General features: G+C 36.4%; 2 long non-coding RNA genes across 2 annotated transcripts; both read right to left on the reverse strand.

The window, feature by feature from the left end:
* Nucleotides 1-13,910: 13,910 nt before the first annotated feature.
* On the reverse strand, nt 13,911-32,315 carry LOC123632183. The gene is made up of 3 exons (XR_006733285.1): nt 32,180-32,315; nt 20,497-20,627; nt 13,911-13,941 (listed from the first exon to the last, which is right to left on the reverse strand). It is a non-coding gene; the product is annotated as an uncharacterized LOC123632183 (long non-coding RNA).
* A 953-nt stretch (nt 32,316-33,268) lies between these two features.
* On the reverse strand, nt 33,269-55,409 carry LOC123632185. Its single transcript, XR_006733286.1, has 3 exons — nt 55,347-55,409; nt 42,789-42,818; nt 33,269-33,338 (listed from the first exon to the last, which is right to left on the reverse strand). It is a non-coding gene; the product is annotated as an uncharacterized LOC123632185 (long non-coding RNA).
* Nucleotides 55,410-72,089: the final 16,680 nt, after the last annotated feature.

The raw sequence follows: 72,089 nt of genomic DNA on the forward strand, positions 1-72,089 counted from the left end.
TGTTCAGAAAATGGAGAAAAATATTCACCACTGGCAGGTGAAAACAGGAAATAAAAATATTGACTCGGGATGTTCCAAAGGCCATTAAACAGCTAATGAAAGGATTGTAGTTCCTAAGGCCACCGTGAATAGGAAAGTGGGCATAAGTACCTCATTTGGCATCAAATTTATTCCAATTCATGATGCCTATAATTTCTGGCTATGTGAGCAACATGGCAAAGTAGCTTGTGTTTCAGTGACATGAAAAAAAAAAGTGTCTCCTAAAGGACTTCTATTTTTAGGATCACAGTAAAATCTTTGCTTTTCCATTTCCCCTCTTTTGGAAACACCTGGGCTTTTTTTTGGAAATGCCCAGTCTTTCATTTTGATACTAGATCTAAACAAAATGAGCACATATCTAATCACCACTGTTTACCTGGGGGACCAAGATATTTTGGCTCTAATATGACCCCCAACTGGATGGGCTGGTGACACTATAAAAAATTAACACATTTTTTTTTGTTCAGGTTTTGAATAGAACACCAAGATAAATTATTTTGAATTTCTTCAAGAGAAAGGTATCACCTAGGAATCTATTGAAGAGTTACCATAAATGAGGCACTATGTGCTAATAGAGAAAAATACTGTTTATATTTTATCTAGGAATGTTAAATTTGATGGAATTTACTGAGAGATGATGACTTTTGCTTTCAGGAAAATATAAAAGCAATTAGCCATTTTATGTAGCGGTTTTCAAGACCAATGGCAAAATGCATCAGGCACTTGCTCTGAATGTACTTTGATTATGGTATAAATCATTCGGACCGTGACCATTTTGTCTGCAAGTATTGTGTATTGAAACCATTGCCTGCAGATTAGATGGGGGAAATAATTTTGTTATAAACTACACCTGATGGATTAAGTGGGCACCCTCAGCGCCAGTGGAAGAGGTGTGGGGGTGGAATCTCAATGGATGCAAGAGAGTAAGACTTGGAAGTTCTTGGGAGCTAGACATCTCAGAAAGACAATAAAATCCACCCCTACCTCTGCTTATATGCCCACCAGATAAAGAGATATTCAGAACATGAAAGCATGGAAGGCTTTACTTGCCTCTTTCTTGGGGCCTGGAGAAGGGAATGTGAACATTGTGCCTGACTAGGTTGTAAGGCACCAATATAATCAAGATCTCAAAATATTTGGTTCTCAATAAGAAGCAGAATTTACACAGAAGCCAGTGGTCCCTGAAGAGTTCTTCTCAGTCGTGGCAAGGGAATGCTAAGGAGGAAGTGGATTGGGCTAGCTGGATGCAGAGCATGTGGGCATAGCAGATGCCTGTGTCATGCCTCATGGAGGGATGGTTATGCGTGAGGCCAGCCATCAACTTAGCATCAGAAACCTTCCTCTACTTACCATGACTGGATACTCCAGGGGCAGGGAAAAAACTAATTCAGAACTGGATGAGTTTATTCCTCATTTGACTAAAAAACACTAAAGTGACTGAGAAGAAAACTTGGAGTTTACTTATTTAAGTTTTAGCCATCTGACAACTAAGCTCAATTATAGCAATATGTTATTTTATACATCTGACTGTTCTCAATTAAAGATACAGTGTTTACAAAGACTACTATTTCCATAAATATGCTTTATTTCCTTTGTGGATGCATAAATGTTTTTGGACCATTTGTTTCATACTGGGATCAACTTCATAGATAGGATTGTAAACTATTTTATAAAGTCCCCTTAATGGATTAAATGAAGAGAAATTAATCTCCAGATGTTCATATGCTCAGAAGTGTTTATATAACCTATCAGTTGATTGGAAATATTTAAAGAGACTAATGTTTTGAGTAAGAAATCACCAATAACAGAAGTTCAACAATAGCAATCACAAAAAACTTTAGGGCTTTGCCTGTCAATTTCTAGAAATGCTCACTTAGAATAGATTCTGTTCTGTGGATGCATTTACAGTATTTGGAGCTGGTTCTATGATATCCTATTTTTCTCATAGGTATAAAACCATTGAGGGAACCATTGAACTATGTTTTTGAATTAAATATTTCCTTTTTTTTGTTTTCTTACTTTTTAAAGCAGTTGAACTCAATCATTTATTACTTAAAATTATAGTTCACATAATTTGTAAGTATTTCACTTAAGTATACATTTTTTTTCACATATTTGGTCATTATTTCTCTGAGGGCTTTGAAGACCTCAACATTCTGGGTGTGGCCAAAACTTGGGTGATTTTACCCAATTCCAAAATTACCTATGCTCACTGTAGTGCATATCTCAGATCTTAGAGGTTTATGTCTAGACAGGCTCTGTGCTCTGAGACTTCCAGAAGACCATTTTGAATTTATATATAACCTTTGTCTCTTTTTATCTGAGTCAGTTTTCAGATACATTCTTTCTTGGTTATATTATTCCTATAATACATAGGAATTATATTAAGCCTGTTGCTGAAATTTCTATAGATTACTTCCTATTGCTTTAAAATTATTATTCATAAATATGAAAATATTATCATAGGAAACCTAGGATGGGTGGTGTTGCTAATAGCCTTTAACCTGAGCCTGAAAAGACTGGCTATGGAAAGTTTTGAAAAAGCTCATGTATCTTTGACATATAATATACTGCAAATACTTAAAGTATGCAATTTGATATACTTTTCAATAAATATACACCTGAGAAACCACCACTACAATGAACTTAGTGAAATAGTCATCATGCCCCAAAGTTTCCTGTGCCTTTTGGTAATACCTCCTTCCTAGCTTTTCCTATCCCCTCTCTTCATACCCTGATTTGCTTTTGTGACTCTAGATTAGTTTGCATTTTCTAGAGTTTTATATAAGTGGTATCATACTGTATACACTAATTTTTGTCTTATTTCTTTTACTCAGATAACTATTTTGAGATTTGTTGATGTTACATGTATCAATAATTCATTCCTTTTTATCGTTAAGTAGTTTTCCATTTTATGGCTATACAGCAGTTTGTTTAACCATTCATCTATTGATGGATATTGAAATTATTTACATTGTATGGCTATTACTAAGAAAGCTGTTATTAAGTCTTTGTATGGACATATGTTTTATTTTTCTTTGTAAATACCTAGGAGTAGAATGGCTGGGTCCTATAGTAGGTGTATGTTTAACTTTTCATGAAATGGCCAAGCTGTTTTCTAAAGTGGTTGTAGCATTTTACATTCCTACAAGCAGTGCATAAGAGTTGTAATTGCTCTGTATTCTTGACAACCTCTTAGAATGGTCAACATTTTCAGTTTTAGCTACATAGTGGTATCTCATTGTGATTTTAATTTGTACTTCCTTGATGTCTAATGACATTGAGACTCTTTTTCTGTGCTTATTTGCCATACAGATATCTTCTTTAATGAAGTATTGGTTGAACTCTTTTGCCTATTTTTCAATTTTTAGACACATAACTCAAGGGGCCCAAGACCATTCACATATGTGCTTATTCATTAGAAAGACTCACAAGACACAGAGGCAGCGGTAGTCTGGAGGAATTCCAGCACGGACTTGCAACATTTTCTCTCTCAGGAGGGATCACACAGAATTGCTCCTCCTCCAGTGGTGAAATGCAGCAATATGTGTCCAGTGTTTTGGCCCAAGGAAGCTCATTTGAGACTCAGAGTCCAGAGTTTTTATTTGGGCTAGTCATGCAGGTACTTTTTGCTGGTGAAGCCAGCCACAAGTACCAAAATCCCAGAAGGAAAGCAGGTATTTACTATAAGTCACATTTTTTGTATAGTTTAGACAAGCTGATACAATAGTATAGTACTCTATGTGGGCAAAACAGCCTTATTAACATAGAGAACATTAAAAAATTCAAGTATCCAGATGCCAGCTGATGGCCAACCCCGAAAGCACACCTTTCTAAAGATAGCAACTTAAAAAATGCCATTTTTATCCCTTTCCTGATATATACACATATACATACATGTACACACACACCCCAATTCTTTTATTTTCACTAAAATATTCTAATTGCTGTGGGACATTCAGGAAGAAGTAAGGAGAAAGTAAACCAGAAAAAGTCACTGGGTTGGGAAAAATTACACGTATAAGACACAGGGAAGTACAACCTTTGGGAATGTAGTATTTGTCTTGGGGCTATAGCTACTGGGATTTGAGTCAGACATAGTTTATAAAATTATGGTAAGAAATTCAGTTTCACCTAAAGGTAGAACCCACTTGATCTGATGAGAAAATGAGCCTGAGAATAGGATGAGGTTTATAAAAACAGAAAACTTTCTTCAAAATAATTCTTCAGAATTGCCTGAAGTGCTGGAGACAAATTGGAGGCCAGGTAAGGAATGAATCCATGGAGGGGTTAGGTGAGTTTACCTGTTTGGTAGCACCTCAAAGCCCAGGGAAGAAAATTTTGGGATGCATTGCACACTCTGGGAGGCTAGATAGGTTGACTTTGGAGACATGACTTCTACATCAAGTAGTGTTGTAATCTTGAATTTACGGTGATTAGGATTTATTAAGCTGCTTGTCTCAAATTTGCTGTCCCACTCCCTGTACCCATGACAGCTTCTTGTCATATAATAAATAATGGGTTCTCTAACATTCTAGTGGTAAAAATAATTTTCATAAGGATGTTTCTGAGAATGTTCCTCAATGGAAGCCAATGGAGTATGAAGGACAATAAGGCTGTGTGTAAATTAATAACTCAAAAAGAGAAAGGATTGAATATTAAATTATTTAAGTGTTCCTGACAGAGGTATGTTAAAAGAAAACTATAAAAGTTTGGAATTTTATAAAGGTGCTGATTAATATTTAGATATCTTTCCTGAAATTCTTTGCAGTTCACGTTTTATGGAAATATAATCCAGTGAAACACTCAAAAAAATTTTTTTTAACTGATGTTTTACCAGATAAACTCTAGGGTAAGCATTCACATAGTCATAAATAATGTAATTCTGTAATTGTGGAATGCATGTATGTTTTTGCTTGACAAATCTTCCATGGAGATGTCTGAATATAATATTTCATCTTTGAATATTTTAAATGTTGAAATAAAAATAAGAAATGTGAAAAAAATTCAATCCAAGTGAGCAATATTCTACTAATCTAATTTAAGCCAAGAATAGGCTTAGAGTATTTGGTGGAACTGACTCCTGGAATCCTTCAGGTAACATTGTGTAAATGTTCACTTGGATTTTGATAGCTATTGAAAGACACTCAATTTAAGATTAGGCTTCCTGAAAATACTTGGAGAATAGGCATCAGAGACATTCACATTAATAGAGTCACTAGGTTTGGATTTATATTACTATGTGAAAATGAAGGCAACTGAGAAAGGTGTTGAAAGATATGGTCACCCCTCCTCAGCTGAGAAGATGTGAATTTACTCACCTCAAGTGAGAAGACAACTTTTAAAAGAATATTGCTAAATGTATACAAAATATATTTGGCCTTGAGATTATAATCAATGCTTAAATAATGTATAAAGGTAGTTGGTTAAGAATGAAGAAGGAATTAATATCAGAAATTTGTGTCTGGTGAAAATAGGAGGTGTTTATGATAGATTATGGGCTATTACCTACAGTTTGTGTTGCTAAATTCTCCTAGGTCAAATTATTAATATCAAAGATGCACACTCTAATTTTACCTTCATGAGAGATATGTACTTTGTTACCTGTACCTTTTGGAACAGTATTGAAAATCAAACAATTCCTATAAAGACTTTTAGCCCTTTCAATCAAAGATGGAAAATACTGATTGAGATAACTTTATGTTTGGAATCCTAACTTTGTTAAATGAAGATAATTTCTATCAGTGCCATTGTCATTGTGGAGCTAATTATGAGTTATTGATATTATTTTAGTGCCTTAGAAGCAGAAACTTAGCCAATTTTTCTATTGTTCTGGGTCCAACAGCTTGAAGCCTTCAACCAAATACTATATATTATCCATTACAATATGTAAGACTATAAGAGTCTATATGAAGGACATTACAGCTAAAAATGGAACTCCAAATGTAAGGACATTTAAAAACTTTTGGATGTTCTGTAACACTAAATCGTAGTCCTGAAATATTTTAATATTACATTCCAGATAGGGAGACAGTCTCCACATGTCTATTCAGCATGCTGCCACTTCAAATGTCATTTTCCTCTTTTTAATGGAGACAAAGATAACTCATTGAATTCATTTGGTTTCATGAAACTACTTCACAGTTTTAGAGATTGATTGAGGCAAATGTAGAGGAAATAATTGTGGAAGACAAAGGGATGACATTAACAGCAGGCAGCAACATTGGGACCATGTCTACATTGGCACAGAGGGAAGCGAGGATCTGGTAATCGTATGATTAATTTTTTTCTGAGTAAATAGCTATCCAAGATGATAATGGTGATGATGATGATGATGATGGTGATGGTGGTAGTGAAGATGATATTAACAAAAGCTACCCTTTATTGAGTGCTTATCAGGTGTCAGGCACTGTTCTGAGCACTATTCTTGTATTAATTCATTCAATCCTCAAAGAAGCTCAAGAGGTAAGTATAATTTTTACTCCCATTTATATAGACAAGTAGACTGAAGAACAGATGACTTAAGTAAATTGTTCGAGGTCAACACTAGTAGTGGAAGAGGTGGGATTCACTTCCAGGCAAAACTCACTAAATTCATATTGTAAGCTCTCCAACCTCCAACTACCTTATGCGATTGTCTTCAGAGACGAAGAAGTTTGGTGAATGGGAAGTACTTTGAAAACTTGGAATATGGCAAATTATGTAAGGATGGATTGTTTAACTAAATTCTTTTACCCCCAAAATTTTTAATGTAATGGTGGACTTGCTTGATTTTACAGGCAAGTATTTAAATCCAGGACAAAAGATACTGCTGTTTGCTTTCTCAGGGAAGCCTGATGTGTGAGTCAAAAAGACGACAGCCTGTAGAGAATGTTTAAGGGTGTGAGAAAGGCTCTTTTGCTTCAAAAATATACCTAACACACCTCTCCTGCTTCTGGGAACACCTCCATTCAAGCCAGCGTGGTACGGAGGAAGACTAGTGCACACAGCATCAACACTGGTGTGGCTAGTATAGGGTGCCAAGGAGGTACAGATGGAGGAGGGTAGGCTTAGCTTCAATTCCTGGTACTTTTAAGGTCCTTCCCACTTTTAACAACCCTTTGGGTCATGGTCAAGCCTGTTAAAAGGCACTGTCTTGTAGGATTGACCTAATCAGTAATACTTAGTGAGAATTAATGAGCTTCTTCCCCAGGTAAACATACTACAATTCGATTTAATGCCATTCGGAAGATGACAAATGGAGCAGAGAACAGCCAGGAATAGGAGGAAGTCCTGTGGAGCTGGAAGTGTCCAGAGGTGCCCTAGATCCTTGAGAAGGTGCTGTAGATTCTCAACAAGCATCCCATGGTGGAGAATAACAAGAAAGGAGTGAGGTGAGGAAACGGCAATAAGGACATTTTTATTTTGTATCATTGCTCATGTCTGTCTTTATCATAGTTTTGTTAGGTCTGGGTGGAGGGCAAACAGGTGGCAAGGCAGGTAGAGCAAGAAGCTAAAGGTAGAGAGTGGGAACCAATCAGAATGCAGGAAAGAAATTGCAATATCAGATATTTGTAGCTAGAGACTTTTTCATTAGATGAAGTATGTGCAGTGAGGAGCTCTTAGTGATCTTAACTGACCTGGGGCTCATTACCATCCAATTAGCATTATGGTTTTGACCCCCGGTAGGGTTTTTGTGAAGGATTCTGGGAAGACACATGGGTAGAAAGGAAACTGTTACATCACCCCAACCTGTTACGTGATCTCTTATGTTTCCCGCCTTTGCAATCCCACACAGGAGAGAGGCGGGGCAAACTAGTGAGCATATAAAAGACAGTGTGAGCTAAGACTTTGGGGGGTGGGGCCGGGGCTTCTCCACTTGTCCACTTGCAGAGAATGACCCGGCTCTCCCTCTGAGACGTACTTTCGCTTTACAATAAACGCTGTGTGTGTGAGATGGCTGTGTATTTGTGATGACTCTGTCATTGGCTCGATCTGGTGCCAGTACTCATTCCTGTCTCTGGGAACCGATAACCGGGGAATATTGAGACAGACCTAACAGTGTAATTTCCCCTACTCCCTCCTTATAGCTGCGGTGTTTCCCTTACCCCAGGAAAGTTCTAAGGATTCCCTGACATGCTTTCTCCCAACCCCCAATAATTTTCTTTCCTCCTTGTTTCCTCCTCCTTTACACATGCTAATCTTGAACTCTATTCCTTATCACCTGTTTTTTGATCAGACTTTCAAAGTATATAAGCTACGGGAAGGAACTAAGTAGTGGAAAGAAAGAAGAATCTGAGATCATTTATTTATTTATTACCTCATTGTTTACTCCCTCCTGTAGTGTAAAAGACTGGTTCACTGCAGGTCAAGTTCAGGAGTTGTAGCCTTAGGTTTTGCATGGGAAATCATGGACTCACAGTTTGAGAGCTAAGCATGACTGTAGTTCAGATTTTTTTTTTTTATTTGAGACAGGGTCTCACTCTGTTGCCCTGGGTAGAGTGCAGTGGCATCATCATAGTTCACTACAGCCTCAAAGTCCTGGGTTCAAGTGATCCTCCTGCCTCAGCCTCCCGAGTAGCTGGGACTACAGGCGTGCACCACCATGCCTGGCTAATTTTTTCTATTTTAGGTAGAGATGGGGTTTCGCTCTTGGTCGGGCTGGTCTCGAACTCCTGAGCTCAAGTGATCCTCCCACCTCAGCCTACAAGAGTGCTAGGATTACAGGCATGAGCCACTGTGCCTGGCTTTGAGATCTTTGACTAAAGGAACAAATTAATGCAGGCCCAAAGCTTTGAGACTTTCCCAAGATGTGGCAGGTTTCTGGTGCCCTGTACCAAGACATTTCCATTCCACTACATCAAAATAATGAGTGCCTACCTGTTTGTGCACCAGCTTCCCGATACACCCATACACACTTACATACTCTCATTGGTTCTAAGACAAGTTCATGTGCCTGAGTGTTCAGTGATGGAAACAGCTTTGCTATTATTTTCCCTCACTCTGGAGTTGAGGAAATACTTTTATCAGGCCTATTATTTGCGAACGGTATAAAAAGGTGGTTACCATGTTGAGGGTACCTAGTTTGTCCAAGTATCTAAGCACTGGTCTAAAGTGATTTATTACTATTCATGATGTCAAGATTCCTAAGTGGCACCGGATTGAATTTCAGACATGGTTACCCTGGTTACATTCCATTATGTATTGTGAAACTGCAAAGAGAGAAAGATTTGTGTTTGCGTTTTATAAACATTAGAATTAAAATCCCCTTAAGGACAGGGATTTTATCTGTCTTATTCACACGTGTATGTCAGCACCCAGAATACTGTGGGCTCTGAGTCTATAATTGACTGGAAAACATTAGCCTTATCATATGTATTGATCTTTGCAGGAGAATCATGCACCAGAAATATCATGACCTCTTTCTGGCCTTTTCAACTGATTCCCCTCACCCCAATCCCCAATTTGTTTTTTACTGAAACATTATCAGAATTCACCAGGGTATAATTAAGTGACTATTATTTTCTTTGATTATTTGGCAAAATCTACATAATTTTTTCTTATACCAATAAGTTCTGAGTGGGAAACAAAATTAATATTGGCATTGAATGTTTTAAATAATATCTGGACTTGAATGGAAAATGTATATTATACATTATCTCTGATCAACATACCAACAGATGCCAATTTTGTGAATTTATTTGGCAGATCAGTATATTACTTTCCAGAAATCTCTGCTTCCATTCTATAATTTGGCAAACCAAAGAACAAAAACGATTTTCTTTTAGTTTTGACCTTTTAAACTTTAGAAAAGGAGATCGACTGGGACAGCAGTCTTCAACCTTTTTGGCACCAGGGACAAGTTTCATGGAAGACAATATTTACAAGGTGGGGAGGCAGAGCTCAGGTGGTGATGGGAGCAATGGGAAGCGGCTGTAAATACAGATGAAGCTTCGCTTGCCCACTGCTTACCTCTTGCTGTGCGGCCTGACAATTTTTCCAGGGCAGGACCATGAGCAGAGCTCAGGTAGCGTGGTCTGGTTCCTAACAGGCCACTGAATGGTACCAGGCTGCGGTCCAGGAGTTGGGGACCGTGGGACTAGGAAGTCAGACTTATCCATATCCCATTATGGGAATAGTGACACAAAACATCATCAATCAGCTCAGGGCGAGTTTAAGAACAGAAATTATGGGAAATAATTTCTGCCAAACATTTTTGCTGCCCCAGACAGTGGAAATTGATAAGATATTGTATTTCCTTGCAGATAAAAAGGACCCTGCTTCCAGCTGTTCATTTAGAGATAAAACAGCCAGTGATTCTGTAATACTGTACTATTTAATAGATTTGACTAAATATTCCCTAATATATGTTTGCTTGTTTTGAACTAATTTAGACCTGAGGTGACCAGACTTCTTGTCTCAGTCTGATTTTATTTTGAAGATTGGAAATATCCTGAAAATTTGAAACAACCATCAGTATATACCTTATACTTTGGACATATGATTATTCAACAAGACTTCAACATATGCTGCATCTGAATATAGATGTTATAATTTTTATTTTGGTTCATCAAAGTTATATATTTATAATAGGAAAGGCAAATTGACTTTCATTTTTTTTCTTTTAAAAAGTAGTTTTATAAGATATAATTCACATGCCATGCATGCCCATTTGAAGTATACAATTTAATGCCTTTTAGTATATTCACCATCCATCACCACAATGTAGAAGTTTTTAATCACTCCAAAAAGAAACCCTGTACCCCCTGTAGCCTGACTCTCCCTGGCCTTAGGCAACCACTAATCTATTTTCTCCACATTCTCACCAACGCTTGTTATTATTTTTTTTAATATAGCCATCCTAGTGGGGATAAACTACTATCTCCTTGTGGTTTTGATTTGTATTTCCCTGATGGCTAATGATGTTGGGCATTTTTTTTAAATGTGTGTACTGGCCAGTTCAATGTCTTATTTGGAGAAATGTCTAAAATGTGATAATTTTATTTCTACATTCATGAAGGGTTGGCATCAATTTCTCTTTTAGAAAATGATTTTGAGCTGGTAACATAGAGTTAAGAAAAGAAGCCAGTCAAAAAAGACTACATATTATATAATTCCACTGATATGAAATGTCTGGAATAGGCAAATCTATGGAGACAGAAAGTAGATTATTGGTCACTTAGGGATTTGGGAGGGAGAAATGGGGAATTACCACTAATGGATAAGTGGTTTCCTTTTTGGGTGACAAAAATGTTCTAAAATCAGATTATGGTAATGGTTGTATAACTCCATAAATATACTAAAAACTATTAAAGTGATACATGAAACAGGTGAATTTTATTAGATGTAAATTATACCTCAATATAGTTATTGAAAAGAAAGCCAGAGGAAGACAAACACAAGAATTAAGCAGTTAGTTCTCTTGGGTATCTGTCTGCTGAACTCACAATATTATGCTTTTTTTCTTTATAGTTTGCACAGCTCCTAAGTGATGCTTAGAATAGAGAACAAATAATATGACATGCACATTTGTTACCCTCTTTACTTCAAAACCAGATGTCACTTAGTTTTATAATATTTATCTTTTTTCCATTTCAGAGCAAGAATTTAGATAAAGTTAACACTTCCAAGAAAAATTTAGGTTTTTTTTTTACATTGTTTTTATTTTTGGTTTATTATAGTTTGAGCTAACAATGAAAACTTCAAACCAGTAAATTAATGCATTCCTTATTTAGCACTTTTTAAAGTAACATTTCCTGAGAGCTTGTCATAATGACAACATAACTTTTGCATGTGTTATTTTATTAAGATATTAGTATTTCCACTTTAGAGTTGAAAAGACTAGGGTACTTGCGTTTTATTTATTAGCATAATTAGAATAGCATAGAATAGCATATTTTTGATTGTGTTATGACATGAGAGCAGTTCCTAATTAATATCATTTTCCCTTGGGATAGCCTAAGAATATAATTCTGGTTCAAAAGACAAGAAGAAAAAAGGAAAAAAAATCACTAGTCCTAAGTGGTTTTGAAATCCATCCAGGCAAACTGCATTGAGTTTTAGGGCCTGGGAATAATCAATCCTCTGTGACTTGAAGCTTTGCCCTCCAGACTCAAGGCTCTTCCCTCCTAGCTTTGCCCTTTGAATCCTTCTGTGTTTGCAGCTGAGTACTTTCATTAGCATGTTTGTTGCCTGTAGAATTTTAGGAATCTGAGAGTCTTCTTTCAGTTTGTCCTCTTTCTGCACCCTTCAGTACTAGCCAGTAGCATTTCTGTTGCCATGCCATTCTCAAGAACTTTGTGGGTCTCCTCTCTACGTTGTGGGGATTCTATATGTTAGATAAGACGCTTCTCTACAGCTCTGTCCTAGACAAACCAATCTCTGTGTTTTCCTTTAGCTGAGATGGCTGAGGGGATCTAGGAATCATATGCATAATCTCCTCAAAGAGCCTTTTTTGTGAGGGAGTACTCTGACCTTTTGATCTTCTTGAGGTATTAACAGAAAGTTTTTTAGCCATATCCTTAGTTTTTTTCATAGGGTATGTTTTCCTTTTAGTAAATTTCTTAACTTTTGTGTCTTTTGCAATCTAGACAGGCTGATTTTCCTGACTCATCAAGTACTGGTTCCTTTTTGTTCAACAGTTCCTCCCTCCATTTCTCTCTTTCCTCTTACATTTGACTATGAGCAGCAAGAAGATACCATACTGCACCTTCAACACTGTGCCTAGAAAATTCCTCAGCTAAGTATCCAAGTTCATCCATTACCAGTTCTACTTTCCACATAACAGCATACACAATTCTGTTTTCTGCCACTTTGTAGCAAGTGTCTTCTTCCTTTCACTTTCCAATAACATGATTCCCATTTTTTTCTGACTCTTCACTAGTACAATCATTAACAACTGTATTTCTACTATTTCTGTTTGACAATCTAGGTTTTTTATATTATGTTCCTCAAAATTCTTGCAGCCTCTGCCCACTGCCCAATTCCAAAGCCACTTTTGTATTAATATTTTTAGATGTTTGACATAGCTACATCCTACTGCCAGTTACCAAAACCTGTATTAGTTCCTTTTGCTGATGTAACAAATTACTATAGATGGGAACAGCATGAATTTATTGTCTTACAGTTCTAGAGGTCAGAAGTCTGAAATGAATCTCCCTGGGCTAAAATCAAAGTATCAGCAGGCTGTGCTCTCTTCTGGAGGTTCTGGGGAAGAATCTGTTTCCTTGCTTTTTTTAGCCTCTGAGTCTGCCTGCATGGCTTTTGTAACCATTCCTCAATATTCAAAGCCAGCAATTGTGGAGTCAAGCTCTTCTCATGCTTCCATCCTTCTGTTTCTCTCTCTTCTGCCCTCATCCACTAAATAGGAGCCTTGCCATTACATTGGACACACCTGCATAATGCAGGTTAATCTCCTCATCAAAAATTTACATAATTAGCCGGGCGTGGTGGCTCACGCCTGTAATCCTAGCACTCTGGGAGGCCGAGGCAGGTGGATCACTCGAGGTCAGGAGTTCGAGACCAGCCTGAGCAAGAGCGAGACCCCCGTCTCTACTAAAAAATAGAAACAAATTATCTGGCCAACTAAAAATATATATAGAAAAAATTAGCCGGGCATGGTGGCACATGCCTGTAGTCCCAGCTACTCGGGAGGCTGAGGCAGGAGGATCACTTGAGCCCAGGAGTTTGAGGTTGCTGTGAGCTAGGCTGACACCACGGCACTCACTCTAGTCAGGGCAACAGAGCAAGACTCTGTCTCAAAAAAACAAACAAACAAAAAAAAAAAACTTACATAATTAGCAACTTTAATTCCACCTGAAACTTTAATTCACCTTTGTCATGTAATCTAACATATTCACAGGTTCCAGGAAATTAAGACTTGAATATCTTTGGGGGACTCTTCTTCTTCCCACCACAACAGTCCTGTAGGAGGCAAGAAACATGTTTCTTGAATGTCATGTTTAAATAAGCATTATAATATTTAGAGTCTTGAGATTAAAAGCAAGCTTTCATCAGGAAAAGAATCTGCCATTACCTGGTCTAAATATTTCATAAAATAAAATCCACATATGTTCCTAAAATGATTAAATAGCAAAAACAATTGGAGGAGTAGAACAGAAGTTGGAAGTTGATTTTTAGTTTGAAAATTATCCAAAAACTTTTACCTGGAATTTTTTGCTAAAAGATTTTCTCAATAAGACAGATTATTTTAATCTACATTTGAAATAAACTAGACTTGATAACTAGAATCTAATTCTTCAGACTTCTATGTCCGGTGAAATTACATTAAATATTTCAAAGATGAAAGAAAAAAAGATTTTTTTCAACCAAAACAAAAGCCAGGAGAATTCATTACTCTCACACCTGCACTAAAAGAGGAAAGTTCTTCAGATAGAAGGAAAGTGATCCCAGGTAAAATTTAGACCTAATCAAAAGAATGAAGAATGCTGGAAATGATAAAAGGTTGATAAATATAAAAGATTTTTTCCCTTATTAAAATTTTTTTAAAGATAATTCATTGTTTAAAGGCAAAATAATAACAATGAATTGTGGGGTTTATAACATCTGTAGAAATAAAATGTGTGACAACAATAGCACAAAGAATAGGAGAGGGAAGTGAAGGTGTACTGTTATAAGCTTTTTTATAGTTTACGTAATAATATTTCACTTGAAGTTAGCATGTGATAAGTTGAAGATGTATGTTGTAAACCCTGAACCACCACTAAAAGAGATTAAAAAAAGGAGGTATAGCAGATAAGCCAATAGTGAAGATAAAATGAGATATAAAAATACTTAATTCAAAAGTGTCCAGAAAAAGAGGAGCAAGGCACAAAGAAAAGATGGAACACTGAAAACTATTAGAAGATGGTTGATTTTTAATCAAACTATATTTATAATTATATGTCAATATATGAATGTATATGCAATTATATCACACGTAAAAAACCAAATTGTTAGACTGACTAAAAAGCAACACCCTGTTTATAAGAGACCCACTTTGAATAAAAAGTCACAGATGAGTTAAAGTGAAAGGATGGAAAATGAACTATCAAGCAAACACTAGTAAAAAGAAGCCAGGAGATGCTATATCAATATCAGACAGAGTGGACTTTAGAACAAGAAATATTACCAGGAATAAAGAGAGATATTGCACGTTAATAATGAGATCAATTTACTAAGAGGATATTACAATTCTAAATGTTTACACAACTAACAACTCAGCTTCAAAATACATGAAGCAAAAACTAATAGAACTGAACACTTTTTGTTGGACACTTTTAAGCCGCTCAACAGCAATTCTCTTACTATTGGAATTTTTAAGAATCTAAATTCCATGAATACTGTATAATGTTTAAACCATTAACATACACACTGCCTTTGTGAAGACAAAATTCTAATTTCCAATATTAATTGAATATTTATTCAAAAAATACCAACTACATATGAAGTACTTTTTATATGTTATATAATCAGCACAATAACCCACACTGCACATTAGGAAATGGGGCCTTAATGAGGTTACATACTTGACCAAGGTCACACAGGAATGGGCACAGCTAACATTTGAACTCAGGTATGTTCGCTCATGAGTCTGTGATCTTTCCATCATAACATATTCTCTCTCTAGAAAACACATGAGGATTTGGAATAAACTTAAAAAAAAAAATCTAACTCTAATTTGGATGTCAGTGTAAGTGATGGTCATTCCCTGAATCATCAAAGTGGTTGTAAAGGAAGAGAATGCGATTTGTTGATTAACTGGCTTTGCCCTAGAGAACTACTAAAAATGACCCCATTTATTTTGGGTGGATACCCCATTCTACAGGAGCCACAAATACTAGTAGAGTCTAAAGGCCTACCAAATTGACAGCAATGCATAGTCTGTAATTTTAAAAATCTATATACAACACTGCTATGTTAATATTTGTCAAATAAATGAATGAATGCGTAGTATTTCTGCAGTCAAATGATTATATCATGGAGTTTTAGTATGATTAATTCACTAGTTTATCAAGCATGCTGACTAAAGAAGTGGGATTGAAGAACCTGCTATTTTTCTGAAACTGATAAGATCTTCGTATTGTTAATATTTCTATGACCTTATTAATTAAGTCTTAAAAACTTATTCTAACAAAGGAATTAGAAGTGAATCAAAGAAATACAGAAAGGACCTTTGTTGATAAAAAGGTCGAATTAAAAAATGTCTTCTGATTGCAACCATAATTTAGAAACTATTTTACAGATTATCAAAACATCAGAACCTATGATAGCCATCTCCATAGTCACATCTTGGACATGTTCACTCCCTAAATCTCGTGGAACAGACAGTCGGCAGAATCAATATGTTGCTAAGGAAACACACCAAGCATAAACATAAAAAGCATAACAGGTTCAAAGGGCTCCAGGGAATTATTATAAAGCCATAAAACCTGCCAAATAATTGGAACAATAAAGTGGAAAATTACTTTCAAGCAAGACTAAACATTTCAACTGACTGCTGACAGGCTTTTAAAGAATATATACATAGACAAGGAAAAAGAGGTGAGGACTTTTAAAGATCCAAGTAGTTAATTAATGGAGACTGAAGCCAAATGCAAGCATTGGCAATATAGCAGAAAAATTTGGTTTCTGGTTTCACAAAGGGGATTTACCTTAATCAAATTTATTAGTAATAAGGATGAGGGTGCAGAGAATAGGCTCCTTGAGGCAGCTGAAAAATGGACCAATATTCTAAGCTTTGCAATTTGATGTATTTCTTGGTCCAAGTAAAATATAACTAGGGTGTTAAAGGAAGTAGAGACAGAAATAGGAGACCTTTTTTATGAATAGTTTTACAAGTGCACTTAGTTCTGGAGAGACCCCCTAGGATTAGCCAATATGATGGAATTATTTTTAAAAGGTCTGGAAATGTACCAAGTGGCTTGCGTGCCAGTTGACATCACTCGTACGAAAAGTGTTAAAAGGTGTTTTGAGGGTCAAATGAAGAAACAGTTGGAAGCTTACTTGCTTGATGAAGGAATGCCAACTGACTTTTCAGATGGGAGAGAGATGCTTCATTAACTTGTTAAAATGTCAGAAAGGTATTATTTCTGCGGAAGGAAAGGGGTGTTATAACACATCCTTAGCATTTCTGCAGTGGGCAATTTAATGAAATGATCTACTAGGGTTAAAACGATCTCTTCTCTTATAAGTGGCATAATGGGAAAATTGCGAGATTGAATTGAGACTTGCTAAATTGTAAGAAACAGAAGTTATTTGGCAATTGAATCATTGCTAGTTCAGAAAAATCACCCTCTAGAGAACTTAATTTTGGCAGCCATGTGGACAGCTTCCTCTTTTTAGACAAAATCTATGTAAAATCCCTCCTTAGGCACTGTGAGTATACAAACTCATACAGGACACGATGTGTGACAAACTTATTTTTCAATAAAACTTGTTTTTGAATAAAATTAAAAAAACTTATACACCAAGGAAAAGTTAGTTCCATCACGACATCACCTTGGCAGGCTCCATGCTCATTTTAGGGATGCTGCCTTTGGACAAGTCAGGCTTGGAATTTCTCTTGTGGAATTGTCCCACAAGACCACGGCAAACCTTAAAAATTGTATTTAACAGTGAAAATTTTTCATACTTTGAACAAAAATATTATATTTGGGAAAAGTCCAAAGAAATCAGAGCCTCATCTGGTAAAGAAAGTGAGTGATTTAACTGTTATTAATACTAATTCAAAAAAAATGAGGTGTAACTATTAAGCAAAGAAAGTGATATTCTTCTGTGGCTTGTAACCTGGTTTTCAAAGGAACTCCCAGAGCATTTTAAACATGTTTTGATCAGTGAGGTATGCTTGTAATGGGGCTAAAGATTTCCAAGGTGAAGACTTCAAAGGACAGTTTTAGAATGAATGGCTAGTATGATGGCTAGAAAGGCAGTCTCATGGTGTTTTAACTTATAAAGAGAGAGAAATAGATATTGATGTCTAGTAAAAATTCCTAGGTGATTTTAAGAGATGGGAGCAATATATTTTTAAACTTTATAGGAAAGAGTCAAATTTGTGTTGTGGTGTGCTGTAGGAGAAAAAGCATGGTACTTGTTGGAAGTCCAGAGTTCAGGCTCTGTGAACTTAGATAAGTCACTTTAGCATCTCTTAGTATCTGTTTTTATATTAAAAATCGGATTATATTTACTTTTGGAAAATGAGCTAAAATATTATTGTCCCACTTGAAAGACATGCATGCATGTGTACACAGCAGAGGGTGATTGTGAGGTTCAAATGAGATACTCTACGAAAAAGCACTTTGAGAATACTTATGCTCAGCAATAAAATGTATTGTAATTTCAGAGAAAATATTTTAATGAGGAAAAATTGGAAGCATATAATTATATTGGACTTGGTACTGCCTCCTGGCTTCCTTGCAAAATTAAGTTGTTCTTTTCATTTTTGCATACATAGAGGCATGAACTTTGTCACAGCTTTTCCATATGTAAAGGAATGAGAATTAATACTTGCCTTCAAGTTATCACGTGAAAATACAAATGGAGTATTAGTAGAAACGTCTGGAAAGAGAAGCTTTGTATAATGTATGAGAATTTATCTTATGTGAAATGGCCTGGCAAGTGCCTGGCACACAGTCTACAATGATATTCTTAGGATTCAGGGACAATGGTTTGTCATTCAGTGTCATACTGTCACATTTACCTATTTAGAACTCAGAGTTGAGCAGATTTTCTAGCAAAAGTATTGACATTTTGTTTCCTTAAAACATTAATTGTAGTCCTAGAGACTCTAGATATGGGAAAAGTAAGCTTCCTTTTAATGGTGGAAAATCTACCAAGTGATGGCAAATATGACTTGAATAACATGAATTAATTTGGACACAAAAGAGTCAGAACAAAAGACTCTAGGCTTATTTTCAGGTTTCTAAATTATATATTAAAATTGGGCATATGTAAATAGAAACATCATGCAAAATGCCCAGAACTTAAGAGATATTTTGCATTTAGCATGGAAAAATCCTCAAGACCTCTGAAAAAATGAAATTTTGACATTATTTTTTCTTTCTATTACTTGCCCAGGCTAGTATGTGTTATAAATTACTCTGTTATGCCCAGGAAAGGATATTGGATAGTCTCTATGCCTTAGTCAAATAGCAGTAAAACATCTCAGACAAGGAGAATTCAGCCCTATCTTGGTCTCTCGAGTATTCTCCAATGTGCATCTGATAATCCTGTGTGCTGGATTTTGCCATGTGAAAATTCATGCTGTGAGATGTAGTGGGAAAGAGAGTGAGAGGATGTCTGGGGCACAAGGCTGATGTCTCAGAATGGCTAGCTAGTTTCCTTTTACAAACTCTAGAATCTGTCTTTACAAAGGCTTCAATACAGCAAGGAGCCGGATATACTACAGGCTAGATCTTCACATGTTAGCAGTTCTCCCTCTATTACATGGACAGTTTCCAAAATGAGTCCATGTTTTCTGAATCTAGTGGTAAAGAACTAGAACTATGGTTTTAGGGACTGACAGCAGGACATCATACCTCATTTCATAGACATTTCATGAAGTGCCCGACTAGCTATCACAAGACTTGTACTCTGTTTCTTGGTCCATGTAGAGATATTCTAAGTGGATGTATATAAGAGAAACAGTTTTATGTAGATACACAATTTTGACAGAGAGAGAACATTTACTATCTGCAGCAAAATTTGGGCAATTTCTGCTAGGTAAAATCCAGTCCATCCAGATGCTGATGTGAAATATTAACTAGTGGTTCTTGAATTTGGGATTAGTTAAGGGATTTATTTTATATGTTTTAGTAGTCTTAAAACTAAATAATTGCTATAGTAATTTTATTATAAAGTAGCTTAAACACAATTTTTTGTCTTATAAATACTTCTCCATGGACCAGTGATATTACTAGGAACTAGAGATAACACTTAGCTTAGAGGGAGACTGTTATGGTCAGTTGGGACTCTCATTTTCTTTGTGTTGTCCCAGGTCTACTTGTTTTTCCCTGGCAGTCCAGGGAACTTGGAATTGTCCCTTTTCAGCTTCAGGTCTTTATTTATTTATTTATTTTTATGAACTTGGTCAAATTATAGTCTTTATTAATTAACTTATATAGGCACTTTGCTTCACTTCTATATCCTTTGCAGAGATCCTCACTGATTAACCTGATAAATCATGTTTTTGTGTATTTACTTGACCTGGTAGCTCTCTGAACACATTTTGATCTATATATCTGTGGCAACATATTTTCCGCTGTCTGCTTTCTTTGGTTCACTATGTGAAGACAGGGTTTATGATTCACTCTTTTTGGTGGGAAAGTGATTTCTGTTTGAGGTCCATGCTAGAAATGGATGCCCAATAAATCAAAAAGACTGCTTTTGACCACAGGTAACAGAAAACCAAGGATGTCTTAAACTATTAAGATGTTTAATTTGACAAATAAGAAGCCGAGAGGCTCTAAGAGGATGGCTCACTGGCTCTGTGATGTCAGCAAAGAATCCAGGCACTTTCAGCCTTTGCTTAGGATGTCAACCTTGTCCTTTGGCTCACGTGTGGTTACAGACGGCTGCTACAGCTCCAGGCATCAGTTCCCATGTGATGGCATCTAGAGCAGAAAGAGAGGGAAGGGAGCAAATGGGATCGCTCCATGTGTATGTCTTTTTTAAATAAAGATAAAATATTTTACAGAAGCAATTCATATTTTTTTACATACTATCTTCCAGAATTATGTCTCATGGCCCCCTGACCTTCAAGAAAAGGTTGGAAAAATAAATTTCTATCATTTCTAGACTCCTTGGCCTGGGAGCAGGGATAGGCTATTGAGTGGGTAACTAAGGTTCATACCAATGACAATCAATGTGTTTCAATTTCAATTTCACCTTTCAGAGGGACACTTCTAATATGTTTTAATGTCAGAAGAGCTACATATACCCAAGTCTCTACTCTTTATTTGTTTCTAACATGGGAATACTAATGTTTCATAGAGGATAATAATTTCCTTAATTGCAGAGATATGTGGATGAACATAGGTATTTTCATGTACCAGAAATGGGTATTTTGTTGTGCCCTACATATACATAACATATGCTTGATAAATAGTTAAAAAAAATAAGAGCAGAAACCAATCCAGCACTGGTATTTCCCTGAATATCACTGGATAAGTTTTCATTGCTGCAACTGAAACAAAAGCTAAAGTCCACACTTGATTAATGTGGGAACAAAAATGTTCTATTAATAAAAATAGCTACTGAAGCCAATGATCAAATGGGTGTATGGATCCCACAGGGTGATCCTCAGGATTGGAAAACAAATGGGTATATACACAGCGAGAAGGCTGAAGCTATTTTAAAAATTCCTTTGTTAGACACACACACACACACACACACACACACACACACACACACCTTGCACAGGATGGCCTTTTTAGGGAAAAATCCTGACTTATGTTGTAGAAATTTTACATAGAATTTGCTGTGTGCCATGGTAAATAGAGATGCTATCTTCAAACTATGCATTCTAAAATTAGCATAGTGAAAAGGTTGTCATTCTATTTTCAAGGAATCATTAACATATAGGTTGCTTATGTGTTTAGTGCCTGTGGTGTCAAGGTCTCAGAGAGGAGGGTAGGGGACCTGGGGCACTGTAGGATTTTATAGGTAATGAACATGGAGAATATAAAAGGGAAATTCCAAGAGAGATGTGGCCCACGAATGGCTGATTAGGAGGGTTGAAGGAAGCCACATGAGGTATTAACCTGCATGAAGGTCAAATTGTCCTATAGATAAGGAGAAAGTATAGTAAAACATATTAATTTGAGCAGTATATACGTATTTGTTTGCTTATTGTGTACAGTTATAGCTGGAGGTTTATATGGGATAAAGAAGAGCTTACCAATTTTAAAGACAAAGCTCCATTTCACTACTCTTTAAAATTTTAGGAATTAAGAGAAATTTGTGAGGGTAAGTAAATGTAATCTAGGGAACTTTTTTGAGTTGATTAATGGCATATGCTTTGTGTAATGTATGGAGAAAGAGCACAAAGAATAAATTTGTGATTAATAAGAGATAAATACTTATACTACTGTTGTAGGTTTGACTTTTAAGGTAAGGGTTTAAATTTCATCTTGATACTTTAAAACATCTTTAGGAAAATGGCAGGATGATAATAATAATAATGGTGACTTTAAAAATGGCATCTAGTGTCCACTTTTTTCTCTAAGAGACTACTGAGAAGAGGTGAAGAGAAGATATTTATCTTCAAACTACTTATTCAAATATGCATGGATACCTACTATGATTTAAGAACTATGCATGGAAATGAAGACATAGGAATGAACAAAACAGACAAGACTTCATAGATATTATATTCCTTAGGGGAAACAGACAATAAAGAAATAACAAGTAAATATAGAGTATGTCAGATGATGTTAGGTGCTTGTGAAGAAAAATATCAGAGAATGCTGTTTTGGGTGGATGAGTGGAGACTGCTGCTGTTTTATATAAGGTGATCATGGAAATGTTCATATATGAGCTGCCTCACAGATGAAGGTTCTGAAGGAGTCGAGAAAATAAGCCCTATGGACACCTGAGAGAAGAATTTCCAGACAAAGGGGAGTGAGTACAAAGACCCTAAGTCAACAGAAAGCTTGGCCTGTTTAACACACAAGAAGACATAGTCTCTTCCAAAAATTTGCTGAATGGAGTGTTACATAATTGAATTAACATATATAAATAGTACATAGGCATGTTTGCCAGCTGGTCTGTTGTAAAACATTAATCTTTCCTTATAGGGGCACTGGTGAAATAAAATTTTTTAGGGAAATTATGTCCTGGTTCCATCTAGGTCTTTTTCTTTATTTGTAGACCCAGTTCTTTATTACTCACTTGTTTTCTTATCATAACTACTGTTTTGAGTACTAACTATGTGCTGCATATAGTGCTAAATTATTAGCACACATATTTTGCTTAATGATTTTCTTAGTCTTAGAGCCTGAGATTCGTCAGGATTAACTTGCCAACTTCAAAGCCAACCAGTGGCTGACATGAAATTAGAACTTTGTTTCTCAAGTGATGCTACATTCCAAACTGATTAACTAAAGCCTGGATTGAACCTGTAATTTTTTTGAACTTACTATCTTGTAAGTAAGTATTCAAAAAAGTGTCTCCATGTCTACCATTGTTAAAAATTAAAACTTCAGATAAACTTCATTAATCTCTGTAGGTATATGTTTTCTGAATTATATTCTTTGGAACACCTTTCCAAAAGATATTAATGATGTTTATATGAAAAAGTAGTTCCAGAATCATTAGGAACACTAGTTTATACAAATAGAAACAGGCTACTAGAATGTAGAACTTCCCAGAGTCTTCACAGTGCTAATGTGCTTTGGACACCTCCATGAAATGAATCTCTTCAAATTATTTAATCGTGGAAGGGCTGTTTGTGAAATATCTTTTAATGTCTCAATGAATGAGTTTACATGAACACAATTTTTGAAATTATATTTTAGTTCCTATGAACTAATACCCAGGTCCATTTAATGCAGGAGGTTTACTATGCTTCAGTGAGAAAGCACCCAGGCTATTGCTTATAGCAAAATACCTTTTTTCCTGTGCTGCCTTGATTTGAAAGAGCTCCTATAACGTGAACTTACGTGGTAAAATAATAACATCCAGTAGAAGTATCATCTAGAAGCTTTCCCTTCAGTATTTAGAAATCTTTTCGAGCTGATTTGTAAGTTACATTTATACATATCCCTCCTTTTCATTCTTTCTTACCCATTTTCAATTGCTGAAAATAAAGAGGAGATAAATATCTTTCCACTTTATCCTTCTTTATGGTTTGCCATTTAACCAACTCTTGCCTATCTGTATGCCATTTAGGTTTTCTTCACCTGTTCCAATACTCATTGATAAACTTCAAGTAGGGATATTCTCTTGGTCCCATATGTAACATATCACAATTTATTCTCAGAACAAATGCTGTTATGCTTTTGGCTTGTAAAGGAGACTTCTGTTCATTAGTGGAACCTAGCTGGAGCTGTGAGGAATAGTTCTTTTTGGTATAATTTAACCCTGGAAGAAAAGACTGTACAGGAGAAATGTCTGAAGTTTAGCTACATCCTCACCTTGGGTTCCTACTTTCTGGATGTACCACTTAGCTTGGGAAGCCTTAGTTTCAATAATATATTTTTATTCTGGAAAGTTTTTCCAACCACAAGGTCCACAGAACATAAGATGGTGCCCTGAATCATTGCTCCATTTGTTTCCATTCTGCCACATATATTCTAGAAGTTAAAAAGAGTTCCTAGGACCCCGTATAGCAAAAGCAATTTTAAGCAATAAAAACAAAATGGGAGGTATTAATTTGCCAGACTTCAAACTATACTACAAGGCTGTGATTCTTAAAACTGCCTGGTATTGGCACAAGTGCAGGGACACAGACCAGTGGAACAGAATAGAAAATCCAAATACAAAACCATCCTCATATAGCCATCTAATCTTTGACAAAACAGACAAAAACATACTCTGGGGACAAGAATCCCTATTCAATAAATGGTGCTGGGAAAACTGGATAGCCACATGTAGAAGACTGAAACAGGACCCACAGATTTCACCTCTCACAAAAAGCAAATCACGGTGGATAACAGATTTAAACCTTAAATGGGAAACGATTAGAATTCTAGAAGCAAATGTAGGAAAGACTCTTACAGACATTGGTCTAGGTAAAGAATTTATGAAGGAGACCCCTAAGGCAATCACAGCAACAACAAAAATAAATGAATGGGACCTGATTAAATTAAAAAGCTTCTGCACAGCCAAAGAAACAGTCACGAGAATAAACAGACAATCTACAGAATGGGAAAAAATTTTCGCATACTACACATCAGATAAAGGACTGATAACAAGAATCTATTTAGAATTCAGGAAAATCAGCAAGAAAAAAATCAAACAACCCTATCAAAAAGTGGGCAAACGACATGAATAGAAATTTTTCAAAGGAAGATATAAGAATGGCTAACAAACATATGAAAAAATGCTCAACATTCCTAATCATCAGGGAAATGCAAATTAAAACCACAATGAGATATCACTTAACTCCAATGAGAATGGCCTTTATCAAAAAGTCCCAAAACAACACATGTTGGCATGGATGCGGAGAGACAGGAACACTCATACACTGCTGGTGGGACTGCAAACTAGTGCAACCCGTGTGGAAAGCATTATGGAGATACCTTAAACAGATTCAAGTACACCTACCATTCGATCCAGCAATCCCATTATTGGGCATCTACACAAAGGAACAAAAGTCATTCTATGACAAAGACATCTGTACCCGAATGTTTATAGCAGCACAATTCACAATTGCAAAGATGTGGAAACAACCCAAATGCCCATCAATTCACGAATGGATTAGTAAACTGTGGCATATGTATACCATGGAGTATTACTCAGCTATAAGAAATAACGGGGATACGACATCTCTTTGGTTCTCCTGGAGAGAGTTGGAACCCATTCTATTAAGTGAAGTATCCCAAGAATGGAAAACAAGCATCACATGTACTCACCAGAAAATTGGTTTCCCTGATCATCACCTAAATGCACATTGGGGAATGATACCAACTGGATATCAGACTGAGGCGGGGGGTGGGGGGAGGGGATGGGTGTATGCCTACATGATGAGTGCGTTGCGCACCGTCTGGGGAATGGTCATGCTTGAAGGTGCTGACAGGGGGAGGTGGGGGGTGGGGGGAGGGGATGGAGGTACGACTACATGGTGAGTGCCAGGTGCACTGTCTGGGGAATGGACACGCTGGAGGTTCTGACTCAGGCGGATGGGCAGGACACGGACAATGTATATAACCTGAGCTTTTGTACCCCCATGATGAGCTGAAATAAAAAAAAAAAAGAGTTCCTAGGAATGAATACCATTTTTTGGAGTAAGCTGTTTCATTGTTGTGGGGAAAACTTCTTTCATTTCCTCAGGCTCTTCTTCAGGAAGTCTGGCAGCTTCTACCACTCCTGGTTTTTCTCTGGCACTACCGTGGCATGGTTGTCCTGTGGTCCCACATTGCGAAGAAAGCTCAGTGACATCTAGGCATGGCATAGATCCTAGAGAGATTTTCACAGATCCATCTGTTCTAACCTGCACACATCTTCTCGGAGTAAAACCCATGAAGTTTACTGGCAAGAAACTTCAGTTCATTCTCCTCAAAAAATACGTGCCAGAGCTGATAATCTTTTCTCTCCTTCAGAGTTTAAGAGTAATTCATAATAAGGAGGCAAGAGTTGCATGCCTCAGCGGACACCTTTCTAGAAATGGCAGCTGTTGGCAGGAGCCCAGCACATGTTCTAGGCAGCAGCCCTTTATGGGCAGCCACTTCAGTCAGCATGGATGTGGGCTTGGGCTGTGGCAGCTGGTCCTGTGGACAAAAGCTCTCTTGGGTACAGCTTTCGGCAGGTACTCAGTGGCAGTGGGCCAAAGTGCCCCACAGTTTTTTCACAAAAGCTCCCCCTGGAGCTCTGAAAGTTACATTGGCAAAGCAAGTCTTTGCAAAACACTACACTCCTATCCTCCCTCTCAATTCCTTTTCATTCATAAAAGTATAGAGATTTTGGGGGAAAAAAAAACATCTCTAAGCTCAATCCCTTATTTTGTAGTTGTGAAATATGGGCCTCAGAGGGATGCTCTGATTGCTCAATGCTACATAACAAATCGGGGTTGAACCAAGATTGGAAGGAGTTTTTACTATCCCTCTGACCAAGTCCAAGGCTATTCCTGCATATTGCATTGGTCTCAACTTGCTCTGAACATGAGCCCTGCCATGTCAGGGTGTGCTGGGTATATACGGCTATATATGGACTATATTTACAAAGTCAAAAGTACAGGGAAGGGATGGCCTCAGGAGATTTCTGTATTACACAGTGCTGGTTTCCCTCCCTCACCACCTGCTTCTCTTTGTCTAGGCCCTTCAGAGCAGCAGATGAAGAGTCAGACGCAAGAGCTCTCCTATCACTCTGTTGCCACTTGAATCAAGGACACAGCAAACACAGACATGACTTAGGTGTTGGAGGGTCCAGCATATCCCCAGTTTAGCAGGGGATAATACAGGTAAGTTATGATGTTACTATGAACATTTGTTTATGAGTTTTTGTGTAAACAAATACTTTCCGTTCTCTTGGGTATATACTTAGGAGTGGAATTGCTGAGTCATATGGCAACTAACTTTTGGAGGAACTGCCAAATTCCATGGTAGTTGCACTATTTTAAATTCCCACCAGCAATGCATGAGGGTTTCAATTTCTCCATGATCTTGCCAACATTTATTTTTATTTATTTATTTTTTTGAGACAGAGTGTCACTTTGTTGCCCTGGCTAGAGTGAGTGCCATGGCGTCAACCTAGCTCACAGCAACCTCAAACTCCTGGGCTTAAGCAATCCTACTGCCTCAGCCTCCCGAGTAGCTGGGACTACAGGTATGTGCCCGCAAGCCCGGCTAATTATTCCTATATATATTTTAGTTGGCCAGTTAATTTGTTTCTATTTTTAGTAGAGATGGGGTCTCGCTCTTGCTGAGGCTGGTCTCAAACTCCTGACCTCGAACGATCCACCCGCCTTGGCCTCCCAGAGTGCTAGGATTACAGGCGTGAACCACCGCGCCTGGCCTATTTTTCATTTTTAAAAACTGTAGTCATAGTCATCTTGGAGAATATGAAATGGTATATCATTTTGATTCCAATTTGCATTTCCCTAACAATTAATGATGTTGAATATACATTAATTTTAAATCTATATCATTATGCTAAAAGAAGCTCAACAACAAATGTAATTGCACAGAAAACTCAAGCAGTATATGTGAGTTAACATTGTGTTGCAACCATCATGTCAATATGTGGCAATTTCTAAACTGTAAAATTCACATATATACTTCTGTAGACTCTCAATTGCATAGACATGCAGGGACATACAAAAATTGTCCTGTGGGAAACTCAGCTGACTGTGATACAGAACTGGAATCTTTTCTGAAAAGAAATGGATCTTTCAGGAATTGCTAGAAGCTATCTGAATACTAAACACAAAGTGTCCTAGACATAAAAAGTAAAATGGAGATTGCTGTCTGTAATACTAACCTGTTGGATAATGAACAATTTTTTTCTTCTGTAGTGTCCCATTTCCTCCCCCTTCTCATGAGATCCTCAAGCATCTAGTGTCCCTGGCTTCTAAAGCTTTTTCCTTTCTAAACTTACTCTCCTGAAAGAATCTTTTTTGCTATTAGCTACATGTTAATGTGAATGTAATCCAATGAGTTACAATTGCAACAAGAACAAAATAGTCAAAGTTAGTGAAATAGTTAAGTTGGCAACTTGAACGGAGTGAACTCCAATTTCTATTCTTGTATTCTTTGTGTTCTTTTTTTTAAATTTCGGAATATTATGGGAGTACAAACATTTTGATTACATCATTTTTCACAGATCTAGAAAAAATAATTCTATCCTTTGTATGGAACCATAGAAGACCCCATATAGCCAAAGCAACTTTAAGTAAAAAGAACAAATTAGGAGGCATTTACCAGACTTCAAGCTATACTATAAGGCTATAGTAACCCAAACAGCATGGTACTAGCACAAGAACAGAGACATAGACCAATGAAGCAGAACTGAAAACCCAGATATAAAGCCATCCTCATATTGTCATCTGATCTTTGACAAAGCAGACAAAAACATACACTGGGAAAAACAATCCCTATGCAATAAATGGTGCTGGGTAAATTGGATAGCTACATGCAGAAGACTGAAACAGGATCTGCACCTCTCACCTCTCATAAAAATCAACTCACAATGGATAACAGACTTAAACCTAAGGTATGAAACCATAAGAATTCTAGAAGACAGTGTTGGAAAAACTCATAGACTTTGGCCTAGGCAAAGAATTTATGAAGAAGACCCCAAAAGCAACCACAGCAACTTTTTGTTCTTTTTATGGCTTTTCTCTCATTCTTCTATTCCTTACTGGCCATCAGCTGTGAGCTGACTTTTCTTTCTGTTCTGAGTGTAACTGTCCAATTTCAAACATGGGCCCTGAAATCTTATTCTAAAAATCTACTGAAAAGTTGTTTAAATAATAGTAAACAGATGCTGAGTAGTTTCCTCTATTAAGATAACTTCAGGGATTTAGGAGATAGATTATGTGATGGCTATTTTGGCTGTTTTTTACTTTTTCCTTTCTGTTATGCAATTACTTTTGCATTATGTGACACCTGGTATTTGATTGCCAATATTCAATAACCTCAGTTTTTTAAAACATCCCAATCATGTGGACTTTGGACATTTGACACTTTTATGAAGCAGTCAGTTTAGATTATGAGACAGGAGAGTTTAACTAGGGAAACTTTCAGACAAGGCTAAGATGGTCTTATGTCCCAGCAAAGCATTTATAGGGCTGCGACCTGGCTGATCTTAGCATCTAGTTTTGCATTTCATGGGCCTTAGGGTGCTGACTACCTCTTTCAGCAGATGTTTGTTGAAAGTTAACGTACTGTACTTTGTTGCCACCTGTTCTTTTCAGGAGTAATTATAGACCCTGGGTTGCACTCTTAAGTTAACAGCAAACTTGCCAGATCTAATAGAAGAACTATCTTCACCTTTTAACCACCTGCCCCAACAAGATGCATCTGAGTTGTGATAAATGTCACTTTGTGTTTTGGACTAATGTGTTTTCCTAACTTTGTATTTATAACTACCATATTGAAATAGAGTACAAACACCCTTTCTCTTTCCTCACTCAGATGTACATCATTCATTTATGTAAGTACTGCTGCTTATCTTGGCTGTCTCCTGTCACTGCCTTTTTGCTGTGAATAGTCTATGATGTCAATATAGTTAATTTTGAGAAAGTTCATTTGTTCTGAAGGAAAAAAAGGTGCTAATAATTGATTTAAGGAAACTAAGTATTATTATTTGTAGTCAAGCTATTTTGTTTTATCATACACTGTTGTCAGGCTAATACTGCTTGGTACTTTGTTTCTGTCACCTAGTCTCTTAACCAGGGAACTTCCAGCTTTTACTTTGAAAATGATGAAAAGAAATGATAATGGCTATTTGACTCATTAGTTCTTCACTTACTGAATTCAGATAAAAATCATGATTAGCCTAAATAATTTATATCTGAACAATTTAGAAAGTGTTATCTCCAAGGAAAATAAAATAAAATCATTTGACAATAATTTACAGGTTGTGCGGGGAAGTTACTATGAGTAACAGATTGGCACATGAAAATCATATGTTCCCAAGGGTTATGCCTCTTCCCAGATTTCTACACATCTGTTTCTTTCTATCTCCAGTTTATCTGATCCCATTTCAAAGTGTGTGTGTGTATGGTTACTAAGTCATGTTTCATCTAAAAGCTGCATGTTGCCAGACATGGTTAAGCCTTGATGGAGGTTTTGAAAATCAAAGGTCTAAACAAGGAGTGAGGATGACTTGGAGAAGGCTTGGGAAACTATAAAGTCATGCAAAGAATAATGAACTTGAAATGAAGAATAGATAAAAATGGAGTGCATCAGACTGAAGAAATATTGTTACCATGCAGACAGAAAGAAAAAAAAATGCAAGAATGGTAAGATACAAATGAATTATTGTGCATGCTTGGATGTAGGTGAAAGATAAGGAGAGAAAAATGTTTTTCTTACCTGAATTGGCTGTCATTAGCCTAAACTGGTCTATAGTATTATTAAATACTAACGATGACTTAGTATTATTAACAGTGAAGGTTGACATCTTAAGAAATTTTTTTTTTGGTATATGTGATATTTAGACTCTGTAATATTTTTTATTTCTGATCTTTTTATTTCTCCTCCATGTGCATGTAAATCCAGGTCTAGGATATATTTACTTCATAAATCTCTGAATCATTGGAAACAAAATTTTCTTTTAAAAGTTTAGATATTAATAAAAATAAATAATCAAACAAGCTTTTATAAATCTTAGACAGGAGAATAGTTTTTAAAAAATGTAAAAATGTAATCTATATTATAAAGCTAATATAAATAGATATGTCATATAAACTGGATATATTAGTGGGATCTTTGATTTTACTGGAATGATATCATGTGTAACATTGTTTTTTAAACCTATCCCACTGAATGCAAGTGTCAGAGCTAAGCATATTGATAAGGATTTATTAAAGTTTTAGGAAGGTGGTACAATACAGTGATAAAAGCACATACTTTGGTATCAGACAGGCTTCAGTTCAAATTCTGGCTCAGTCACTTCCTATCTATGTAACTTTGGGCACATTATTTAATTTCTTTGAACTTCTCTTTCTTGCTGTGTAAAATAAATATAATGTTTATAAAGCAGAAACTGTTCCCTGGGTGTGGTAACTGTTCAATAAATGTTGTGTGTTATAATGACCTATTATCCTAATTCTTTCCTTCTCTGTTTAAATGAAATTATTAATTCTCTTCATCTTTCATTTTTTTATTCTCCTTCTCCTGACAGCTCTTTCTTCCCATTCATACACCATTTAGCAGGGCTTTGGATGAAATACAGGATTCATCAATTCTAGAACGATGGGACTGAAAATTACCTTAAGTGACCATTACATCCATCCCAGTTTCAAAACAATGAAATGTCTGGAAGATTCAAGACAAAAAGGAATTTTTCTTTCCATGTAATTTTAAGAATAGAATAGATTACCTCTTTGGGTAATATCATGTAAGATATTCCTGATGTCTATTCTTGGTCTCTTTTTATTCAATTTCAATCAATCTATTTAAAAGATAACCTTTACAATTCTATCTATATAACAATTCCTGACTAAAGTGTGAATCCTTTGCAATCACCTCAGCTCTGGCTGAATGTCCTTTACATTTCTTACTATTAATTCTGCTACTAGTTAGAACATAGGGGGTTACAAAAGGTCACTGCTCCTGACATAACCATGAGAAAACACTGGGTAAACTAAAAAGAAATATATTTTCTTTAAAGACATCAAAGAACTATGAATCCAGTTGAACTTTTAATAGCTGTGAATGTGGTGTCATGGCAGGTTGGACTCTGGTGGTGATACAAACAGACACAGGGCTTCTGCTGAGTAAACAGCTGGGTGACAGGGTACAGACAAAGTTAGAAAGCAAAGAGGTTTTAAGGTACTTACCTCCCAACCCCTTGAGGAGAGAGACACTTGATTCTCCCCTTAAAGCACTTGAAACTAGAAGTGAAATAAATGTTGAAAAGCAGCTCCAACCTTGTTCCACTCCTTACTGCATTGAAGAGGTCAGCTCCTCACCCTAGATGCATGACAGATAAAAGGGGAGCTCTTTCTACAGGAAACTGTCACCTATTTCAGTCTCAACTGTTCTTTCATACACAATGTCTGACAAACAATGAAAACTAAGAGGCATGCAAAAAAGCAGGAAAATGTGATTCATAATAAAAAGAAAAAATATAAGCACACTCACAGAGATGCTAGAATTAGTAGAAAAGACTTGAAAATAACTGTTATAAATATTTTAAACAATTTAGAGGAAAAGGTGGACAAAAGGGATGAAAAGATGAAGGATGCAAAGAGAGAAAAGGAAACTTTAAAAAGAATAAAATATAAATTTTATAACTAAAAACTATAGTATTCAAAATGAGAAAAGTTTTCAGTGGGCTTAACAGAAGGCTGGACAGAGAAGAACAAAGAATTAGTGAACTAAAAAAACATGTCAGTAGAAATCATCCAGACCTGTGTGACAGCATCAAATGATTTTTTTATATATGAATGAAATTGGAGTTCTAGAAAGAGAAGAGAGAGAGAGAGAGGGAGGGAGAGAGGGAGAGAGAATGGGACACAAGAAGAGAAATAGTGGCCAAGAATTTTCCAAATTGATTAAAAACATTACTTCACAGATTCAAGAATCTCTGTGACTCAAAAGCATACATACAACAAAAATCCACACAGAGACACATCACAATTACCCTGCTGAAAACCAAAGATAAAGAAAAAATTTAAAAAGCAATCAGAGGAAAAACACACAATACATTCAAATCAACAAAGATAAGAATGAAGGCAACTTGTAATCATAAACAACAGAAGCCAGAAAATAACGGAATGACACCTTTAAAGTGGTAAAAAATGAAAAAAAAAAAACCTCACTATCAACCTATTAATAGAATACTCAACAAAAATATTTTTCAAACATGAAAGTTAACTTAAGACTTTTTTCAGACGTGCAAAAGTTGAGACGATCCATCATCAGCAGTCCCACATTGTAAGTAACACTAAAGAAAATTCTTAGGGCTGAAAAAAAGGTCCCAGATGGAAATCCGATCTGTAAAAAGAAAAAAATATAAATATATATTTATAAATATATGGTACATTAAAAAACTATCTAAAATATTTCTTTAAAAACTATTGTTTAATTTAAAGCAAATATAATGACAAAGTATCATAAGGGTTATAACTTATATAGAAACAAAATACATGAGAATAATGTCATAAAAGGTGGAGTGAGGCAAGTGGAATCATACTGTTGCAGGATTGTTACATTATCTATGATGTGATATAATATTCATTCAAGGTACACTGTGATAAATTAAGGATTCATATTGTAATCATTCCAGAAACTACCTAAAGAATAATACAAAGATATATAGCTAAAAAGTTAATAGAAAATATGAAGTGCAATGCAAAATGAAAATACTGGATTAATTAAAAAGAAATCAAGAAAAAAAGAGAAAGAAAACCCTGATGGATAAATATTAAACAAATAGAAAGATGGTAGACTTAAACTTAATTGTATGAGTAATTACATTAAATGTAAATGGATTAAATGCTCTAATTAAAAGGCAGAGATAGTCATATTAGATAGTATATCAAAATAAAATGCTAATTTGTACTATTTACAAGAGATGCACTTTAAGAACACAGCTAAGTTAAAAGTAAAAATGATGGGAAAAAATGCACCATGTTGCCATAAATCATAAGAAACTTGGTATGACTGTGTTACTACCAGACAATGTATATTTCAGAGCAAATGGATGAAGAGGAGATCAGAGGTGGAAAGGTGAAACATTTTATGACTATAAAAAAGATCACCTTATCAGTAAGACATACCAATTATGTCTTGATTATTCACCTAATAGCAAACTTTCAAAATTTCACATAAGTTCTTAGTATTTCTCCCCTCAGAGGCCCCTTCTTCTAGCAGTTCTATGAGTTTAGTGCTAATTTAACCATTACTGTCATATGGGCCCATGCTTCTGTGGAATACAGTACCATTACCTAGGCAGAGAAGGGATTATGTGCCATACCTGCTTATCTGTTTATTTATTCCCTCATAGAAGGAATCCAATGCAGTGGCATGACATCTGTCAGGAATTAGAGACCTAGCCTTGGTACTGACAGTAATATTAGGCAAGTCACTTGAATCTCTGTGATTCTCAGTTTCCTAATGGGGAAATGGGGATGAAAATCTAAGCTTGGAAGCTTAAATGAGGTAACATGTGCAGTGCTGGATAGATGTGAGGCATTGTTGTGAGCACAGTTATAAACTTGCTTTTGGCACCTGTTTAATCCTGGCTCATGTCCAGCTCCTAGCTCCCAGGTGCTTTTCTCTTATTTGTCAGTCTATTCTATTTTTATCCTGAGTCCTTTAAAGACAGAGCTCAAGGAGACTTATAAACTGCTATAAGGAAGTTCATAGAGCTCTACTCTTAATTTGGAGCCTCTTACATCCTCCCAAGAGGGAAATTTGAGGATTCTAAGCATGATAATTATATTATACCAGGAGGCAATTCCTATTCTAACATATGGTTTAACATTTAATAAAGAGGGAATGAAATTATTTAATGAAAAAATTAAAAGTTTTGACCAAATTAAGTTTTAAAAAATGTATTTTTTTTCCACCTAAAAAGAGTTTTTCCATTTGGTTTTATTTCTGGAGAGAAACTGTTTTCCATATATAAAAGGATTAGAACACACTTTGTGTGGTTTGTCTTTTATAGAAGTATATTTTTTAGTGATGAAATTTCCCTGGAATGAGAAGAGGTTACCAGAACAGGTTTCCTTAGCATGTAAGAAAATTATAGGGCTATGTGAAATTACAGGTTTAAGGTTTAGGGAAGTTTGAAATTATATAATGCTTTCATATTATATGTTAAGAACTTGCTAATTATGGTGGGCCTTTTTAAAATAATGAAACAGTGTGAGTATTATTTAGAAGTTATTTGTCATCTAAAAATTACATGTGATATATCTAAATTATGTCTGAGTTTTATTAATCATCTTGATAATAATAATAATACTTGAGAACCAAGAAATTGATAGTCTTTTCAGGAATAGCACTATTAATATAATTAATGATATAGTGACATATAATCACAAGAAAATTGTATAGATGCTCTTAGATATTTGTTGTGGCCAAAACATTAATATTTTGTTTTATTAGATTTTATATATGAACATATATACACAAGTGTTTTATTCAGCATTTGCAGCAAAAATCTGCTTCCCAAATACCTGCATGAATCATTGTATGCTTCATGTTCTATTAAAATCAAACAGGACTGAAGAAAATTTCACTGTTTAAATCTTGAGTATGACTATTCATATTTTTGTTTGTTTATTAAAGTCCTAAATATACTCTAGGCAAATTTGGTGCTTGCATCATGACAGGCTGGTTTTCTGTTGTGGATGTCATTTCCTAATCAGTAGTAACACCCCCTTCCACCAAAATGTAGGGAATGTTGTAGGCAGGTGATAAAAAAAGAGATAAAGACACTGCAGGCAATTTTTCTGGTACCAGGCTGGCAGAGGGAGCCGTGGGAGCAGTGTGGGGTGTGGTAAGTGGGATCCAAGGGTTTGTACTCCAGTTCTGGTTCTGCCACTTACTCACTGTATGTATGATCTTAGGGAGGGCCATCTGTATTGGAGCCTCAGTCTCCTCATCTGTAAAATGGGGATAATAGTACCTGCCCAATAGCAATGCTGCAATGATGGCATCAGATTATGTTTATAAATAACCTCATATAATGTTAGGGACAGGTACATAGCAAACAAATGGTTAGTATGATTCAACCAATAAATCAAAAGTGAATCTTTCCAATAAAGTGGGATATAAGAAGTTATATCATCTCCACCTTGATTTACTTAATCTTCCTGTGTAATGATTAATCTTAAAAAAAGTAGGTTACGTTAGGAAAAATTTTATTGAAAAAAATCATTTCTCTGTCACATCATTCATTAACAGGAGGTTGCAACTCTGGCTTTTTCAATCAGGCTTTGGTATATAAAAAAGGGGTAATTGGCGTTTATTAGTTAGTTTATTAGTGTGTGCTTATTCCACATGATAACCTATTTATAGTTACCACAGGCTATTGCCTGCTCTGATAATTGAGATGAACCACAAAATTTTTAAACAAAAAATGGGTTTGTATATTCAGTTTCTTAAACTAAACATTCTCTCAGAATATAGCTTTAATTGAATCATTTGCTTAGAGGGAAATCAGTAATTAATTTTCCCATTCAAAAGCTATGACTTGGATGTTTCCTTTAAGCATGCCAGTTAAAAAATAGAAAAGCCAAAACATATACATTTATTGACAAGTTGGAAGATGTTGCTAGGATTTTTTACAAGGTCTTTGAAGATTAACACCTTATTTGAAAAGAAATCTTAATTACTCTTGATAGGGTGCTTAAGTCTTAACATTATATTCCTGCTTTATAATACACACTTGGCTCACAATGATAATTCCATCATAGTTTGGGGTGATTAGGAAGAACTATATCAGACAATGGATAAGCTTGCTATGAGTTGACTAAGATGGAAAGAACTGGTTTGAATTCTCATATTCCATAAACTTTAAAGAACCAGTGATAAACTGGTCACTATGTAGTGTTTGTTAATGTAAAATGTTGGTAATCTTTAGCTTATTTGCCAACAAACTTACAACTGAGTTGTAAGGATGAGGAAAATGAGACTTGTATTCACTTTTATTTCCAAAACCATGAGTTCATCTAAAGCATAACACTAATAATTCTTCTTCCACTAGCTCACAATGCCATTTTCTCAGATGTATGTACCTAATATGATCCCCCTTACTTAAAATTACATGCCCCAATGTTCCCAATATCCTTTACCCTGCTACGTTTCTTTCTAGAGCACCTACTACCTCTAATGCTGTGATCCCCAACCCTGGGGCCGTGGACTGGTACTGGTCCATGGGCTGTGAGGAACTGTGCACAGCAGGAGGTGAGCAGTGGGTGAGGGAGCGAAGCTTCATCTATACTTACAGCTGCTCCTCATCACTTGCATCACTGCATAAGCTCCTCCTCCTGTTAGATCAGCAGAGGCAGTAGATTCTCATATGAGCATGAACCCTACTGTAAACTGTGCATGCGAGGGATCTAGGTTGCGGCTCCTTATGAGAATCTAATGCCTGATGATCTGAGGTGGAGCTGAGGCGGTGATGTTAGCACTGGGTAGCGGCTGCAAATACAGATTATCATTAGCAGAGAGGTTTGACTGTACAATAAATGTAATGCACTTGAATCATCACAAAACCATCCCCTTACCCCTGGTCCGTGGAAAAATTGTCTTCGATGAAATCAGTCCCTTGTACCAAAAAGGTTGGGGATTGCTGTTCTAATGCACTATATATTTAAAAATATTTGTTTATTGTCTTCCCTACACTCCCATCAACTGTAGACTCCAAGAAGCCAGAAAGTTCTGTTTGTTTTGTCCAATGCTATATTTTCAGTGCCTAGAATATTCTGTGATACTCAGTAAATACTGAATAAATATTGTTGAATGAATGAATAAATGCATCAGTAACTGCAGAAATAAATAGATGCAATGTACTCGCTTGAGCACCTGGAAGTGATTCTAATTGATTATTTAGCTGATTGCCTGAAGCCTGGACTCATCAATGGAGTATGCCAAATGAAGCTGAAATGCCAGAAATAAATTGGAATCTTGCATAAAGATAAATCCAAAGAATTTAGGGAGATTGGGTATCCTCTAACTTTATTTGGCAAGAGGATATCAAAAACACTTCCTGCACCAGATGTTAAGAAATTCATTGGGAAGGGGAGTGTGGAATTCTTGACTGCAGTGGTTACTATCTCTAGGCTGGAATGATACTACCAGATACTCTGGCATCCTGTATTGACTGAGGCCAAACAGCAACAGTTAATTGGCCAAGCAAGGTGATGTGTTTCCCATAACAATCACCAGGGCGAGAGTGACGGGGATAAAGTTTAACAAGCAGAAAACTCTGGAAGTGGCTAGTTGATCATGGGGATTCTGGAGCTCAAACTGATGATGGCCCACTAAGGTCCCACTTAAAAACCCTCTAGATTTGGCAGTGAACTGAGTGACTCACCCCATCAGGTATTCACGGTCCTTCCCACCTTGCCTGACCTGATTCAGATCATAGACCCAGAGCTCCTTCAGTAAAGGAAAAGACTTGTGCCATTGAGAAAGGGCTTTGTAGTAATCTCTGTATGTCTTCCTTCTAGTCTTTCTCTAGTATTTTATAGAGAGTGATTTAACTTTATTATTTGATTCATTGGTAGCAGGATATCAAATCTGGCTTATGACTGAACTAGATAGAGGACTAAATATCCCTCAAGGATAACTGAGGTGACTAAATGACTGTGGATATTCATTTTGGGGGAGAGGATGCATGTTTTATTTGGAATAAAGACAATTTCATTAAGTCAGGTATGAGTAGTCTATTGTTGCTATTGCTTTGTTTTGCAGTTACATGTATGGGAAGAAGGCTGTGTTTGGGGGAAGAAGTCAAAGGAGTAGATTAGTGATGACACTGTATCTTGCTCCTGCAACAACCACTCCTATTACCTTCTAGCTTGTGTTCTGTACCACTCATTGTTGAGTTTCAGCACAACTCCTTTCTCTTGTTTATGAAATGTTTCTACTTTCTGAACTCTACAACATGCATTCAATACCGTAAAGTTTAGTCCTTAATTATATCCTGCCCTGTTCTTGGGTAATTTTATTTATGTGTCTTTTCCCTCCTTGAGATCATATTACTTTAGGAAGAGGATGTCATATGTTCTCTTTTGCGTCATGCTCAATAACCTCTGAACTGTTAATCTAATGGAACTTCCATACTCATGGTATCTCTTGCTGTCTAATATTTAACTTATTTATAATTTAGGAAAGCAAAGATCTAACAACTCAGTCATAAAAAACCAAATAGACAAGTCCTGACACCCAAATTCTGAAAGTCTGGAAAAATTAAAATACATGAGCATTTCTGAGGCTGCTAAAATGGAAAGAGATCAAAGCACCTGCTCTTTAGTCTATGAAACCAGCCAGCAGAGGGAGCAAAAGAGATTCTTAAGTTTTCCCATTTCTGCTTGCTGACTGCCCACAGTGGTTGCTGCTGAAGCTAGGCTATTTATACACATTTTTTTTATTGAGGGAAAATATACATATAAAACTTGCCATTTTTAAGTGTACAGTTCAGTGGCAATAAATACATTTATATTCTTTTTTTATTCTTCCATCCCTCTTATCCCCCTTCCTGGGCTCTGTTAACTGCCAAGCTACTCTATTTTCATGAGATCCACTATTTTAGCTCCCCCATCTGAGTGAGAACATGTGATATGTGTCTTTCTGTGTTTGGCTTATGTCACTTAATATAACGGCCTCCTGCCCCTCTAATCCCAAGGCAAAAACCCTGCTGTATAATTACCACGTGCCCATGAGGTCAGTTCTAGGATTCTACCTGTAGGAGTAGACACCTTAAATGTTGCTAGTTGAAAATCCAGGACTCAAATTCTAGGCCTTCAAAATTCTAGGTGGCTTAGGAAGTAAGGCAAGGGGATTTTGAATGAATAAAAAGGTTAGTTTTATAGCGGTTGCTTAGGAAAAATGATATAAATGAATTTCTGTTACATTCGGTGCGACCTAAAGTCTTTTAAGAGATTTCTCACATGTACTCTATGATGGAATAAAATTGTATTGTCTATTTGATGAGGAAAATCACAAAGAGAAAGTTTATCAGAAAAGAATATTTTAAATGTCTATATACCTGCAAATATATATGTATGCATATATAGCAGATATATTATACATATATGTGCCTATATTCCCATATAAACTGTCTTTTAAAGCATTTTATATGTAGGTCAAAGGAACTTCTCATTTTCCTGGGCATTTTGGTTTAGACAATTCTGTCAAGTGTAATCATGGAGAAAGCCAAAGACTCATGTATGATTTGCAGCATCCTTTGCAAAGGTTTAAGAATGTCATTTCTTGTATTCTTTGGATGAGTTCAATAGGAGGTTTCTTTGGATGTATCAGATCATACTTCCAAAACTGTCCCCTAAATTTAATAAAGTTATATTAAAGTATAGCCATAAGGGAATTGAAGAAACAAAAATAAAAATATATGATAATTCAAAGCTACTATGAGTTTATTCATATGCTGGACGATATCAAGAAAAGGAAGCATTATAGCATATTTCATTTTTAAAGAGAAGATAAATAATAATGTCCATGTAGTTTCTTTTGTGTTGAGGATGTATAAACTCTTACACCAGTGAAATGTAACGCAAACTGGGAACTTCCAGATATCATAGTGTGATGGGCACCTTTGTCACTCTTGTAATTTCTGACTTTAGCTCAAATTGCATTAGATTTTGTTATTTAAGTTGATATTTAAAAACAAGTCATATAGAGAGTCTTTTGATTGAGACTGAGATTACTTTTATTAGGAAGTAGATTGGATACATTTGTGTGTGTGAATGTGTGTCTGTATGACTGGTCAACAACAGAAATAACTTTTATATTTGCCTCTTCAAGAAAGAAGAAAATAAACTATTGTGAAAAATTTCCCCCCTCTATTGTCTATTTCTATCCTGTAGTGAATTAGTCTTTATTAAACGTAGTCATTCCTTGTGCCAGAGGCATAAAATCCCAGGGCAAATGGAGCTCTATGGGGGACACTTTCTCTGTCCTCTGGCTGGGTGGTTGGGTTGTGCAATTCATGGAAAGAACAGCATTACCACTTGGAGAAGAACACTCCACTGAGTGTTTTGTAAGAACATCCAGAAGAGAAACAAATAAACCAATGTTGGCATTCATTTTGTTAGAGACATTAATAAAGCAAAGTTTGAAAACTCAAAGTCAAAAATCACCTTTTACTTTGAAAGAATTTAAACTGCTAGGAAGATTTAACTACTTGGGTTTTTTTCTTGGTAATACAGCTTAGGGAAGCCCATTGTTTTAGGGTTTTTTTTTTTTTTTTGGTGGAGTAGGGATAACATTTGAACTTGCCGAAGTGACTCAAGGACTGGGAGAAAGTGCTGAAGAGAAGGTGGTTTGGTGTGATTCAATGATTTGGCTTGAACAAGTGGTTCAGAGTTATCAGTTGTAGACCCAACTTTATCACTCAGTAATTGCTTGTCCTTGGCCAGTTAAATTTGTTTTCTTATATCTTACCTCTTCCTATGAGATAATATGATCAAATGGAGAAACTGAAAAAACCTAGCATGCTATAAAATATGGACTATCATTGTGAAAATTATTTGCCAATATTAAAAATACTCAAGTAGATGATCATCTTGGTTATTTTGAATGATTTTTTTATCATCCTCTAGACTATACAGCTTAGAAATAATAAACCTTAACTAAGAATAAGCCAAAGTGCTCTGATATTTGGAAATCAGGTGGAAAAAAATGCAATATTCATGAGGACATTTGTGGTGATTAGGGAGATGACCTTAACAGGTTATCAAATTCACAACCTCTTACAATGGACCAAACTTAAGCCAATTCGATTAAATGAGATTTTCCATTGTTTATAAAGACTACCACAGCCAGCCAGCACTCTATTCCAGGACAAGCAGTTTCAACATTATGCAATCCTTTTTTACGTAATTCTCGATTCTCAGGCCACACCAGTATGGGGATAAAAATAGAATATTATGATTGTTGCACGCTGGTATTTCTCTGGCCCTGCTCCTATTTACTATGTGAGAACTCCAGACCACCCCTTACATTTCTACTAAACAATTACAGCATTCTTAAGATGTATGTCATCTACAATCAGAAAATTTATCCTTTTAGCTACCCAGTGGCATCCTAGGCTACTTTTTCTTTCTTTCTTACCCTAACCCAATGTAGTATGTCTCCTGCCTTCTGGTATTAAAAACAGCAGCTTTGCTGCCACTGCGACCCTATGGAAATGATTCTAGAAGTAAGTGTCTGTGTCCAAGGTGCCTATTGCCAAATGTGTTGATGAATCTGTCTTAGCATTAGCCACCAGTATCTCCTGCAGTGGGGGATAAGAACAGCCCAGCGCTGGGGTTACCTTGTGTGCTATCTGTCCCAGCTGTTCTTGGTTATATTGTTCTTTGGTGGGTACCTCCATATGCTAGTACTTGGCCATGAGTCTGCAACCGCTGAAGTGAGGAGAATCTGAGTGACTGACATTGTATTGCTCTACAGTTATATCTTGCCTTTGGTTCTGGCGTATTTTCCTTGAACCAAATCTGTGTTTCTCAGTTCCTTTTTTCTGTAGTTTTACAAACCAGGAGGAGTTTCAGTCTCCCCTTTAATACTCCCCCGCAGACACACCTGAGAGCCCTACCAGACACAGGTGAATGTTGTTTAGGCTTAAACTGTTACATTCTACCCAAAAATACCCTCCTAAAAAATCTCTTTAGCATACTAACTTTGAGCCTTTTCCTTTAGTTTGAGTCTTAGAGAGGATTTGCTCATTTTTATAGTAGTACTTCATATACTTACAGATCATGGGCAGCCTTCTCACTATTACATCTGCAAAAAACAAACAAACAAATAAACCTCAATTTTTTTAAAATAAGGGTGTTGTTTTATAGACTTACTCTCATCTTTTCGATTATAGGCTTGAAGTCTTCTTCAACTTACTCACAAAGTGAGACACCTCATTCCAAAACATAATTTCTCTCTTTTACAAGGTTTCTTTGTTCATGAAGCCTAAATGATGAGACGAGGCATCATGTACGGGGTCCTAACATAACCCCCATTCTCAGGATGTCTAGTGTCATTGGAATCAAACAAAGCATACATGCCTTTCAAATGATGCATAAGAATGAAGTGTTATAGCAGTCTCCTGGTTTACCCTGGCTTGTAGCTTCCCGAGAGATGCCAGAATTGGCCAAGAAACTTCTTTTTAAAAAGATGGAAAAAATTCCACAGAAGACAAACATAGATCACTTTAAAAAAAATCATTTTTCTTCTATTTCTATTTAATTCATCAGTCAATAAATATCAAAGCCCACTTTCAAAAAGTGCATATAACGTATTTGTGTTGGAATATGATAGTAGGAATTTTGAGAGCCATTTAGACATTTGACAAATGTCATTTTGAGACAAATGGTTTTATTTCAGGACGAATAAAATCTCAAGCAGACATCAAATTTGGTTGTATTTCTTAAAGACGATATGTCAATTCATTAGTGAATATCAGAGAGCAGACTGACATGTTTCTTTAATATATTTTTTACCTAATTTATCTCAGGCAGTATACCCTGTAGGGTTTTTCTTTCATAGCGACTCCATGAAATGTTCTGGGAAAGAAGAATTTCATGGCCAGTGAGTTTGGAAAGGCTAAATACTATATTCTCAGAGGTCCTGCGGGCGGGGGGGGGGGGGGAATGTTTAGCTTATTTAACTCATCTATTTCCAAACTAATTTGACTACAATAACTACCCTTTCCTTTTTGCTTTTAACAGGGACACATTTAACATCTTGTGGAACACACTTTGGTAATTATTGCTCTGTTTTAAACTCCCCGACTAACACTCTTGACTGAGTGAGTCATTTATTCCAATTTTCCCTTCAATAAGTATTTCAGGTATTTCACTGATCTTTCTGAGTTCACCAGGAGTTTTGATACAGCATGCATGTATACTTTCATTCTACTCAGATTTTCACATGCATTTTTTTACACATACTTCTTTGGCAAAAGAAGTGTTTGAATTAGGTTCTCATCATCGGGTAAGGCAAATGCAGAAAGGTTCTACACTTGTAATTTTTAATGTGAGGTCTAATCAGTTTCTCAGGATCAGGACAATACTGAGCCTGGCTGGCTCCTGTCTGAGAAAATATCAAAGGTGCAGAAGCTTGAATGAATTGGCAGGCAGCACAGAGAAGCAATGAATTCCATAGCTTCAAAAAACTGTGGATACTGTCTACTGTTAGCCTTTCATCTCGTGTCAGTGATCAGAGGCCCACATTACCAAAGTGACTGGCTTCAGGTTAGGCAGCAGTTGTGGGATAGCTGAATTTAAACCTGGCCTCACAGCTCTTACTTGTCTAAGTTTTCTGCTATACTTGGGGCCTCTGCTATTACTTAGACTTCTGGTAGAGCAGTAGGACCTTGTTTCAAATTCGTCTCTGCTATTTTCTCCAAGAGTAAAAGCCCACAAGCATTGACCTTGGTTTTGAAAAGCACAGCTGTAGAGCAGAAAACGCATACCATGTGGTAAAAACAAACATTAAACTGCACCAATATTTTTCTAAACAAAAAAGTGAGTGTGGTGTTCGTGCGTGAGTGTGTGTGTGTGTGTGTGTGTAGAGTAGTGGTGGTTGGGGGTGGGTGGGGAAGGGGAATGCACACTCTAATTGACTTAGGCTAGAAAATACTGTTGTCTTGGACCTCCAGGAAAAGATAAATAAATAAAATAAGTAAAACTGTCATCCTATTCAAGTAATTGTTGAATATTTTTTCTTACTCAATTTCTTTCTTGGAGAGTTATTAAATAGGCTGTGAAATGGGTTGGTGGTGAAAGATGAGCTGGTAGCAATTATTTCCCCATGTCCTTACTGACTTGGATAATATCAACTTTTCTTTGCTATGTACAACCTAACTGAAAATGCAGAGCCAATGACTAATGTCCCGGGTGTGTCAAAATGGCAGGAGGGCAGGCAGGCAGTGTTTACAACTCATCTCTCTATTTAGCATTTCCCTCTGTTTCCAGATTAATGTTAGTTTCCTCTTAACTCATCAGGCTAAGTCCTTTCACAGGGGAATACAGATTCTATTGCAATTACCTGGAAGAATCTCCACTCAAGTATTTATTGGAAGCCTTTTGAGTTGAGTAGAAGTTTTAACAGAGAAATAAGCACTGAAGAATTATGTCCAGCTGTGTATAAATATTGATAGGAACAGTCACAGCAACTGAAATACTTGATGCAAAGCAAAACAATTACCAAACAAATATGACATTGTTGAGATGCAGCAGAGTAGTCCATGCTTCCCTCTCAATAGCTGTATTTATTAAATCTCAAATAATCAGGAAAGTTTCTGAATTTGGAAAGTGGTTGTCAAGAACTGAGTATGCACTAATTAGCATTATTTTCAAGAATGAGGACACTCTTCTTAAAGAAAATAAAAAGGAAGAGTTATATTCTGGCCCATCTACCAAAACACGACTTAGGATATTTGGCAATTAAAAAATATAAATAATAACAAAATGTTACTTTTTAGAAAAGTCTGTGTAAGAATTTGTAATTTATTAATACTACAGTATTGACATGAATTAGAAAAAAAGTGGTAAAATATATGAGGGGAATAGCATTTATTTTATTGACAAAGATAGGTTGGAGTTCACATAGATTTACATATATACTATGATAAATCTAGTTCCCAGGGACTCAGAGCCCAGAGCCTGGGAACACTGGGTTCTAACACAAAGACAATATTCACGTAACCTTCGCTGGCTTTGTCATCTTCCCCTCTTCCAGAACTCTATAGAGGAATATCTTTCTCGTGAAAGCCACTGTAGACTCTTCTTCCCTGTATTTCCCTACCCACTGCCAAAACATGGCAGACACTTGCCAATTCTGCCTCCTCAGTGTCTCTCAGATTTACTTGGGCAGGAGGGAGAGGGACTGTCTCATTGCTTCAGACCAGGATTTTTACAACACCCCTCTTGCTAGTTCACCTTCATTCTCCATCTCTTCTAATCTGAACTTGAAACAGCTCCCAGAGTAATAATAGTAAAGTACATTGAGTGATTACTCTATACCAGGCACTTAGCATTCATCAGGCCATTTAATTGTCATTGTGATATCATTACTCCATTTTGTTAGATGAGAATATTATGGCTGACAGAAGCCAAGTTGCCCAAGGGTCACACAGCAGTCAGAGGCAGAATCCCCAAGGGTCTGAAACCCACTATGCTGCTTCTTCAAGTCAATCAGCTCATGTTGTTGCTCTTTGTGTTAATTTTGCTGTTCCACTCAGTCATGATATTGTCATTTTGGGAAGGCAAAAATTTTCTTTGCATGCTGTTGTTGTGCTGAGTAAAATAGTAAGGAAAAACTACATGACATAATTTTTATGGCTGTTCTATGGTATTGGCTATTAATTAAACCCATCCCTGAACCAAAAGTGTTTCAGTGATGCAGAGAGACAATGAACAGATTGATTTGTAGGTTAGAGGCATGCAAGTGTTAGAGAGGTTTAGATCTTTAATTAACTGTGGTTGTCTAATTCAGTTGATTAAAGCACCACATGAATGAAGTCACGTCCATGAATGCAGTTCCTGTGTGGGCCAGTTTATTTAGTCATGCTTGCACCCTTAGCCTCAGCCAACCCCTTGCTAATGCATTCTATTAGCTGAAAGCAAAGCACAGTGTGAGTGGAAAAGTGTAAATCCCTCTCAACACTCGGAAAAAATTACCCAATATGTATGTCTTAATGACAGTGACGGAGAAGCAGGGCATGTTATTAAATCTTTTATTGTTTTCAGTTCTGAAAAAATCATTATGTGACAAAATGCCATGAATCATATACAAGTTTGAATATCGTTTATAAAATTACTTTAACTGCATTTTTAACAAATTAAACATTAAGAGATGGGACAGATTTAGGTAAAAATAGAAAAGAAACTAAATCGAAATCTTCAATTTTTAAAGAAAAAATTCATTTATCTAGACAGGAATGGTTGATAGCTACTTGAGCATTTTTTACTTGGAGTATTCACTTTTTTTATTTCATAATAAATTCTTTTCGTCTGAGATGAATAATGATGATCTCTGATACTAGATTAATTTTCAAATGCTTGAAATAGGGCTGCTACAATTGGAGAAAAGTAAAAATAAGCCAAGTAATATTTCTCTGATGTGCTGGAGCCTATTTAATTCCTGATTACAATACTATTTTTCTTAAATTGCCATTTTGCTCAATTATCATGAAAAATGATTTTTTTATACTATATAATATAGGGGGATGAGTGTATTTACTTATTTGTTTAATACATATTTATCAAGTTTTTAGAAAGTAATTCCATATTTATTGAACACTAGTCCCTAGAAATACATTTGTGAGCAAAAACAGGAAATGGCCCTTTCCTCATGGAAGTTTAGAGTATAGTAGGGATGAAAGATATTGATCAAATGATACTTTATTGAACAAATATTTATTGAGTATTTCTACAGAGATAAAAAGGACCTAAAAAAATTTCTGGCCTCATTGAGTTTATATTCTTATGAGTGGACAGAGTCATAAACAAACAAAATAAAAAAACAAAAATACATATATCAGACGATAATAAATGATATGGGGAAAAATAAAGCAGGAGGCTGATATGGAGAGTGGTGAGATATATGGGTGCAATTTTAAATAGGGGTCAGTAAGGCTTTACTGAGAATGTGACACTTGAGCAAAGAACAGAAGGGGGTAAGGACAAGAGTCATATGTGTATCTAGTGGAAGAGAGAAAAACAAAGGCAAAATTCCGAGACTGGAGAAAACCCGGTGTGTTCTCCGAACATCAAGAAGGCCAAAAAGGCTGAAGGAGAGTAAGGAAGGGGCCATCTATATGAGATGAAGGCAGGAATGGAACAGGGCAGGAAGGGCCCCAGTGGACATGCAGGGAGGGAGATGGGAGCCATTGATGGTTTTTATTATCTGATTTAGATTTTAATAAGATTATTCTGACGCTGTACTGAGAATAAACTGCAGAGAGGCAAGAGGGGTCAGAGAGGCACATTCTGGTCCAGACTAGAGGCGATAGTGGATTGGACCGCTGGATTGGTGGTGATAATTGGTTAGTTAATGTGTGTATATATATTCTATTATTCCCAATAATTGGTACAATATATTAATAATTGGTTATATATGGGGCAGAAATGTTAGGTTCATGTATTATATCAAAATATTTTCTGACATCTTTATATTTGAATGTTATAAAAATCTATAAAATTACCAGTAATTTATACTGTTTTATTTTTTTACTCTCTCATTGAAAACCAATCAATGGATTCTTACTCTATTTAAATTCCTAACTCTACAATGACTTAAAAGACCAACTTAATCTATGACCTTGCTGTACAGTATGAAAGGTACTAGCCACTTGAGGCTATTGAGCATTTGGAATAACGGTGGTGATTGAAAGTGAGATGAGTTGTATATATAAATATACAACAGATTTCAAAGCTTAGTAAAAAAAGAATGTGAAATGTGTCAGTAATTTTTCAAATAGTTGTTACATCTTGGAAGGATAATATCTTAGATATATTGGTTTAAATAAAATATAGTTTTGATATTAATCTCATGTATTTATTTTTACTTTTTAAAAATATGGCTATTAAGACATTTCAAATTATTAATAGAAATTGTTGCCTCACATTTTATTTCTATTGGATAGTGGTGTTCTCCATTCTCTTTGTCTGACTTCATTTCAAATTATTCTTGTTTGCTATTTCAGTCAGAGTTTCTCTGAGATCCTTAAACTTGCCAAGCTCATTCCTGCCTTAAGACCTTTGTATTTTTTATTCCCCTTTCCTGAAATGTTATTCCCCTAGAATGTCCCATGTTTCAGTTCAAATGTCATTTCTTAGGAAAAGCATTTGCTGATTATTCCAGCTAAAGATCTGATCACCTTTAATCTCATTTCCTCTTTTATTTTCTTTATGTCATTTATTCCTGAATGAAATGTATCTACTTATTTATGGGCTGTCACCCTCTAGAAGGTGTGATATGTGGAAGCTGAGACCTTAATTATTTCGCTGACAACTACACGTCCAGAACAGTGCTTGGCATATATTAGGTACTTGTTAAATGAAAGAACAATTAATCACTCTGCATCAGAGAAATTTAGTGCTGTAAGTGAATATGTAAATAGATGGATTTGACCGGGTCTTGGAAAATCAGGGTGGTCTTCCTTTAGGGACAGAACTAGGAGATGAAGAGAGGGAAGGGTTCCCAGGCAGAAGGAAGGGAATGAGGGAATATCTCACTGATGTGTAAGTGATCTGGCAAAAAGCAAAGGATAAACATCTGACAAAAAGTAAAAATTTTAAAAACTGAAGAAAAAAGAAGGCTATTGTGATTAGGAGAGAAGATTAAGGGAGTATATGTTACATCCTAGGCCTCGCACTGTCTATGTGACATATGGTAGACAATTTTATTGTCATTTTATAGGTTAAGAAAGTGAGGTACAGCCAAGTTAAGACACTCACGTAAGGTGGTACATCTAGCAAGGGTGGAAGAAGAGATGACCACCCTGGACTGTCTGACCGTTAAACTATACCTCTACAGTGTTTTATATAGGCTACCTCTAACACCCACAAACTTACGTTTATAAAAAAATATACTTACTAAGTCTAGGACTTTTGGATCTTTGGTTCTTTAACAATCAGGATATTTGGTTGCAATCAACAAAAACAGCTGTCTAAATAATGTGGCAAAGAAACTTTGTCGGAATTAAAGTGGGTTTCTCAGGAAAGCAATGGGACACTGGAACACCAGGCTTAGGAAATGGACAGGCACCAAGAAAGTCCATTAGCACTACGGACCAGTCCAACACACCGCCGGTGGTGTTGCATCGACATGAGCTGCTGTGACTCTCAACTCTGCCATTCCTCGATGTTTGCTGCCTTGGGGGTATACTTTCAACTCTGCCAAACTTGTAATGAAGAATCTGTGACTTTCTCTGAGGCTGTGGGTCCTGACCACCACATTCTAAGTCTTAGGCAGAAACACCTGATTGGCTGAGCCTAGGCCTGTGTGCTGGTTGTCAGGGATCTGAAGGAAGCCTCTTTGGCTTCCATATTGGGAGCTGGGGTCTTGATTCCCATTTATTCTAGGATTGCCACCAGATAAAAGAGTGTTGCTCCTGGGGCTCCCAAAATGACAAATATTCACTGTAGTCCAATGTTTTGGCTGCACCAATCAAAATACACATTTTTTCTCTTACAACCTCTCCTGCCCATCCAAAGGCTTTTGCCTAACCTAATATAATTTGTGTTGTATGGTCACATGTGTCTCATGATCAAGGGTCCAGTCTCGACCAGGCCAATTAAGAAGCATGAGCATTTTCTTACATATTGGTTCATTCTTAATAGGAGAATAATATTTGTTGAGCAGTTCCCACAAAACTGATGGGGACCCTAAAGAACTAGACTAGAAGAATGGGCAGGAACCAATGAATACAAAACCAGCCAAGGATGTGACCACAGGAATAGCCTGTCTGTTATGTCAATACTGCTGCCATCACCAGTAGCCACTTACTGCAGCCAACTCTAGACCTTGCTCCCCAGGGACACTCACCATCATGGCACAGTACTTTCAATTCAGCACCAAGCACTAAAAATTACATCAGGCTGTGTCAAGGCTGTGTGTCACTAGCAGCAGAGTCAAAGTCCTAAGTTGGAACATATGACCTGCCAAGCCTAGGAGTTGAGAAATGGGGCATCTGCCCCTGTGGGCTTCTTTAGTCAGTTTGAGATTCCTTCAAAGTAGATTTTTCAACATAGACGTTCAAAATCATTTATATGAAAAGATTTCTTTAAATATTTTGAGACAAAATTCTTTTTAGGATATTTCCTCAACATTAGGTTAGAAACTTTTAGTTTAAATGCATTTTTCTAAAACAAGCTACCAATAAATGATTTTTAATGCTTAATAATTGCACTAATGAGTTAAATCAGGTTTTATTTCAATGAGAGTAGGTGCCTAATTATATTTTAGTGTGGCAATTGTATGTTCAAGTATAACATAGGGTTATAGTTTGGCTGATCGCTTGAACAATTAGACAAAATAATAATGATCTGATTTTCAAAGAAAGCATCATTTATAATGACTGATAAATTTTTCACTCTTCATTCCATCAAAAATGATGGTGAACAAATATAGAATAACTGTTGAATGGTTTTTATTAGAACATTTTATACATTGGTTCATTGTAAGAGGTAAATTGACATTTAATATGAAAACATACTTAAAAGTCCCAAGTTCTATTTGTTCCTTTTGGCTGTAACTTAGTACAATATAATCATCATATGAACTTATAAACATGCTTTCGTTTACTTTTCTGTTATAAATCTAATTTATATTCAGGCTATAAATGTAGAAAATACAGAAAAGCAATGAGAACAAATAAAAAATAAGTCATGATCCTCGCTTCCAGAAATAACCACTATCGACATTTTGATGTATTACTTTTCAGTTATTTTCTGTGACTATGTACGTATGTGCAGGTGTGCGCATGTGTTACTATGTACATTACTTAACCTACTTTTTTTTTACTGAATGTGTATAGTGATAGGGTTATGAAGCAAGAAAGGGGCCTTGGGCTGTGAACATATTCAAAAGATACATCATAAATGCTGCATTTTTGAATTTTAGAAGCTAATTTTTGATTGGCCTTGCCTGGCATAAGAATATGCAAGTGAAATTTATCACAGGGCCTTCCCAGCAAAACTCATCCCTGGGTCATTCACAGGCTGTGCTCCTCAGTTACAGCTTTTCTGTTTCCTGGAAATCCTCAGATCCTCCTCTGTGACACCAAAATGTCTGATTCTTGCAACACTGCACCTCACCATTGCCAACACAATCTGTTGTTGTATGTTTTTTTTCTTGTGTTCTCAGGATTCTCAATCTCACTTTCTTTTTTTCTGAACAAAGACATTTAATTTTCCATCTGCTTTGTCCCAGTGATTTCTGAGTATAGTCAGTGGTGAGACCACTGGATTGTTCTATAGCACTTTTGATAACTCTTTCAGGATGATAGATCGTTTAACGGTTCTGGGCCCTGGGTTCCTCACGATTCAAATGAGGATTTTGGTCTTTTTCATATTTAACCTGGAATGTCTGTATGTCTATAAAAGCAGTATGAAAAAGTGAAAAGAGCATGGGCTCTGAATCAAAGAAAAAAGCTCAGTGCAAATCTTGGAGCTCTGTAACTTTGGGCATGCTGCTTAATGTTTCCAAGCTTGTGTTTTCCTATGTGTAAAAAGGGAGTACAGAAGATATTGTTGTATTTGGCTACATGTAATAGAAATATGACTACAATGGCTTCAACAAACAAGGGCTTTATTTTTCTCATTTATCTAGAAGTCTAGAGAGAGGTCGTTTGGAGCTGGTTGGTGTGTCTGCTCCTTCATGTTATCATTATTCTGGGCATTTTCCATTATTTCCTCTACCACCCTTGGTGTGTGGTTTTCGTCTTTATGGTTCTACCACCAAGCATGGTATCCATGTTCTAGGCAAGAAGAAGAGCAGGGTGGAGTTCCAAAGGGGCGTGGCATTTGAATTTTCATGAGGAAATCACGCCTCCTAGACATCCACCTCACTGGCCAGAGCTGACACAGGACATTATCCCTGGCCATGAGGAATCTGGGACATGAAATTTTTGCTGAACGTGTGGACATCCTGGTAAAATTTTTCCTAGTAAGGAAGTTTCCTAGTAAGGGAGTCTCCTGGTAAGGAAAAAAGTCGGGAGAGATAATGGGTCAGCAGCGTCAGTGCCTGCAGCTGGGAAATCTTAACTTGCTCACTTGGTTGCTGGGAGATGCTACGAGATGACACGTGAGATAGACACATGCTGAGCCTTCACGTGATGAGTATTCCCTAGTTTGTGGTTCTTGCTATTTTATGCCAAAGTGAATCTTTACAATGATCATAATTATGCTTATATGATTTAATTGTTGTTATTATACATTTAAAAGATACATATGTCTAAAGAATGGGAGAAGTGTCTATTTCCCAGCTGGTTTGCCTAAGTTCTATTTTGTTATCCAATGTGGCTTGAGAGTCAGATCTCTCATTTTCATTTGACCTATTAGATGTTACAAAATACAAAGAAGCAAATAAATGGCAAAAATAGTATTTAAGCCTTGTAAAGGTGAAAAATTCTAAATGAATGGTAAAGCTAGATGAACTTGGGGAAATGTTTAATACTTTGGGGAATCTTATATGGGAGAAAAACCTACCAGGTAAAGAAACTGACCATTTATGTAATATGGTTCAAGAGGAAATTGGAAAACATATTTCCTTTGGAAATGCCTCCTTGCTCAAAATGATTCCCCCTAGGCTTTTTATTAGTCTGTCAAATGCCTAAAATTCCCACTGTTAGAATCATTAAGAGAATGTATTCCTCCAAAAGTCTTTCTAAAACATATTACCTGGAAGGAGATTCTGGCTGAGACATTAGCAATGATTTTTTTGTTAATCTTGTTTTAAAAAACTCTTGTCAACAATTGTAGTACTAGAAGTCTTATGAACAGGTTGTTGCGAAACTGGCAGAGACAAGGTGCAATGTTTTTGGTTGAAGAAGGGAAGATTTGAAGCTTAGGGGCAGGTCAGCAGAAGGAAGAGACTGGGAAGAACCAGAAGAGGGCAGGTTAGGATTAGGAAGAGCAAACACCATAGCGGGCATAGGCCAGTCTTTTCTTCAAAGCACTGATATTCAGCATTAGCATGGAACTACTTCATGATCATCACCTGGGCTTTATAAAGTAGAACAGTAATGCATGACTTAAATCCTGCTCTGATTTTTGACAGAACTTTGATATTTGACAGGAACTGTGAATCACAGCTCCATGAGATACTTTCAGTGAGTTTTCAGATATGACTAGAAATACCTCAGCACTCTTTAGAGCCTTAGTCTGTGCTCCCTCCCCTGCCCCTGCCACTGCCACTGCCATTAAATGCTGTGGGGATGGGAATGTGTTAGGGTTCCATGAATGTCTTTATTGATAATCAGAAGGGTACCCTTTGGACTACTTGAATGTTCACATTTAAGAAATTTTTCCCAGGTTTTTACCCTTGTCCCCTCCCCACCCCCTTCTTGGTTTCCAAAGTCCTTTACATCTCTTTGTGCCCATTGTTTAGCTACCAATTATTAGAGAGTACATGTGTCCATTTTCCATTCCTGAGATACTTCACTTAGGATAATGGTCTCCAGTTCCATCCAAGTTGCTGCAAAAAATGTTATTTCATTCGTTTTTATGGTTGAGTGGTACTCCATGGTATACATACATCATATTTTACAATGAACAGTATTCTGATGATGGACAAACTAAAAGCATCGCCTTAAGCATTACATAAGGTATCCATGTAACAAAAACATTTGTACCTCCCTAATATTTTGAAATTAAAAAAAATAAAAACATAAAATTTTTTAATTAAAAAATAAAATAATGCAATTTTAATTAAGAGAAAAAGAATTTTTTCCCCAAGTTGATTGAAATAGAAAGAAGTAGTTTCTTTAATTCAGACTGTTTTTTTTTTTCACTTGTAGTTCATTGTGCTACATTAACATTAATTTGCATGGTCAGCGGAATAGGTTGCAATATTGAGTCCTCGTGTAATTATTAGACTAAATTGCACTTTCTTCTGTAAATCAGCTCCCTTGAAAGGTTTCAATTTGCTCTCTAATCCATTTGTTTTTCTTAGTCTTTGAAATTTGTCCATTAAGTTAATTTAGGAAACACTTATTTAGCAAAGACTTATGTGTCATTTATCAGATGCCTTTGTAAATAAACATTGATGGAGTTAGTCGTTATTATATCCCAATGAATCAAGTATTAATATTATCCCTACTTAGCGCAGGAAACTGCAGCACAGAAAGGATGAGCAACTTGCCCAAGACCACACAGCTAGCAGATGGCAGAACCGGCATTTAGCCTAAGCAGTGTTGGGCTCCTTGGCCCGACTCTAACCCACTGGTCTAGGCCTTGAGGAACATGCAGCTAGACTGCTTCACAATCTTTATTCTTAGTTGCCTTCTGTCTTAAAATCCTGTGCATTTTGAAGTTTTAATATAGAATATTTTGGTATTAGCACTTTAGCTGTAACCAATCTGGTTTTCTATACAATAGATTTATGATTTGTGGCATTAAATTGATCAGGTGTTAGATTTTCATTTATTTAAATAGCAGTATTTTCTCTTCACTTTCCAAAGGTAAGCAAAGACATATAGTCTTCATATACTTCTAGAAATATATCACCTCCTCTTACAACTTTCATAAAAATAATCACCACCAAAAGCATCAAACATTTGGATACAAAACAAAATTCTGAAGAACTTACCATGACAGGCAATAAGCTGCTCCACATGGTTGGTGTGTCCAGGGTTTCGTGCCACGGTGCAAGAGTCTTATTTTGCAAAGAAATTTTTTAAAAACTGCTTAAGATCAGAGGACACCACAGTTTTTATTTGAAGTGAGTTGACCATTTCTGCAATCTTTTAAATATTACTCCTAGGATAACTAGAGAAACCTAAGAGAACTGAATGAGTCAGGAATGAGAATGATAAAAGCAGAAACTTGACAAAATTACATAAATTCATATATAGGTGGCCTTTAGCCAAACAGAATCATACTTTGATTTTATGGGTATCCTCTGTGAGAATAGATGGTGATTTTTCATTCCACATTAAGATGAACCTCATTTGCATTGAGAGGGTGGTGGGGCTTGTTGAGACTGCTGTTAACCAGCTTACAGGGGAGCTAATTGTTCCCAACTTTTCCCAATTTTGCATTCAGAGAATCATGTCGTAGCTTGAAGTTGGCCATGGTGGGAGTATGCACACCATGGAAATCAGCAAACAATGGAAATCAGGGCCTTTTCTTTTTCCCCACAGACAGTTAAACATTTACCAACACACCACTGGGTGCTTGGATACGTAATAAATAGAGGGCATTTTAAAAATTCCTTCAAATAATTTTAAAAAGAAACAGACAATAAAGACAAATACAACCTCTTTGCCTTAGATTTACTTACTCTACACTTCCTTTATTTTTTTCTTTTTGGTGATGGAAAGCCTATTTTAGGATGAAGATAATTCTAAGAACATGAAATTCACCACTGAAGCCCATAACCAGACCTCTCAAAACACAATCACTGTCGGCCTTGGAAAACTTTGTCAGAAACAGAGCACTCGTTGGGTTTTCATGTCTTTTTACAACAGACATTTACAAAGAAAAATTACTTCCTACTGAGTATCCATTAGCTCCCAGCACCAATGCTAATGAGCAAACTGCCGTGAGCTGGAGAACAAATGGACGTGAGTCACCGAATACACTTAGAGGGCACTTCCTGCGCACCCTCCTGCGTCACTGCAGATACTGGTTCCTTAGCAGCAGGGGTAAAAGTCAGACTCACACAATCGTGCATTGTTGGGAGAGCTGCCGCTCTGACAGAGCTCCCTGAAGAGAGTGTACTGATTTGTACCCATGAAATCTGCACACAGATATCTCCCATGTCGAGGATTTGCATCCAGATTAAAATTCTCTTAAATGAATAATATTGAGTGAAAAGCACCCTTTTAAAATGTATTGCTTTATCAAGAACGGAAAGTCAAACAAACAGGATTGAAAGAAAGCTTGCTTTTTCTGTACAAATATAAATAAACATGCTATGGAGAGGCAGGTAATGACAACAACCACTGAGGAGCCCAGAGCTAGGAAGCAATAAATGCTGCCCCACAGGAGCCCTGCTCTGTGGGCTTTTGTTTGTTAGTTTTTTGTTTTGTGTCTTCTTAATCACTGATGCTACAAATGGGAGAAAGAAGAAGTCTGTGGCTCCAGTGCTTTCCTAGAAATGGTTCACAGCATCGAACGGTCCACAAGCAGCAGATGGACGAAAGATTTCTGATTAGCCCTGGGAAGGAGGTGACACACTGTGTGTGTGGGATACCAATGGGAACAAATGATAATTTCAAGTTTATGTTACTGAACAAATGATGCTGATGCCTTGATGAGTGGCTAATAATTCACAAAGGGACATTTTTATATTTAAGAATGATTTTTGTCAGCCAGTAGGAGGGGAGCACAGTGAGGCAAAACTTTGGTTCAGTAGGGACTCTTGCAATGCTTGGGTTTAATTAATTTATTTATATTTTGCTTGGTCTCCAACATTATTGAAGCCACTGTATGAAAGAGTATGTGATACAACCAAGTGAACCAGTTGAGCAAAAGAGAAAATAAAGATGAAAAAATAACAAGTATAAGGTGAGGTTAGTTCACAGTTATCATGACTGAGGTTTCCTTTACAGGTACTAGAGGTGGGTCATAGACTTGGCTTTGACGTTTTAGGTAATTAATGGAGAGTGGACCATATAATGAATTGTTGATTCAGTGTCTATAGGAAGAAAACAAAGCATTGCTCAGGAAAAGTACTACTATTCAACACTGAGTAGTGAGAAAAATTTAACTAAAAAGGGTCAGTAAACATTTACAAGTTGGAAAGGGCACCGAGTAGTAAGTATTTGGGTCTGAGGGATATCACATTTAATTAATTTCTTCAAGAATATTACATTTAACATTAAAGGCATCAAAGGTTAGAATTAAAATGCCAGTCAAAAAGGGGGAGTAAATCTAAATGAAAAACATTTTTTAATGGTTAGCAGTTAATAGAAAGGATTCTTCTACTTTTATGGTTGTAAGATGACATACTACTCTAAACAGAGTGGTAATAAAAAATCATGCAAGAGTGCAAAGATGGGTAGGCCTTAGAAGCAGGTCTTTTATTATCGTGAAACCTCCCTGGCAGCTTTAACTGTGGGCATTCAGAAGAATCAAAGCAACTCAACAGTGAATCACAGCTCTCTGCACAGAACACTCTTCTTTCTTACCTAACTTCGTATTTTAAACAAAAAAAGGCTGCATATTTGTGAGGCTGTCTTCATCTTTGTTTCAGCCAGTTAGTTCTCTTTTGCTGCTTTGTATTGAGAGATTACAGATTGAAACTCATTAAAGACCCAGCTGTGCCTGTAAATGTTGGTGTTTAACATTTAGCAACAAATATTGGTTAGTTTATTTATTTTTAATTTTCTTCTCCATTCAACTTTTGTCTTTCCACTCCAGCCCATAATTTAAAACAATCTGAGATGCTTTCAACCATATCTTTAGGCCCACAAAAATAAGACCTAGTGGCTCTTTATGTTGACTTTGAAAGGTGTGGACTGAGTAAGGAGAAAGGGAAGTATTGATTGAGAATATGTGGAGGTTAAGAGCACCTTGGAAAAGAGTTCTCCTTTTACATAGGAGAGATGGAAGAGGTTGAGTGTACTTTGACCAAGAATGGATGGTGCACGTAGGAGGAGGAAAGATCAAGAGTTTCCTGCTACATGGTTTTCCCATACACCAAAACTGAAAGTTACTCTATTGGTTTTGAGATATTGTGAGGCCAAGAGTACTGGGAAAGCTTGTTAAAAGTGCCAGTTTCTGAACCTAGGGACCTAGAGATTCTAAATGAGATAGTTGGAGAGGGCAGGGATGAGGGGTGGGGTGGAGGCGATGGGCCACAGAAACATATTATATCATTAAATATGAAATGTCTGATTTCAAATCGAAGTGTAGTTTATTATATCTCAAACAAGAAGCAGTACAATTAATCAAAGTATTTGCCTAAACTAACTATTGACACAGTTTTGTCATCTTAATGGTAGCTTGTTTATGCCAGCAGCAAAGACACCTGAAGAGTGAGTGGCAATGAAATCATGAAAAGTGTTTTCTACAACTTGTTAAGAACTGAATATTTTTACTTACTGGAAGTGGTCCAAAGCCTGGAAGAAGTGGTAGTCAGTTGGGCAAGGCCTGGTGAATATGGTGAATTACAGAGAGTTTCCAAGTCCAGCTTCTGTAGTTTAAGCAGAGTTGTTTGTGTGTGACGTGATTGAGTTTTGTCTTGCAAGGGGATTGGCCTGTCTCTGTTGACCAATCTCAGCTGCTTAATCACAAACATCCTCATCATTTCATCCAACTGGTTGCAGTAGACACCTGCTGTAACGGATTGGCCGGGTTTCATGAAGCTGTAGTGGTAATACCAGTGCTGGACCACCAAAGAGACACCATTAGCTTTTCTGGATGAATATTTGGTCTTGGACTGTGTTTCAGCACTTCATCTTTACCCCATCATTGTGCCAAATGCTTGTAATTGTCAAAAAGAATCCATTTTTCATCACACATAGCAACACAGTATAGAAATGTTTCTCCTTTATGTTGTAACAGCAAAGAAAGGCAAGCTTCTATATGATTTCTCTTCTGACACTTGTTTAATTCATGTGGAACCCATCTATCCAGCTTCTTTACCTTGCTGTTTTATTTCAAATGGTCCAATATTGTTGGAACAGTAATGTCAAAACTTGCTGCTAATTCACGTGTAGGTTGAGATGGATTTGCTTCCACTACAGCTTTCAGCTCATTATTATCCACCTTGGTCTCAGGTCACCCACATGGCTCATTTGCAAGATTAAAATCACCAGAATGGAATTTCTCCAACCATCGATATACTGTGCGTTCATTAGCCACATCCTTCCCAAATACTTCATTGATATTTCGAGCTGTCCACTCTGTATTGGTTCCTCAACAGAACTCATATTCAAAAGTGACACAAATTTTTGACTTATCCATGGTTTCACAAAAATTGCTCTTAAGAAATTGAAAGATAATCAGAAGCCAAACCCTGTATTTGAAAGAATGAGGCTGTAACTTCCCAATAAAAATAAAACAAGTCAGTGAAATGTCAGAGATATCAACTGCCAAACTTAGTACTTAAGGAAATCAGACATTTCTTACTTAATAACCTATAAAATTTTTTTTGAGATTTACCTGAAGTAGATTGAATGCAGGTGATTCACAGACACAGTTTTGTCTTATATCCTTTACATTCAGGGCCAACCTGTGTCATCCTCTGTTTCACCATCCCAAACACCCATCTTATCTGTCTTTTTCCTTCTGTCTATGCACATTTGTCTGTATCTCACTTTTACTTTCAGAAAGGTATACCTATGAAATACACTATAGTAGGGTTTGTTTTTTCCCCCACTTACTGACAAATCTTGGAGGTCTTTCTAAAATAGAAAGCATATAGATATCTGGACCATTTTTTTCTGTGGCTTCATATCATTAAAAAATTGGATGCCTCAAACATTATTTCACCATTGCTTTGGAGATGTAAACTTAGATTGTTTCTATTTTTTCCTATTATAAGAAACCACATGATAAACAGCCTTGTTCCAGATCTTTATGAAAATACAGAGTATGTTCACAGACTAAAATCTTAGAAATATGAATATTAGATTAAGGAATATGCACATTTAACAAGTTCTGATTAATTGTTCAATTTTTTTCTCCAGAATTTTTACTCTAAATCCTATTCCTACCTAGAGTGGATAAGAGTGACTTTTCCCCCAGATTCATCAGTACTGCATGTGATCAAACTTAAAAATGTTTGTTAATCAGAGAAATAAAAAAAATCTCCTTTTATTTACATTTATTTAATTATGAACAAGGCAGCTCCTTTATATTGTTCACAAGTCTAGTGTACTTCTAAAAATGTAAATCATATCTTTGACCATTTCTCTGTTGGTTTATTTATTTTTTAATATTGTTTTATAAAAGTGCTTAGAAAATTAATAAAGTAATTATTTTCTATGCCATCTAGGTTGAAACACATTTCAAAAGCAGCTTGTTTTATGTTTATTTTTTATTATTTACAACATAGAATGATCTATCAAGAAATGTGAAGGATCTGCAGTTTACCCTGCTTTTAATTTAATTGCCATAGTTTCATAAATGCTGATAGAAGACATGAGTCTCCTGGGTCAGAAATGAGAGACAGTTTATAACTCACAACAATAGAATAGCAAAAGCATCACAGTTTTTGTGTGATTTCCTTAGTCCCAGTTCTCATGTGTGATCCAAAACGGCCAGATGACACTGCACAGACAGTAGGGTGAATTACAGGAGAGGAACCTTGAGTTTAGGAAACCTGCATATTTTGTAAATGGCAAGAACCAAGACTTCCCTTTGCTCCAAAGCATAGTTTCTCAATCTCAGCACTACTGACATTTGGGACTGGATGATTCTTGTGGAGGGCTTGTTCCCATACATTTTAGAATATTTAGCAACACTCCTAGCCTCTACCAGTAGATGCCAGTAGCACCCTCAGTCATGACAATGAAAAATGTCTCTAGACATTGCCAAATGTCCTCTGGGGAACAAAATCATCCTTGGTTGAGAACCATTGCTCTAAAGAAAGATATTATTTTTATCTTCAAATGCTGTTAACTATACAAACATTTTTGAAATAGTGTAGAACAAAGGACAGTCAGTGCTTCTTTCATAAGATGTGCAGAAATGAGAGAGACCAATGGAAAATTGGCTCCAAACACACTTCTAGTATATGCATAATCTTCTCAGCATCATAAAAATTTTACTATAGTAGTCTTTGAAATCTTTTGTATATATTTTTTATACGGAGGTGAGAGGATAAGGAACATATCCAATCACATTTTTTTCTTATAAAATACTGTATGCTCTACAATGTAAATGGCCTATTCCATCTCCTCTATATAATTTTCTTTTAATCAATAATCTTGTGCCAACGGAAATATTGTTTTAGGGAAGATCAAAGAAGAGAATCAAGGTTCAGATGATGCATAGATTACCAATTTTCAGGAAAAAAATGCTATTTCAATTAGTGTCTTCCCACAAACACTATATAAATATTTTATAGATATTTTAAGCATATTGACTTAGGGAGGTCAATTTATTAGGCTGCTTAGAGACCACTTATTTTAATGCTTGAGGGAATTAAAAGAAGAAGAAATTAGATGCTCCAAGTAGTCAGTGGGGGAGTCAGGAAAGAAACAAGGTAGAATTTAGGTCTTAGAGATGTTACAGCTAAAGCATAAAAGGTAGTGCAAATCCAATCATATTTTAACCCAAGCCTGCATTTCACAGTATTTTCTAAGCTCTTAGTAACATTGTTGCAGTTGATATATTTCCAAATAATAAAGGAAAAATATTATATTTTGATTGATCATTTTTAAACTTTCATCTAAATACATTCCAAATTTATTTCTGTGAAATAACATGTTCCAATTTAGTTACTTATATATTTTTCTGAAAGTCTTTGTTAAGAATAGATGCAGGAGATGTTTACTTCTCTACAGCTTGTGGGTGTTTATGGCAGGCCAATGTTTCTGGCAGGCTAGATAAATTATAAAATCATGTTCTTGAAGGCATCAGAGAGCTATAAAAACAACAATGACTAGATGAACCAAAATGACCGAGGTGAAAGAATTTTCTGAAGTGAGCTGGTGATTCCCAGTGGTTTTCCCTCTAGAACTTGCTGGGGAAGGCAGCTCTGCTCATCTTGCCAGGGCTCACTCATGTGCCTGAGGGTTTCTGGCTGTCAGCTGAGGCTACTGGGGCACTGACTCTGTTCTATGGCTGACTAGCCTGGGCCTGTTCTTACACAAAGCAGGGGCAGAAACACACAAAGCTTGGGAATTAGCACACTGTAATTTCTCCATGTTACGGAGTGTTGACTAGTGACTACGAAGTCAAGCTCAGATTCAAGGGATATGGAAATAGACTCCGAACTCTTCAGTGGAAACTGGAAAGTCACAAGGTAAAAGGTAGACATGTAGGGGTAGGTAGGGTATGAGGCTACTGACATAATCTATTAAAGTGCTTTTCTCCCTGTGGCCAACTTCACCCTCTCCCACTGGAGACCGGCTTCCACCATGGGTGAAAGAACATGCGTATAAAGCTCTTGAGCCTTTTGCCTTCCACCTCAGAGTTGCATTGGCCGCCTTCCTTTTGTTCTTGCCAGGAAAATCTCTGGAGAATGATCCCGATCAGGCTGACTTGGCAAGTTGCCTGTACCTCACAGTTTCAACATTTGACCTGACATTTAGGGTCATGGCATAAATGGCTTTTGACCACCCACCCTGTGCTTCTGGAACACTGTTAATGAGAGGAAAATCATTATAACTAATGCAACCAGTTAATTTTTATTTAAAAATATTCTATGTCTATAGTATCCAAAATATTTAGCCTCTGTAACTGGAGCATTGATATTTAGGGCATTCAATAAATTGTAGTTGGATGAATTTCACTCAACAAATACTTGTTGAATAAGTCTTATTTGCCAAGGACTGTGTTAGCTTCTGGAGATAAGAAAAGGAGTAAGACAACAAACTCCTTCTTGGAGCTTATATGTTTTGTGAGGGATAAATGGACAAATATGAGGGGTTTATATAGAGAAACCAAGAACTTCTAAGAAAACTCCATCTGTGGATGATTTAGTTTGCACAGTTGTGACAGATCCTCCAAAAGCGTAATTGACCCTTTTCCTAGATCACATAATGACTGTGATATTACTAAAAATGCAGGTCTTCTGTCAGATACTCTATCATATTGTTTATTAAATTCCACAAAGTGGTTATTTAGGTGGAAGAAACCTTGTCATGGTTTCAAGTCACTTGAACTGAAATTGCTTTTCTTCCTAAAATAAATATATCTTTTTTATTAAGAACCCACAATTTATGGGGGCACACATGATTTTTTCTTTAATAACTGCTTCAAACTGAGCTCTGTTATATTATTTACTTCTAATCCTTTAATGAAATAATGAGCGTATTCCATAATTTTTTTTTATTGCCTTTGAGTCTTAGGAATTCATCCATCCCAGTTCAAACGTCAATTTCAAATCCCATGAAAGATTTTCCTCCCTTTTGTTACTGGTTACACATATGCCTGAAGACAGTTTATTGTGACACTCTGCAGTAACAACATTGATCCCCACCCAAAATTTGCTTTCCACGTCTAGAGTGATGATAGCACACATACATCATGAAGGTATAAAAAGCTTAATTGCTTTATGGGGAGAGCTGGGAAGCTCCTAAGCATGTTCAAAAATGGCTTTAGAGAGCAGGGAAAAGAGAATGGCTTGGGGGGTTTATTGTGATTAGGTTGTGAGGCCAGTTGAAGGTTCCCTTGAGGACAGGGTCTCACTTGGTTTACACTTTCTGCAGGTAGAGAATGAGGTAGGTCTCCTCAGCTTGCCAACTGTAGGGCAGAAGGGAAGGGGGAGTGGAGGGGATTGACACTTGTCAGCAAACATCAGAAACAGAATCAGACTTCATGACAGTTGAAGAAAGCTGCCCTTTCTCCTTTTGCTTCTGCTTCCCCACCTGGGAGGAAGGGCACAGAGAAAGACACAGAATAATAGAGTCTTTAAACTTATCTGAGTTGCTTCTGAACAAATGGCACAGAAACCATTATTGCAAAATGTTAATACTCATTATTAAACAGTTGCAGTTTTTTTGGCACCACTGCACAGTTTTGTGTTAAATAGATACATTTTACTAAAATTGTACATATTTTACTTCATACATAAGAGGTGAGGTGGCAAATGAGAAGAGGAAGTCTGTGAGAGATTGGGAAGGATGCTCCACACCCCACAGCCTTGCTGTTCCAGGTGTGGCCCACATACCATCACAGCGACACCACCTGGGAGCTTGTTAGAAATGCAGACTCTCAGGCCCCTCCCCAGACCTACTGAATTGGAATCTGCATTTTACCAAGTTCACTACACTAAAGCTGTTCTTTAGTCTTGCAAGTAATCCCACATGAAATTTTTTTTCCCATACATATACCTGTTTGATAAAATTCAGCTTTAAAAATAAGCCAACCTATCAATTGGTTCTGAATTCAGAGAAGCAACTGGATTTTAATTTTTTTCTCCACCTGATGCCATAACAAGTTTTGTCTAAAATTTTTATTTTTCAACTCATGGTTTTGGTGCCATATAAAAAGACATTAATATTATTGAAGTAAAAGTTTCATGTTATTCACAGTTTTTTTTTTTTATTTACCTTGTCTGGATACTTAGAATATGATCCTTGACAAAACATACAAAACAAAATCATGTGTGGGCTTGAGTGTGTGTGTGTGTGTGTGTGTGTGTATTAGTTTATTTTAAGAGAGAAAGCACTCTGTTCTCATAAAGCAACAAAAAGCAGATCGGGTTAGATCCACATCTGATCCTAAAGAGACATGTTAACTTTTGTGGGGTCCAGGTGAGTATTTCCAAAGTAGACACTGGTTTCAGAGCTGTCTAAGACTTGTCCACTTGTGCAGTAGGGTTAGATAACCTTTAACGAGGCATGACTTAAAGGATTTCAGAGATCTTTTAGCTCTCAAAGTATTTTACTTGTCATTTAGTGTCTGAAAATACAGTCATGTGCCGAGTAACAAATATTTTCTTCAATGACGGCCACATACAGCACGATGGTCCCATATGATGTCACAACTCTCATAATGTCCTAGCATTATTCACGTGTTTGTGGCAATGCTGGTGCAAACAAACCTGCTGTGTTGCCAGTCAGACAAAAGTATAACACATGCCATTATGGACAGTACATAATGTTTGATAATAAATGACAATGTTACTGTTTTATGTAGTAACTATGCTATACTTTTTATCATTATTTTAGCATGCACTCCATCTACTTATAAAAAAGTTAGCTGTGAAACACCCTCAGACAGGTCCTTCCGGAGGTGTTCTAGAAGAAGGCACTGTTATCATGGGAGATGACAGCTCCTGAAGAACCTCTGTTGGTATAAGACGTGGAGGTAGAAGCCCATGGCCCAAGCTCATGTGAGTGTTTGTGTCTAGTTTTTCAGAAAAAAATTAAATAGTAAAAAAAGAATTGAAATAGAAAATAGCTTATAGAATAAGGATCTAAGGAAAGACAATATTTTTGTACAGCTGTATAATATGTTTGTATTTTAAGCTGTTATTGCAAAAGGGTTAAAAAGTTTAAAAAAATTGAAAAGTTTATAAGGTAAAAAAAGTTACATCAAGCAAGGATGATTTAGTATCAAAGAAAACAAAATATTTTATTATAAATGTATTATAGCCTAAGTGTATGGTGCTTTTGAAGTCTACAGTAGTGTATAGTAATGTCCTAGGGCCAGCCCTTCACATTAACTCACTCTTCACTCACTGACTCACCCAGAGCAACTTCCAGTCCTGCAAGCTCCATTCATGGTAAGTGCCCCATACGGGTGTGCCATTTTTTATCTTTTATACCATACTCTCACTGTACGCTTTCTATGATCAGATATGTCTAGATACACAAATACTTACTATTGCATTACAAGTACCTACAGTATTCAGTATATCAACATGGTGTACAGGTTTGTAGCTGAGAAGCAATAGGCTATACCATATAGCCTAGATGTATAGTAGGCTGTACCATCTAGGTTTGTGTAAATACATTTTACGAAGTTCAAATAATGACAAAATTGCCCAAGGATGCATTTCTCAGAAGGCGTCACTATTATTAAGTGACATATGACTGTATATCCTTATTTTTTAGGATGAAGAAATGAATCTCAATAAAAGCCACATTTTTGCTTAAGCAGGATGGTATTAAATGTACTAGCTTCTATTTTAATTTTATCCAAATTTAATTGTTTTCCACCTGCAATGCTTTTTCCTTACATCACATTGTCCTTCTCATGCTTCAAAGGTTAATTCTAGACTCACCTCCTCCAAAAATTATTCCACTTTGTAATCTCTTACTGATTTCTCACTTCTCTAAGTCCTTTTGCACATGGAACATGACTCACTTTAACATTTTATTGTACACTGTTGTTCAGCAATCATTTCATATGTCTATCTTATCCTTCAAACTAGACTGTTAAAGTCTTTTAGGGTAGATATGATGTTTTAACCATGTTATATTCCTAGTGCTTCCAATGGGCTTGGAACATATTAGGTGCTTAAAAAGAAACAAGCTGTTGATTAAATCAGATTATTTCGTTGCTTACAGACTGAAACTCAGGAGAGTGAGATTTTTCCTGGGTACATAGAATCAGAAGGTTCATTAAAACTTTGAAGAGAGTTATGGAAAATAGAAGTAAAATATGATGGAAAAAGAGTTGAGAATGTTTGCAGTGAAACTGCATGAGCTTCACAGATTTGCCTAAAGCTAACTCGTGATGCCAAGTTTGCTTACCCAAATTTGCCAAGGTGAGGCAAAGGGTTGTGAAGGGTGAGTGAATGAGGTAACTGAAGCTTTAAACCAGGCTCTGGCACCATTATCCTGGCTTACGTTTCTGGCAACAGCATACTCTCTGTTGTGGAGGTAATCACAGCACAATTATTAGAAGCCATAGCAGATCCCTAGTTTTTAGACTAAAGGCTTAACTGGTCTTCCCTTGACCAGGGTGTTTCCAAAGAAGCCTGAATTAGTTCACCTAGTCTACTCTGGGATAAAGGAGAAAGTTGCTAGCAACCAGAAACATCACCACTTTCTAGAACATTGTTCTAACCCCTGAAATCCAGCTGTGATTAGCTTTGTCATGTTCCGATGTGGTGTGGGATTTCATGATACCATTTCACCACAGGCGTTCTATGGGCATTTGGTGTGACCCAAAACATCATGGAAGTCTGCTGAAATCTTTGTCTGTAGGGTTGAGTAGTAAAGTCAAGAATTTCCACTTTTTCATGTCTTTTCTCATGTGCATGAATGCATTTGCTAGTTCGTGGCCCATTATTATCATTGGCCTTAGGAATATTTGTTTGCTAGTTATCATGCAGGAGGAATATTTTCCCCCACTGTCTTAATGCATAAAACTCATCCAGAAAAAACAATAGGCTTTAATGACTTCATTTATTTCCTTTATGGGAGACTAGAAAACTGACAAACACATATTCTGTGGGATGGTATTTATAATTAATTGCAAATACAGTAGTCCACCCTTATCTGTGGGGGATATGTTCCAAGACCCTCAATGCATGCATAAGATGTCAGATAGTGCTGAACTCTAAACAGACAGTCATGACTTAATGATGACTTGACTTTACGATGGTGCTAAAGCGATATGCATTCAGTAAGCTTCTCGATTTACCATGGGGTTATGTCCAGATAAACCCATTGTAAGTTGAAAATACACTTTTGATTTCTGATATTTTTAATTTACAATGGGTTTATCAGGATGTAACCTCATAAGTTGGCAAACGTGTATATACAGTGCTATTTTTCATATACACACATACACATCTATAATAAAGTTTAATTTGTAAATTAAGCACAGTGAGAGATATTAATACTAATAACCAATTAGAAAATAGCACAATTATGGCAATAGGTCAGCATCACTACCCTTGTTCTTTGGGACCATTATTAAGTAAAATTAGGGTTCTTTGAACACAAACACTATGATACCTTGATAGTTGATCTTGGCTACTAAGTGACTAATGGGAGAGGGTGGATAGTGTGTATAGTGTGGATATGGTGAACAGAGGATGATCCATATTCCAGGCAAGGTGGAGCAGGATGGCATGAGATTTCATTATGCTACTCAGAATGGCTTGAAAATGTTAAACTTAAGAATTGTTTATTTCTGGAATTTTACATTTAATATTGTCAGACCCCAGTTGACTGCAGATAACTGAAATTACATTAAGTGAGACTGTGGATGAGGGGGACCCACTGTAATTCTTCATTTTCTATACCCATGCTGATGTACATGTACTAATAATTGTATTACTCTTTCTGTCTTATGTAAAAGGGCACAGATGTCCCTCATAGCAATTTTAGTTATATAATAACCAAACATGGATTTTATCATTATAGTTAATATATAAGGTCTCACACTAAAATTACAGAAGTTGGATAATACTCTGTTTTTAAGGTCACGGAGATAATTATCTAGTTTTGAAATCCTTGGTGGTTTAACATGATCTGCAAACACAGTTAGAGGATATTTGCTCAGACAGAGCACTCTTCCTTTATTGATTCTGTAACTACCTGAATCATTTTGTTTACCAACACTGTTAATCACATTACCTCCCTGGTCACAATCCTGCATTGCCTTTTCTCCCAAATGTCTGTCTTTTCAATTTCCACCTTTGTACCCTAACTTAAAACATCTTGGTCAGTGGAAAAAAAACACGATCATGCATTCCTAAAGTTAAACTAATCATTTAAAATGACAATCTAATATGTTGGATAGGCATCATAAAAACCAGATAATATGCCATAACTTTCCAGCAAATGACAAGAATATCTATTTGTAAACTCACATATGAAGACTGGACATTTTTGGAGTATCTTTCTATGGGTCAGGTATTGTACTAGGAGCTTTACATACATGATCTTGCCTAACTTTCACCACAAGGTAGGTAGTCTTAGCATCATTCTACAGATGAAATCGAAAAAGGGTTTCAGAGAGAGAAACAGAGAGAGTTAGTGCCTATTTCAACTACCTGGCAGGTAAGAGTTGAAGCTATTCAAACCCAAATACGTGTAACTCCATCTTTCCTCTTTACAGAGAAACAGAAAAAATAGAAAAGTTGCTCACCTTCCAACATGACTATGCCCAGCAATGCCTTTGGAAAATAGCAGTCTGGGAAGCCCCACTGACCCAGGTTCTGCTTCCATGACTTTGGTACTCAGGATGCCTGTGTTTGTACAGGAGAGGCTGAACTAGCTCTGCTCTTTTTCCAGGAGAATTTTTGGTTATTACCCAATTTAGGGAAAATAAATTGTCCACTTACCCTGCTGTGGTACATAAAATATTTACCCATCAACTGTTAGTTGGCTGGAAAAAGTTCTGAATGAGCTAAGGTGCTGGGAAGATAAATTTTCTTGGAACTAAAACTCTAGTAATAAACTGAGGAGACCATATCTTAAAAAATCACTATCTTGTGATTATCAATAGACCTCAAGAGGAAAAGGGGAGGGAGTGGAGGTGACAATGGCAGCCAGAGGGCCTGTAGAGGAGGGAGAGCATCTACTACAGTAAAAGTCTACTGCTTTGTGGAACTGTTTTACTTGGACTTGCGGAGTATATAAGACTTAATATTTGAAGAAACAGTGTTAGCACAATGGCTGAAGGCACCATAAAAGGCATAAAATTTTTAATCCGTCAGACCTATGTATCAATTACATATTTGCCATTGATAAATTTATAAGACCATTGAAAGCTTTTTAATTCCTTTGAAATTTGGACAACCCCATCTATTAAGGCTGTGTGTTGTGGATGTTTGTACTAAGTTTATGAGTGTCTGTATAGTATTTGTTCGACAAATGTTTGTTTCATTTCCTTAATCACAAAGTAATGTCGTATGTGCTTGTTTTGTTTTCTAGAGTGTAACTTTTTTATGCGGGTTTTGAGTCATCAAGATTTTGTAAAGGTGTCACTGTTAAGTTGCAAATTTATTTTTTTTCCCTTGGCTTTTACGTGAAGTTTTCCTGAAGTGTCAATGAACAAATCTGAGTGTGATAGCTCTAAGTTCTTTAAGAAAGTTAAGCTGTTGTTCTGCTATAAACATTCTTCTCAAAAGTTAGGGATCTTCGGAACAAATTTAGCAACTTTGTTGTAGATACTGCAGGCATAGGAAAACAGCTCTGTGATCCATAGGTAGGTCATTTAAATATTTTGAAAAGATTCTAAAAATGAACATTAGTTATGAATGTTAGCATATAGTAAAATATTACAGTAGTCCCCTCCGTATCTGTGATTTCCCTTCCATTGGTTTCAGTTACCTGCAATACAGTACAATAAGATATTTTGAGAGAGAGAGAGAGAGAGAGAGAGAGAGAATGAGCACATTCACATAACTTTTATTACAGGATATTTTTATAGTTGTTCTATTTTATTACTAATTATTGTTGTTACTTTCTTACTGTACCTAATTTATAAATTAAACTTTATCGTAGGTATGATGTATAGAAAAAAACATGGTACATATAGGGTTTGGTACTATCCATAGTTTTAGACATCCTCCAGGAGTCTTGGAATGTATCCCCCTAGGATAAGGGGGTGCTACTGTATTACCATATTTAGGGGCTATTGACCTAGGCATATTTTAAATACAGATTCACATTCTGTGATTGAAACTGATTCTGTGGCCAATGAGAATCTCCCTGACTGGATGGCCTTCTCCCACTAAGGAGAGCTAGTATCACAGTGGAAGCAGCAGAAAGCTTTGAAATAAAAAACTCGAACTTGAATTGGCTATTCTTAGTAGCTGAGTGCCTTTAGTTTAGACACCTACCTTTCATAAGCCATGATTCGTCATATATAAAATGATGATGAATAAAATTCTAACTGGGTTGTTGTGAGGCTCAGATAAATAAGAAAGCATTTATACAGAGAAGTTTAATACTCACATTTGTTAGCATTATATCCATTCAAAAAACCAATGTGTCGTGAATCTTGATGAACAAAGGTAATGGTGGTGTCAAGGTAGGATGAAGGGGAAAAGTGAAAGATAATCTAAAATAGATTTTATAACAAAACAAAAGTCAATTCTGTGTCATGCTGGGTTGTTTAGCTTCAATTTCAGTGTGAAGACTTCACTGGGTAATAAAGCTGAGTAGTACTGAGGGGAAGAAGAACCAAGCTTTGGGGCTGGCTGATGGGGAGGTGGATGAGGAGCCTCTTCTCACTTTATCTCCTTGTCTCCTACACCCCTTTAATGAGAGTTTCCACCCTGGTGGTTCAGAACCTTTCAGGCTGCCTAGGTGAATGGGCCATCTGTGCTAATTAGCCCTGCCTAATGACTAGGCAATTCTTGGAAGGTGAATTCTCCCAGGTTTCTCCTCTGACTCACCTAGCATTATTCACAAACTGGTTAGTATGGTTGATAAGCATTACTTGACTCTTCCAAATGTAAAACAGACCATTGTTTTTGTGGAAACCCCAGCTCAAGTAGTGGCATGCATATCACTTTCACATACAACTCATAAACACCACTTGGAAATCCTAGCTTCCTTGGCCTGCCCACAGAGAATGTGTGCTGGGAAGATGAGTTTATAATCATAATGACACAGGAGGTTGAAGGAAGGGCCGGTATTCAGAGGTTCAATAGCCTTCATCTCATTGTCAGTGAAAATTGCTGTACAAGGACAGCTATGGGAAAGAAATTTGTCAAAAGGTTTTGAAGAGGCAATCACAAATTGCTGATGAAAGTAGATGAAGCTATGAAAATGATTTATGAAGACTGATTTAGAAT

Source organism: Lemur catta, chromosome 2 (genome assembly GCF_020740605.2).
Source record: "Lemur catta isolate mLemCat1 chromosome 2, mLemCat1.pri, whole genome shotgun sequence".
Classification (NCBI taxonomy): Eukaryota; Metazoa; Chordata; class Mammalia; order Primates; family Lemuridae; genus Lemur; species Lemur catta.